Source organism: Mauremys mutica, chromosome 15 (genome assembly GCF_020497125.1).
Source record: "Mauremys mutica isolate MM-2020 ecotype Southern chromosome 15, ASM2049712v1, whole genome shotgun sequence".
Classification (NCBI taxonomy): Eukaryota; Metazoa; Chordata; order Testudines; family Geoemydidae; genus Mauremys; species Mauremys mutica.
This window is the reverse complement of record NC_059086.1, coordinates 38850203-38918773: the sequence shown is the minus strand read 5'-3', so window position 1 is coordinate 38918773 and position 68571 is coordinate 38850203. Positions and strand designations below refer to the sequence as shown.

Here is a 68571-nt window from a genome sequence, read left to right as displayed (position 1 = left end):
AAGTCAGTTGCTGGATCAAGTTCTAGCCACCTCTCTCCATCCCCCGCCCCCTTCCTGGCTCGGGAAAACCGGAGGCGTGGGCTGTACGTACGCGTTCTTCCTTCGCAGGTTTTTGGAGGGAAGCTTCGCGCTCCAGTTGACGAGGTATTCGATGTCATAGTACCGGTTACAGAGCCGCTGAAGGATGCCGTCCTTTGGAGGGTCCGAGGAGGCGGCACTGCCGTACGGACGGCGGGCGAAGGCCCTGCATTGCCGGAGCTGCAAGACACACGGTTAATCACATGAACTCCCAGACAGTCAATCGGATTTCTAAGGCCGGGGGCTTGGGGGCTGGCAATGCAAACAGCAGAATACAAAGAGAATCCTCTGCTAACGGACGCAGCCCAATTCCTCCCATCCCCGGCTCCCAGAGGCTCTGCTGGCTCGAGGTTAAATGTGGCCTCTCTGTTCCTGAGGGGTCAGAGCCTCATGCTGACAGGTGGCGGCCGCACAGGAGACAGGGACACAACCTGTGTGATCACACAGCACTGACTGGAAACTGGATTTCACACCTCGGATGGCAGCTCACGGTGTCACACCGGCGGACAACTCAGCCACTGCCGAAACAGCTGGATTCCCCAGCCCGGGGGGGCACCTTGATACCTGCTTCTCATTGACGATGCCTTTTACCTGGGTTGTGGGAGCCAGGACTCCTGGGTTCTAGCCCCTGCTCTGGGAGGGGAGTGTGTCTAGTGGTTAAAGCAGGGCTGGGACTAGGATTCAGGACTCCTGGGTTTCTTTCCCTGCTCTCCCAATTTGCCCTCTCCGTGCCTCAGTTTCCCCTGTGTATAAAGAGGATAATAATGAGTCTGGGGGTCAAGAAACCTCGGTCCTATCCCCAGCCGGATCACCAATTGCTGCCAAATCGTGAGCAAATCCCTTCCCCAGTCTGTGTCTGTTTCCCTACAAGGAGACGTTCACCTCACAGCTTCATTCACTAGCTGCAGAACCAGAAGTTACAGGTACAGGGTTTTTGCAGCTTGAAGCATCCGTCTGCAGGAGAGATGCGATTAAAGCAGCGCTCGCTACAGCAAAACACCTTCGACTCTCCCGCCGGAGATGCTTCATGCAGCCACGGCTCAGAGCAGCTGGCCCAAGCCGGGAAACACCCGACCACACAGCAGCAGAGCGGCTCTGCCCCCCCGTGCATCTCCTGCGCTGGAGCCACAAATGGAGGGGCTAATGGGTCTGGTTTTGCAACATCATTCGCAAAAAGAGGAGGCGGGGAACGGCCAGCAAAGAGCTTCAGCAAAGCCAGGCAGCCGGGAACCGGGCGAAGGGAGGGGAGAGCCGATTTCCCGGTGCTGAACACGGGACACCTGGTAAAATCTCTCGCATTCAGGCGAGGTCGACGGCAATCGCCAGAATGAGGCAGGACAAACGGTCAAATTAACGTCGAGTTCACTGAGCCCCCGTTAAAAAGAAATACTACGGAGCTGGAGTCTATTTACCTTAAAACATGGGGAGGGGTCACACACACACCCCTACCCCCCCACACACAGGGGGAGGTGACACACATACCCCTACCCTCCCCCCCACACACACAGGAGGAGGTGTCACACACACACACACACACACACACACACACCCCGTACATCTCTCTCACCAACCGACCCTCCCCTCCCTGCCAGACGCTCTCCTTCCTCCTCGTCTGGCTGGGCCCCCGGACGGACCTGCCTCTCCTGGTACCTGGCAACACATGGGGGGGGCCATGCAGGGTCTCACATCTCCCCCGTCCCCCTCCCCAGCTTGCTGCCGGGGTCACAGCACAGCGTGGGCAGAGCACGGGAAGGAAGGGACGGGGGGGGTGGGGATGACCCGGCCCGTGTCTGGCAGAGCTTGTCCCTGGCTGCCCGCACAGCGTGGAAAGGCAGCTGGCACCCCCAGGCTGCTGCTAGCCACCCCCAGCCCCCAGCCGCCTCCTGTCCCCCGGCTACGGCGCGGGCAGGACGGGGTTAAGCCCTAGGAGCAGTGTGTCCCAGGAACCTGACTGCAGGGGGGCAGAGGTGGCTCAGCAGGGGAGGTGCCAGGGGACAGAGCAGCCCCACGGCGAGGGGGGAGGGGGAATAGGGGGCTAAGCCCCTGCCGGGGGAGCCTGCCGGGCGGGGACGTGAACAGGGTGGAAATCGCTCCCCCCCCCCCCACTCCAGAGCCGAGCTGGGGGGCGGAGAGGCTGCCCCGTGCCCCAGCGCTGTGGGGCTTTGGCACATGCAGGGCTCGGCCCCCCGGGCCGGAGGGTCCCACGCGCCGGCCCAGCCGGAGGCAGTGGGGGAAGGAAGGCGCCTGCCGGCCAGGCTGTCGGTGAGCTGAGCGCTGCGACCAGGGGCTGGTTCTCCGCACGGCGCTGGGCGCGCGATGCGCCCGCTGGGGGGATGCGGAGGAGCAGCAGTGGGGCTGGGGAGCCAAGGGGCAAAGCAGGGAGAGGACTGCGAGGGAGCCACAAAGGGCTGATGGGTGGGCAGCAGAGGCAACACGTAACCGGCTGCTGCCTGGTGCCTGCCGGGCTCACCAGCCGCTGCAGGCAGTGCCGGCCGGCCCTGCTAGCCGAGAGCCGGCACACAGCGGGGGCTGCGCTGACAGACCAGCGGGGGGAGCGCACGGTCCCACACGCTGCATCTTCGCCCCGTCACCAGCCTTGCACCCCCACCGTCGGCCACTACAGCCCCCACCCCCCCTCACCACTGGTGGGGGGGTGGATCCAGCGTTGCCAACTCTGATGGGTTTCTCAGAGTCTCGCGATCCGTGGTGCTTGTCTCAATGTCCCAACTCCCGCAGTCAGGAGAATCTCAGCTTTCGTTTTCAAAACCACCTGCAGCTCCAGCCCTCAGGGCTGCGGAGGAAAACTCTGGCCTGAGCATACCCCAGAGGCTCAAAAACCAGCCAGCAGGTGAATCAGAGGAACTCCAAACTCGGGATTTTAAATGCCCGGATTCTTAAGCCGATCTCTGGGCTTTGCCTCGGGAGTTTTGAACTGCTTGAGGTTAGCGCTCCTGAGGCTCCCGCGTGGCTCGCGAATACCGAACGTCTTTCCTTTATTCCTTGCCATTTTCACCTCTCGGTTACGGTTTTACAGGTAACTGCAAAAGTTAACCAGGCTGCAAAGACTTCAGCCAAGAATCCACTTCTTCACCTGAGGACGTTAACGCCCCAAGCCCAGGGTGAGGTCTGCCAAGGCTAACGCACCTTCACAGCACGACCGAGGCTCAGAGAGAGCTCAGCTCGCCCGCGCGTTCAGTCGCCACGTGCCGCTAATGTCACGCGGAGACCATCGAGCTGGAGCTTGGGGTCACTGCCGACCAGGGCGGAATCCAACCCTCTGACCCAGCCATGAAAAGCACCGGGGGGTCCCGGTCGCGCCGCAGCTCGGCCCAGAGAGATCTAGTGACATCGGCCGGGCCGAGCTCTCAGCTCCCTGCTGCCCCGGAGGGATTTCAAATGTCAAACCCAACTCCTCAAACCCTTCTCCCCGAGCCCACCCTGCCTCACCCAGCAGTGACATGCAGCCCCCTGGGCTGGGAAACAGCCGCTGTTTCAAAGGGAACCTGGCAAGGTGAAATCTGGCCCCAAAACTATTGCGGGGGGGGGGGGGGCTCTTAAAAAGCCACTTTTACAAGCAACCCCAAGGGAGGCACTTTTAAACTAGGGTGACCCCAGATGTCCCGTTTTTAAAGGGACAGGCCCGGTTTTGGGGTCTCTCTCTTCTATAGGCTCCTATCACCCCCCCACCCCCGTCCCGGGTTTTCACACTTGCTGTCCGGCCCCCCGGTTTTAACCCAAGGTTGCGTCTGCGGGGCCCTCGGGCCAGTCCACGCCTCACGGCAACACCCCCCGCCAGGGGCAGCGGCTCTGCGCTGACACGGGCTAGAACCACGTGCCACTGGCCCGGCCCAGCGGAGAGCGGGATAAACCCGGCACCGGGCACCGGCCCCCCCCGGGCCATGCGGAACCAGCCCCCGCGGAGCCGGGCCCGGGGCTTGCGGCGCGCGCGGACCGGGGACTCGCTCCGAGGAGCCCCCCCCGCTGATCCATGGGCGGGGGGGGGGGGGCCGGGCACTGGGGACCCCGAGGGGGGCGGGGCGGGGCGCGCGCGGACATTGCCCCCCCCGCCACCTACCGCCCTGGACGCCGCCATCTTGAATCGGCCACGTGACTCCCGGCCCCGCCCGCTGAGCGGCCGGACCCTCCCCCTCCGCTCAGCCCCGCCCCCTCATTTAGCCCCGCCCCTCAGCCCGCCTGTCTCCGCCCCCGTAGTGATCTGGGAGGCAGGACTCCTGGGTTCCTGCCCTGGCTGGAGGGGGGACGGGGGGGTGGGGGGGGCTGGGAGCCAGGACTCCTGGGTTCCTGCCCTGGCTGGAGCGGGGACGGGGAGGGCTGGGAGCCAGGACTCCTGGGTTCCTGCCCTGGCTGGAGCGGGGGGGAGTCATGGGGGGGGGGGGATCCTGAGCACTATCTGCAGCTCTTACTCCTTGTGCGCCCCTGAGCCACTCGCGTCCCTGCTCTGTGCCTCAGTTTCCCCCCCCACCTGCCTGTGGGAAGTGCTCCGTGCCATTGTCACGCAGCCCAGCTGCACCCGGCTGGTGGGTAACGGCCCCGCTGCCCAGATCTCAAACAGGGGGAGCCCCCCGGTGCCAGCCCACAGCTGGGCCCTCTGCCTCGCGGGGGGGAGGGCGTGTAGGGTGCAGTGGGCGACATGCAGCACAGCGCCAGGCCACCGCGCCTCCTTTTCCCCTCCGGGGTCCAGCAGGGGCCCCCGTGGCTGGACTCCAGCTCCCAGGGCCCTGCACGGGCAGGGGCCTGCGTCTCGCTCCTCTGAGCCGGGGGGCGTCCGAGCCGTCCCCTGCATGAGCCCCAGCAAAGCCGCTCGAAGCAGCCCCACCTGCGCTCTCCTGTAAGCACGTGGTGCGGCTCAGTGCCCCCTTCGGACAGCTTGGGGGTCCCAGGAGCAGGCACTGGGGTTTCCTGCCCAGGGCGTGTGGCCTTTCCCCTGGGAATTTCTGCTGGGGTGATGGAGGGAGCCGCTGGCAGGGGCAAGCCGGTGGCCGCGTGCCAAAGGGCGTGGGGACGGGCTGCTTCGCCTGCGACCTTTGAGCCCACAGCTCCGCTGGATGCTTGGGAGCCTGGCACGGTTATTACCGTTGGCCGGGCAGCGCCCAGAGCCGCTCCCTGCACTGGCGGTCCAGGCTGGGCTCAGCAGCGCCGTGGGACAGAGGGGAAGGGAATCGGCGCTGCAGCTTTCCTGCTGGCTCGGTAGTGCCCTCCCGCTCGCTCGGTAAGGAGGGTCCCTTCAACTGCCCCGTGGTGCTGGGGAACGGTGCTCAAATCGCCAGCTTGTCCGTCCATCCCCTCCTCCCTCCCTTCCCACAATCAGTAGCGCAAGAGCCTTCTCCTTTGCAAGCCTCTACCCAAGGCAACAGACGCCTGGTTTCTCCCTCTAGCCACGGCCACGCTCCCCCCACCCGGGCCCTTCGCCGGCTCAACCCCCTCCCTGCAGCAGCCCCAGGGCTCTGCTCGTGTGAGGGACGTGCTAGGCAAGACTGGGGCCACCCACCTCAATTCTCGGCCGGAAGGAGGGGGTGGTCAGGAGGGATTAAAGGAGAAAAACTTTGGGGGGGGGGAAATGTCTGAGTGTGGGGCGCGACCCCTGTGCAAAAAGCCTGGGGTGACAGCCATAGTCCACACCTGTGATAGGACCCTTCGGAGCATGACTCTGTTTCAGGGAGATTCTAACAGAGGTTCCCCCGTTTCCCGGACACCCCAGGCCAGCCTCAGGCACTCGATGGCCGGACGCCGCTGGCTGGAGGAAGAGGGGTCTCTCTTCAAGGGGCTGCCCCCGCTGCCCAACGCGCTCCGCACCCCCCACACGCATGGCCCTCTGGCGGCAGGGGAGCGCCAGGAGGCGCTGGAGACAAGCGGCCAAAGGGACAGTGCTCCGGGCTCCGGCCTCCAGGCCGGGATCTCTTGGGTGCGGAAGGAGCTGGTGAGTTCAGACTGGTTTTTCAGAAGGGGTTCGGCGCTGGCGGGTGGGCCCTGGCGGTGGACTCCTAAGGGGGGAACTGGCGGCAGTAGAAGGCCGTTATCTTCTCTGCGGACCTGCCCTAGAGGGGGATGGAGACACCCGCTTTGCCGGCAGGTTTCACCGCTAGCGATTGGCTCGACAGGAGCGGCCGCAATTCCCGGTCACGAAGGGGAGCAACATCTCATGGTTACAGGCCCTCCCTTTCCTGTCAACGCCAGCAGCCCGGTCAGGCCAGGCCAGGCCTGGGCCAGGGGTCATGGGTAACTCCCACCGCCCCGTGGGAGCCACCAGCCATAACTCCCTCCCTCTCCTCCCATCCCCATCCCAGCTCAGCCTGCAGGTGACCGACCTGGCGCTTCTCCGGCACCTGGACTCCATCGCCCAGGAGATCCAGGACCTGCGGGACCTGCAGCTGGACATGGAAGAGTTCTTTGCCGAAGGGGAGCTGCTGGGACCAGCCGCCGCCTCCCACTGGCATCTCTGCCCCTTGAAGCTGAGCAGTGGGATGGAGGGGACGGCCTTATAAATGAAACGGGTGAAAGAGCTGATTGGCTGGATGAACTGTCAGTAGCCTAGACGCAGGGGAGGGACTTCCCTTCTCCGCAAAGGGTTCTGGGTAGGGAAGCCCTTTATATAACCCCTGCTGGGCCCGCCTGGGGAGTGGGCATTACCGGGCTGGCCAGGACCGGTAGGATGGACGATCCCGGGCCTGTTAGGCGCTGTCTGGGGCACTTTGGACGGGGAAATGGAGGGATGGGATGAGACGGAGAAGGAGCCTGTCGTGTTCTTTGGTTTGGGGTTTTGTCCCCCCCCCACTTTAAAATAAAACGTGTTGGGCCTTTTCCTTTCTTCTTGCCGCAACTCCTCCGAACGGGGCCCCGCGGATTTGTCTGGAGGGTCTGGCGCCTGCGTTCTGCCCCCCCGGTCCCGCCCCGGGAACCGAGTGGACGAGAGAGAATCGAACCTGCTACTTCCTGCATGGCGTTTCTGCCGTCGCCTTGCTCACGAGTCACGGGCAGCGAAGAGAAATCAATGGCGCTCACAGGGCATTGTCCTGCCATGTAAAGGGGGCAGAGGAGAGAGGGTTTTTTTTCTGGTGGGGGGGGCGCATACTGTCTCTCCCTATGGGGAAGGGCACAGCCCCTTCCTCCTGGGGGGAGACCCGATTCTGGAATGAGCTCTGCCCTCCTGTTGCAGGGGGAGAGCCCCCGGTCCCCAGCTCCGCCGTTGCGCCCAGAGAGGTAGGTGCAGAAAGGGGCATTGGGGGGTGGCAATGGGAGAGGATGTCTCCATGAGAAACTGGGTGTGATTCTCAGTCACGCCTGGGCCCCTCTGCACCCCTCTTGCAGCATAGCGGGGCAGAAACAGCCTGAGAATCCCCACACGCATGGGGCTCCCCCAGCTGGGGTGGAGTTGGGGTGATGGTCCTGAACGCACCCCTCTCCCAGACCTGGCAGAGAGGGCGGACCTGCGGTGTGGCTGGAGCACACTGCTCCGTGGCTATTCTCTGCCCCCCAGGGCCCACAGTGGCCAGAGTTCAAGTTAGAGCAGCCCCAAGGCTGCTGTAACTGATGCAGGGTCCAGAATATGGGGAGTGCAAAAGAGGTTTAGGAGCAGGCCCCACCCTGGTCCCCTGGTCCATACTGAAGCAGCGAGAACCTGCCCTGCGGGGTATCCCTAAGGGCTCCGCACACCCTGGTCCTGATCCTGGCGATTGGAGCCTCATCAGACAATATGATTTACACAATAGGACCCAGCAACAGGCTGATCCTGCTTCGTTCGCCTCAGTCGCTGCCACGAAGGAGCCGACGGCTTCACAGAAACGTCTAAAAAAACCATCTTTCATTGGATAAAGGAATGAAAGGACCCAAACCAACGCAGCAGGGGGATGAAGCTGTCCCCAGAAAATCCCCAGGGGTTTGGCTGGCCCCAGCGCAGCAGATTTCTCAGACCCCCCTTGGTTCCCCGGATCATGTTTTGTTGTGTGTCGCGGCAGCAGCTGGGAGCCCCCATCGCGGAGCCGTTGCGCTGGTTGCTGGACGAATGCCGAGCAGAAAGCTGGCCCCTGCCCCGACGAGCTGGCAATCAAAGTAAATCTCTGCTGGAAGGAAGATCTCGCCGCGTCCCTCCGCAGGCGAAGTCCGCACAGCGTCAGAGGGCGAACGGCCTCACGCCCGGAGACTCAGGGGGCCGAAGGCGCCTTCCTTGCCAAGCTCAACCAGTCGCCAACGTGGTAGTCGATCCGCTGCAGAAGCAGGGAGGGGGACACGGAGCGAGCTGGAGGGACCCCGCCAGGATACGGAGATCCCACCCCATCCCTCGTGCTGCGTCCCAAAGGGCTGGATCCTCAGTCACGCTCAGGTGTGGGACCAGCCCACTGAGAACCCCCTCCCCCCCACGCAGGGACCGCCCCACCCCCCACCTGGCATAACGGCTCTGCACCCACTGGCGTAGGGGGCAGATCGGGGGCATGGCTGGAGCCCACTGGCTCTGGCTGTTCCCTGCCCCCATGGTCCTTCACGGGGTGCAGTGTGCGTTAGAGCAGCCCTGGGGCCGGGGCGAGTCACTGGAACGTAACGAGGTTCTGGGGTTCGAGTCTGGGTCGGTTCCGATTCCCGCCGGGCTCTTACCTGCCGGGCCGAGACGAGGGGCAGGGGGTCGGAGGACCTGGAGGGGTTCATGTTGGCACAGTGGGAGGTCCCGTTGATGAGGATGGCCAGCTCCGAGCGCGACTGGTTCTTCAGGACGCTCAGCGCATGCCAGGGGTCGATGTCGCCTGGGCGGGGGCCAGAGGAGAGGGTGCTTAGCTCCAGCGTGGCAGGGGGAGGCGATGCCAGGCCTGGCCCGCGGGTCCGATCTCGCGACCGCCCCCTCCCCAGCGGCCGCCCCCCCACCCGTACCATTCACAAAGAGGATCCTGCTGGCCTTGGGGTGGTCGGCCCCGTAGTATTCATTGGTGAAGGTCACCGCCTCCCGCACGCGCTCGGGGCCGATGCCGAACACCTGGGAGCAGAGGCCGAGCTGGGCCGACAGCGTCAGGAGCCGGGAGAAGGGGCAGGTGGCGTCTTCGCAGGTCTGGTCTGGAGCAGGGGAGACGTCAGCACCACGGTTCTTTGGGGTGCCCCCCCGAGACAGACAAAGAAACGGGGCGATCGGGGGGAGAGGGTGCCCCCGGGCCGGGGGGAGCCGGGGCGAAGGGGAAGGGGGTTCCCTCGCGAGGCTGCGAGACGCAGCCGGGCCCCGCGGTCGCTCTGCGTCTCGACCTCCCCAGCCTGATGCCCCCAATCCCAGTCGCCCCGTCTTGGGGCAGGGACTGAGGGGGGCTTTAAGCCCCATTTGCTCTCCCCAGATTCTGCCCCGGCCCGTGGGGTGGGGGTAGAGGATGCCTGGAGGTGGGGGATCGCATGGGGGGCAGCAGGAGGGACCGACCCCCCCCCCCCCACGCAGCCAGCTTACAGTATCCGAACTCGGTGCAGGTCTGGAAGTACCACTGCCGCTCGCCCACGCCGCTGAGGGTCAGGTTGGCGCTGCGCAGCTCGGCCAGGGCGCGTTGGTGCGAGTTCTCCACGCAGGGTAGCGCCATGCTCTCCAGGAACCCCTGCCACGGGCGGCGACACACGGGGGAGTCAGCCAGGGCCACCCCCGCCCCTCGGAGGGACCCGTCTGGCTCCGTCGCCAGCGGCTCTGGCCCATGGGATCGACAGGAGGGGGCGCCCGCAGCACACTGGCGGGGGGGGCAGGACCCCTCTGCTCGTAGCTGACTGGGGAGAAACTGGGCTCCCCCCTTCCTTTAGCCTCTCGGGACGGCTGTACCCCCCACCACGGTGCATCATGGGAGATGTCGTTCCAGTGCTTCATTCTTTATGGGCTAGGCTTCCCAGCTGGACTTCATCTCCCATGATGCACTGCAGCCACCACGTGCCCACCCCTCCCCCTGGCCACAGTGCATCATGGGAGATGTAGTTCTGGTGCATTGTTCTTTATTGGCTGGACTTCCCAGCTGAACTTCATTTCCCATGATGCACAGAGGCCACTGCCATGAGGCACCACCTTCCTCCTCCCCCAGATTGTGGTGCATCATGGGAAACGTTGTTCCAGTGCCTCATGCCCTCCCTCTCCTCTATGGATCAGCCTTCCCAGCCAGGCCTCATCTCCCATGATGCACTGCAGCCACCATCTCTCTGCCACAAGGCTGGGGTGCATCATGGGAGATGTAGTCCAAGCAGGAAGCCTGGCCCACAGAGGAGAACAGGAGCTGGAGGCCACCTGAACTACGACCCGGCTCAGCAGTGACGGTCACTGGCCCCTGTGTGCAGCGAGCGCGCTGGGTCTCAGCCAGGCTGGATCCAGACCCCCCCCAGCCTTACGTTATTGACGGCGATGAGTCTCTGGTAGGGGGACCCCAGGCCCGTGTCGTTCATGATGCCGCACAGCTTGGCCACGGTGCCTCCCTGGGACCCCTCGTCGTTGTACTGCACGGCGCCCATGAAGATGTCGGCCAGGTTGCTGGCGAGCTCCCCGCGGTCGTCAGGCTCCGTCAGGGGCCCGCAGGAGCGGAAATCCTTCTGCAGCTCGGCCAGCCGCCCGGCGTGCAGCCTCTGGTCCACTGCGGAGAAGGCCTTGGCCACGGCCTCGCGGCACTGCGGGGGGAAAGGAGAGGCACTCGCCTGCCAGGGCGTTCGCGGCCGCGGGGGATTTTGCCTGGTGGGTTAGATGTGGGGACTGGGAGCCAGGACGCCTGGGTTCTCTCCCCAGGTCTGGGAGGGGAGTGGGGTCTAGTGGTGAGAGCAGGGGGCTGGGAGCCAGGACTCCTGGGTTCTCTCCTGGCTCTGGGAGGGGAGTGGGGTCTAGTGGCTAGAGTGGGGAGGGACTGGGAGCCAGGACTCCTGGGTTCTCTCCCCGGCTCTGGGAGGGTACAGGGCCTAATTCTCCTCTCATTGACACTGGTGCCGGTCAGGAGCAGCTCCTCACATGCCAACGGAAGGACACTGGTGTGAACGGGCCCAGTGGGGCCGGGTGTCGACGCTGGGGGGCGGGGAGCCCTAGACGTCAGAGATGGGCCCCACACACCAGCTCTCTCGGAGCGTCCCACGCAATGCTGGTGGCGGGGAGGGGACGGGACACGCGAATCTCTGGGATTTCCCCCCGGAACCCGCCCCGAACCATTCACCCACCTGGGCAGAGCCCCCCACCACCGGGTCCGACAGACTCGCCGCCACCACCTGGAGGAAAGACAGCCGCGCCGCGCGGGGGTTAATGCAGCAGCAAAAGGGTTAACTAGGAGTCACCGGGTCCCTCCCCTCGCCCCATGCCGGGGCCCTCCTGCGGATCCCCAGCTCCCTCTGCAAGAAGCTGCCCGAGAGCGACGGGAGCCTGGGGGTGCCCCCTGCAGCCCCCAGTCCCTTCCATGCCGGCGGAGCTCAGGGCAGGATTTCGGGGGGCAGCGCAGGCTGGGGAGCCCCAGAGACACCCCCCCCGGCTCCTGCTCCCCCAAGCCCTTCCCTGCCCAGATCCAAAGTCAGGACCCCACAGCGGGGCACAGCTGTCGGGGGCGAAGGGAGAGCTGCTCCGAGGACATTCCCCTCCCCCAGGCGAAAGGGGGGTAGGGAAGCTGCTCCCCCCCCCCGCCCCGCGCGCGCTGCCCACTCACCTGGTTGTAGCCGGTGAAGTCCAGCTGGGCCTGCACCGGGGCAGAGGACGCGACGGCGGCGAAGACCAGGTGGGGGAACTAGGAGAGGAGAGAGAGGAGGGGGAGATGGAGAGAAACCAGCCCAGCCGTTGCTCCGTCTGCCTGGCAGGAAATCCACCCCCCTTCCCACAACCCCATAGGAGCAGGGGGGATGGGTGGGGGATGGGCTCCCCTGCAGTGAGGGGGTTCTGGGGTGGACCCCAGGGCTGGCTCAGTCCCCCCTGCTGAGTCCTCCCCCCTCAAACCCACTAGACCCCACATCCCTGCCACAGCTGGGAATAGAACCCAGGAGTCCTGGCTCCCAGACCCCTGTTCTGACCACTAGCCCCCACTCCCCTCCCAGAGCCAGGGAGAGAACCCAGGAGTCCTGGCTCCCAGCCCCCTGCTCTCACCGCTAGACCCCAGGCTAGCGCCGTCTGGCTCTGTGTCCCCCTCTAGTGGCTGGAGCGTGTACTGACTCTCATGGGCCGGGTGCCGGCTCTATGCCAGCGAAGCGGCACAGGTCTGTGCTTTCAGATCCCGAGGTCGTGGGTTCGATGCTGGCGAGGGGTCCAGCAGAGCCCCATGCACCAACAGCCCCCCGGTGCCCCCCAGGCCGGTACCTTGAGCCTGAACCAGGCGGCGAGGGAGCCGGGGTAGGAGCCCCCGAAGCAGATCCAGGTGTTGTTCCGTGTCAGGTTATACTTCTGGGTGACGAAGAGGTGGAAGGAGGCCAGGTCAGCCAGGCTGCAACGGGACCGAGGGGGAGATCCCGAGAGAAAAACCCACACTGGTGAGCTGAGCACAGAGCTGGGACCCCGGGGTTCCCCCAACCCCTGTGACTTGCTGTCAGACCCCTGGAGGGAGTCAGTGTAATCATCCCCATTTCACAGAGGGGAAACTGAGGCACAGAGTGGGGCCGTGACTTGCCTGAGGTCAGAGAGCAAGCCACTGGCACAGCCGGGATAGAACCCAGGCGTCCTGGCTCCCAGCCCCCCTCCCGCTCTAACCCACTAAGCCCCTCCCCTCCCCACCCTGAGCTGGGGATAGAACCCAGGAGTCCTGGCTCCCAGCCCCCCATCCGCTCTAACCCACTAAGCCCCGCCCCTCCCAGAGCTGGGGATAGAACCCAGGCGTCCTGGCTCCCAGCCCCGCCCCCCCCGGCTCTAACCATGTGGGCACCCCCCCCCGCCCTGCCCCGCCCGGGGACTCACGCCTGCTGGCTGGACAGGAACCGGAGGCTGGCGTCCCGCAGGCCGTCGGGGTTGATGCTGGCGCCGTAGAAGCGATGCTCCAGGGCCACGGCCAGCGCGCCGTATTTCCGAGCCAGCTCCATGTGGTGCCCTGGCACCAACGCCGGCGTTAGGGCACGGGAGCCTGGCAGGTGCTGAGCCCCTCCCTCCCCATCACCCCATTGTGGGCAGCGGGTCCTTCCCCACCCCACCGAGGCAGCTAGTCCCCAGCCTGGGGCCGGATGGGAGCCAGCGCCCCCTAGCAGGGTCAGGCCCCTGCCCCATTTCCTGCCCCCCTGAGCCAGCCAGATCGGGGCCAGCGCCCCCCAGAGGGGACAGGCCCCTGCCCCATTCCCTGCCCCCCTGAGCCAGCCAGATCAGGGCCAGCGCCCCTTAGAGGGGACAGGCCCCTGCCCCATTCCCTGCCCCCCTGAGCCAGCCAGTCCCTGCCCTGGCCCCACTTACCCGCCAGCACAGCGAACTGCGACAGGGAGCTCTCGCCCCCGATGTACAGGAAGACGGGCCCAGCCGGGCGGTGCCAGAACTCCTCATTGATCCAGAACCTCTGTGGGGGGAGAACAGGGGCCGGTGGGTGCGAGGCGGGGGGGGCCCTGCCCGGGGGCAGCTCGGGGGGCCCCAGCGGGTAGCGGGGTCAGTGCACGGGGCAGGTGCGTGCGTTTCACGTGGGTGCGCGCACGCCTGTGCACCTCTGGCTGGCGGCACCGCCCCTGGCAAGGCTGGGGGGATCCGGGCGGGTCGCCGGGCCGGGCCCCAGTCTCACCTGGTTAAAATCCCGCCCCTCCTGCCGATCGAAGTGGTCGAGGGGCTGGCGCAGGGCACCCTCGCTGGGGGCACGCCAGGGCGCCGGGCGCAGCAGCCGCCTCCGGGAGACCGTCTCCTGCATGGCCTGCACCTCGCGCGCCCGCAGCACCTGCTGCCTCAGCAGCCGGAAGTTGCGCCCTGGGGAGGCAAAGGGAGGCGGGGGTGGGGGGGCCGGTTCTGATCCAGCCCCCCAACCCCGGGCAGGGCGGACCCAGCACCGCTCCCCGGCTGGCGGGGAGTCGCTGGGCCTTGGCCCCCCTGGGTCAAAGGAGCAAAACCCATCGGCCAAGCTGGCATCGACCAGCCCTGAATGGGTTCGGGGCTCTGAGCCGCCCCCTAGAACGGAGTCTGTGCAGGGCTGGGGGAGGCGGGGGGGGGGTCCGTGTGTGTGTTGGGGGGGATCTTTGCCCAGTCCCTCTCCTTGGGCACAGGCGAAGGGAATCTAGTCTCCAGGGGTCGCCGTCCGTCCGTCCGTCCGGCTAAAATTGCATTTGAAGAAGTGAAACCATTTTGCTCAGCAGAAGTGGGGGGGGGGGAGACAGGTCATGCCCCACTTCCTTTGGGTCACATGCAGCCCAGGCGAGAAACGCCCCCACCGCTGCTTCCAAGAAGCCAGGCTCAGCAGAAAGCTTCCCGCAACGCGCTGGCTACAGAACCCACTCTGCTTCGGAGCTGGAAACGGGACCCAGGAGTCCTGGCTCCCAGCCCCCCCTTGCTCTAACCACTAGACCACACTCCCCTGCCAGAGCCGGGGAGAGAACCCAGGAGTCCTGGCTCCCAGCCCCCCTGCTCTAACCGCTAGCTCCCACTCCCCTCCCAGAGCTGGAGAGAGAACCCAGGCGTCCTGGCCCCCAGCCCCCTGCTCTAAGCACTAGGCCTGGCTCTCTAGCAGGTTGTGATCTCGGCAGGGAGGGACAGGCCCGAACAGGAATCCAGGGTTTCCAAACTCTTGTCTCCAGGCTGCTAAACAATGGAGATCCGACCTGCCCCTCCCCGCACCACTTCACCTCGATTGGGTGTGAACGCCAGAGCCTAACTACTGGGACCATTAACCACTGAGCTCATCAGGGGCTGCTCCCCCTCCCCCTTCGCAGGGGCCCATTTCTCCCTGAAGGATCCCAACGCACTTTACAGACCCTGCATGCGCTCAATTCGCTTAGCTCGGCGCCAAAACGCAGCCACCTCTGGGGTGAGGCCCGGCGGCTGTTAACACCCCCCTCTGAGACAGAACGTGGCCCCTGTTTAAACAGGGATCCCTCACTCGGCACAGACATGCAGCCACCTCTGGAGGCTGGGGCGCAGCAGCTGTTTATACAGGGATGCCCCAGCACCGAGATGCAGCCACCTCTGGGGTGGAGCACGGGGGTTGTTTATACAGAGACCCCTCGCCTGGTGCCGAGATGCAGCCACCTCTGGGGTGGAGCGCGGGGGTTGTTTATACAGAGACCCCTCGCCTGGTGCCGAGATGCAGCCACCTCTGGGGTGGAGCGCGGGGGTTGTTTATACAGAGACCCCTCGCCTGGTGCCGAGATGCAGCCACCTCTGGGGCGGAGCGCGGGGGTTGTTTATACAGAGACCCCTCGCCTGGTGCCGAGACGCAGCCACCTCTGGGGTGGGGCCCGGGGGGCTGTTAAAGAGGAACCCCACAGGATGAATTTAGGGAAGCAGAACATTACCCTAAGCAGGCCACTGAGGTGACACCCCCCCCGTGCCGGAGCAGCCCTGACCCGGCTGTCCCATCCCATCCCACCGGGCAGACCTGCGGCCTGTACAGCGCCTAGCGCCGCGGTGCCCAGATCATCGCCCAGCTCACCTGCCTCGGCTCCGATCAGCAGCGACAGGAGCAAACCCAGGGCCCAGGGAACCGGCCGCCCCATCTCCAGCCCAGCTCCCAGCAGCTTCCTGGCGGCCGAGCCTGAAAACTTCCTGCCGGGGGCCGCGGGGGGGGGGGGGCGCACAGCGCTGGCAGAGACCGGCTGCTCCCGTCCCCAGCTCGCCCCAGTCACTCACCCGCTTCTCCCCGGCCCCTGCCCCCGGCCTGGCCCCACAGCGAGTCACGGGGTGGGGCCGGGCAGGAGGGTGGGAACTTTCGCTTTGCCGGCTGAGATGATCGAAAAGCAGCGCCCGCCCCCTCCGGTGCAAGGGCCCGTCTGTCGGTGAGAGCCCCAGGGGACCCGGCCAAGCGCCGGTGTTTCGGGGGACCGAACCCCAGTCCACCCCCCTGCTCTAGGCACGAGACCCCCCTTCCCAAAACAGGGCCTAGAACCCAGGAGTCCTGGCGCCCGTTCCCCCCCCACCCACCACGATGTAACCACCAGACCCTGCCCAGAGCCAGGAGTTTCTTCAAATCTGGCCCAGGCCCAGGATTTCAGTGGATTTTACTGACGTGGGAAGTTTGTGGAATCTGAGGGTCACTCAGGACAAAGCACCCGGAGGCTAAATCGCTTCCCAGACCCACTCTCTAAGGGCGCTGGGCTCATACCCTTAGCGGTGGCTTCGCTCTGAATTCCCAGAAAGCGCCCGCGGCTTGGGGGCACCGGGCTGCGTTTCTCCTCCACGGAGCCCGAGTGGAAGTTGTAACGTCTCGGCAGAAATCAGCCCTGAGCCCACCGAGCAGGGACTGGGGCGTGCAGAGGAAGCCGCACAATTAGGTACATCATTAATTGTCTTTAAATATTCACACTACTCAGTCGTTGGGTCTGAGTCACTAATCGCTCCGCTTCGTTACCAGCAAACACAGCCCGCGCCTGAGATTTTCATGAGTTTTAACCGCACAGGAAGTTTGAGCAATGCGTGTTCGAGATCCTTAGCTCCTTCGGACTGCGCCGAGACGCACACGGAGGCTACGTTTCGTAAGGGCCCCGGTCGTCACCTGCAAACTGCTGCCCCGATTTATTTGTGAATTCTCCGAATGCTCCAGCCGGCGCCAGAGAGGAACTGCTGGGTGCTGCAGGGGGACAGGAGGTACATGGAGCTTTCCACACACACCACAGAGGGCAGCTCCCTTCTGGAAGTGCCAACGGCTGGACATTAAAGCCGGACAAAATTCCACTCTGAAACAAGGCCCAGGGTTTACCGGGGGTGTGGTTACCATTGGAACAACTTACCGCGGCATTCGCCAGCTGGTGATTTCTTCAGACACTGTAGTCGGAGCGACACAAGGGCTGGGACTCAGCTCCGGGGTGACGGTGACGTTCTCTGGCCTGGACGGGAGCTCATGGACACGTCTGCCCTTAAATATGTTAAAATGCAAGGACCGAGCTGGAGGCTGGTGCTTCTTTCACATTTTCACTGGCCAGTCAACCCTGGCACCAGGTTTTACACAAACCCGGGCGACCCGGAGCCGCTGGGACGGGCGCGGGGTCTCCATAGCCTCAAATACCAGCCTGAATGTCCAGCTTTCACCGGTGCGGTGGGCAGCTTTCCGGCCCACAGGCCTCGTTGCCAGAGCCAGGCCTCAGGAAGCAGCTCCCGGCGCTGGCAGCCGGCCTGCAAGACCTGCTCCACGCCCGCCCCGGGGGGCCCCGGTGCCAGGTTTATCCAGCTCTCTGCTGGGTTGTGTCAATGGCACGTGGTTCTAGTCCGTGTCACCGCAGAGCCGCTGTTCCTGGCTGGTTGTGTTGCCGTGAGGTGTGGACTGGCCCGAGGGCCCCGCAAACACAACCTTGGGTTAAAATTGCCTCCTTTGGAATCATTTATAAAAGTGGATTTTTAGGAATTCCCCTAATTTGGGGCCAAATTTCACCTTGACAGTTTCCCTTTGAAACAGCGGCTGTTTCCCAGCCCAGAGGGGGCTGCATGTCGTCGGTGGGTGACGTGCGTCCCCGGAACCGTTCTGGCAGCCTTTGCTGGGACGGGAAGGGTCGGTTTGAAACACGACTTGGGTTTATTTTCCAGTCACTCCAGGGGGATTGGGAGTTGGGAGCGCCGGCCAGTAGATGTCACCAGATCTCTTCGGGCGAAGCCGCAGAACTATGGGGCGAGATCACAACCTGCCTGGCCGGGTGCCCGTCCAGAACGAGAGCTGGTGCTTTTCAGCGCTGGGTCAAAGGGCTGATCCCGCCCAGATCGGCAAAATAAACCCCAGTGCCGAGCCGACGGCCTCTCTGTGAAACGAGTTCGCTTGGCCTCAGCCCACGGCCAGGCAACAGCGGCACGTCTCCGTCCAGCCAGTGAAGCCGCCGCTCTGACAGGCAGGAGCTGGGCGGGGACGCAAGAATTCGTCTGCTGCCCTGGCCGTGTCCACACCAGGGATTAGGTGGATCTAATTTTTAAGTGTCAGCCTTGTCTCCAAATACCCCCCTGCCGCCCCGGTGCTCCCAGGAGACCCTACAATAACAAGCATGCTCAGCCCCAGGGCTCACCGGCAGTCCTTCCATAATAAACACAGCACAAAAACAAGAGTGCTCACAGGCAACCCTACGAAAACAAGCCCACGTACCCAGCCCTGCCAGGCAACCCTACAAAAACAAACTCACGTACCCAGCCCTGCCAGGCGACCCTACAAAAACAAGCCCACGTACCCAGCTCTGCCAGGCGACCCTACGAAAACAAGCCCACATACCCAGCCTGCACTCTCCCCACCCACCCACCCTACAATAACAAACAAGCCCCTGCACACAACCCTCTCCGCCGGTCTCAGGCCTACCCTGGGTTATGGGGACTGGTACCGGCGCTCAGCTGTTTGCGATCCCTGTGCCAGGGTGGCAGATACGGTGGATTTACACTCTTGCCGCAGCCTTCTGGGCTTAGGGCGACCAGACAGCAAGTGTGAAAAATCGGGACGGGGCGGGGGTAATAGGAGCCTATATAAGAAAAAGACCCAAAAATCGGGACATCAGGTCCCCCTAGCTGGGCTTAGCTTTGCAGCAAAGCATTGTGGGTGACGTACACCTTCCCCGCGGCTCACGCAGAGCATGCTGGGTAACAGAACATGCACATTGGCCCTTTGCAGCCTGGTCTCTTCACCCAGGCACCCGGGCGGCCGCTCGGTCTCAGGTGGGGCAAAGGCCACGAGGAAACGCCCCTGGCAGGAGAGCCCAGACTGCGTCCGTCCATCCGTCTGCGCATCTCTTCCGAAAGCGGCGGCCTGTCTCTTTAAGAGATTTAAAGGGGCAGCGCACAGATGACCCAAATGGACTCGTCAAATGCATGCGGCCGAGGCTGCCAAGGGCCCGTTGATCCAAACTCAGACGCTGGCCCCGGATCAGAGCGGCCCCACGTGGGGCCAGCTCCAGGGGTCCCCGACTCTGCCTCAGGGTCCCAGCTGAGAATGGGCCCCACCGCCCCCTGCCAGCCCAGCCCCAGGCTCCCCCCACCCCCAGCCCTGCCGGTGCCCCTCACTCCCAACCCGCAGCCCCTGCCAGCCCGGCCCCAGGCTCCCCCCACCCCCAGCCCTGCCGGTGCCCCTCACTCCCGACCCGCAGCCTCTGCCAGCCCGGCCCCAGGCTCCCCCGACCCCTCAGCTCTGCCGGTGCCCCTCACTCCCGACCCGCAGCCCCTGCCAGCCCGGCCCCAGGCTCCCCCCACCCCCAGCCCTGCCGGTGCCCCTCACTCCCGACCCGCAGCCCCCTACCATCCCACACAGCACAGGCTGGGCAGGGGGGTCCCCTTTGTTTCCCGGCCTGGCAGCCCATGGCTCACACCCTCCTTATCCACTTCATTAGGAATTTTAAACCAAGCTTAACCTTCTTTCCCTCATCCGCCCCCCCATCCCCCCCATTAACCGAGCCCCGTTCCTCAGTTCACCTTTGCAAGGTCTCCAGCTCGGGCGTCGTCTCCTCCCATCTGTCCCCGGGGATCAGGGCAGATTAGAGTCCAATCTGTCTGTCTAGTTTGCTGCTTTAAAACCTGCTGACAGGTTCAGAGATTAAATTTACCAACCTTCCCCCCCCCCCGCCCGTGTGCTCCTTCCCTCCCCACCCCCGGCCTCCGCCCGCCCCGGATCGCGGGATGAACCTGCGTGGGACGGGGGGGGGGACATGCAGCTTCTTTTGGGGTCACCCTGGGGCCCCTGGTGCTTTGAGGAACCCATGCCGCTGCAGGGAGCGCGAGGCCCTGGCAGAGCTCGCCGGGGCTGGGGGGGGGGGGGCTCTGTGCATGTGTCTGTCCCCTGGCAGAGCCGGGGGGCCTGTGAAGCCTCATTCCGGGGGGGCCTCCAACACACATCACCGTTTGGCTGTGCCTCGGTTTCCCTGCTCCCAGCAGAGTTCTGGCTCCCAGTGTCCCCTCCCTGTACCAGGCATCTCTGGGCCCAGCTACAGACTCCCGCCGCGCTGAGTCAGTGTCCCCAGTCAGGGCAGACAGCGCGCTCGCCCCCTGGGCCCTGGGTTTGGCCTTAGTGGGTTTGCCCGTGAGCCCTCCGGGTTCAACCCTGTGACATCGAGGGACGTAACTTCGCCCCCCCACCCCCACCCCTGGGTCCCTGACCCTCGCTCCCCACCCCACAGCCACCTCTCCCCGCTTCAGCTCTTAGTGGTGGTCAGCGGGGGCGTGTCCGGGGCCCCAACCTGGGATCAGGCCCAGCTTGTGCCAGGTGCTGTACAAATAACCCAAGCGCTTCCCCTGCTCCAAACAGCTCCCGGTCTAGAGACCCCCTGCCTGTCTGGGCAGCGTCCGGCCCGACGGGGCCCTGATCTCGGTCGGGGTCTGGGCAGCGTCTGGCACGACGGGCCCCTGATCTCGGTCGGGGTCTGGGCAGCGCCCGGCGCGACGGGGCCCTGATCTCGGTCGGGGTCTGGGCAGCGCCCGGCGCGACGGGGCCCTGATCTCAGTCAGGGTCTGGGCAGCGCCCGGCGCGACGGGGCCCTGATCTCGGTCGGGGTCTGGGCAGCGCCCGGCGCGATGGGGCCCTGATCTCGGTCGGGGTCTGGGCAGCGCCCGGCGCGATGGGGCCCTGATCTCGGTCGGGGTCTGGGCGGTGCCCGGCACAATGGATCTGAATCTGCTTCCTATTGGAGCCCATCATCTGCTAATCCCCTCCAAGCCCCGCAGTCTTGGGACTAGCGTGATGTGCCCCGAATGCAGGTTTCCGAGGGATTGGGGGCACCCTCCATGTGCAGATCTCCTGGAGGTTGGGGGTGCAGCTGTCCTGGGGTTCCCGGAGGGCCGGAGGAGGCCGGGTTCGGCAGCTGCGGCGCATCCGCGGGGGATTTGCCAGGTGTGACCCACATTGTCCCAGCGCCCCCAGGCCTGGCGCGGGTCACATGGGCGCTGCCATCACCGGCTTAGAGCCGAGTGGATTTGCGATGTCGTCTGAGGGCGGATTTAGGGGTTAAAGGGAAATGGATTTTTTCAAAACACAACATTCATTACAGGGTGAATTAAAGATGCTCTGGGAGCAGAGCAGGGAGCACGGGCCAGGCGGGAGGCGACGCCACCCACCCCTCACCCGCCCCCCCTCCCACCCAGCCGGCTGCAGTGCAGGGACCGGGGCCGGCAGCTCCTGGCCGGGGGAGACCATGTGCTCTGGCCCTGGCACTTTCCTGCTCCTGCTACACAAGCAAAGAGACAGGGCTGGGAGCCAGGACTCCTGGGTTCTCTCCTCAGCTCTGGGAGGGGAGTGGGGTCTAGTGGTTAGAGCAAGGGGGGCCGGGAGCCAGGACTCCTGAGTCTCCTAGAACGTCAGCCAGTCTTAGCTGGTTGGGAAATACAGAGCCGCTGCCACCCATGGAATCATTTCTATGCCAGCAGAGCCTGGAGGCCCCAGCCGAGATCAGGGCCCCATCGCGCCGGGTGCTGCCCAGACGCCGGCCGAGATCAGGGCCCCGTCGTGCCGGGTGCTGCCCAGACCCCAGCTGAGATCAGGGCCCCGTCGCGCCAGGTGCTGCCCAGATGCCGGCCGAGATCAGGGCCCCGTCGCGCTGGGTGCTGCCCAGACCCCAGCTGAGATCAGGGCCCTGTTGCGCCGGGCGCTGCCCAGACGCCGGCCGAGATCAGGACCCCGTCGCGCCGGGCGCTGCCCAGACCTCGGCCGAGATCAGGGCCCCATTGCGCTGGGAGCTGCAGGGACACTGAGGAAGACTGACCCTGCCCCAAATAGTTCACAGTCCTAATAGACAAAGAGGATCATTATCCCCATATTACAGATGGGGAAACTGAGGCCCAGTGGGGCAATGACTTGCCCAAGGAGCCTGTGACAGAGCTGGGAATTTAACCCAGATCTCCTGAGACCCAGGACAGCCTCAACCACAATCCTCTGGGAGCCAGGACTCCTGGGTTCTATCAGGGAGGGGAGTGGGGTCTGGTGGTTAGAGCGGGGGCGGGGAGCCAGGATCCCGGACTCCTGGTTCTCTCCCTGGTTCCACCACTGACTCCCTGGCACGACCCTTCCGGAAAAGAGCCCTTGACTCTTTAAGCACCGTCTCCCCGTGGCCCAGCGAGGGCCGGTCTCTCCCCAGGGTGCCCCGCGCCCAGCCACCGGTGGCAGCTGTCAGCCGGCATCGCGGAACCAATTTCTCATCTCTCCCGGGCTCCCTAATCCGCTAATTCAGTTACCCGAGTGCGGAGGGGGCAGCGGCCCTAAGCCGATTGGGACATTTGCTAAATTAGATCAGTAAAAATAACAAATTGTGAGTGTGCGGCAGGCGGGCAGGGCGCTCGGCCTGGCCCTGGGAGATGGAAGAGGGGGGCCAAGGTGACGAGATCCCGGCAGGAAGCGTCTGGGGCAGCCCAAGCAGAGTCTCCAGGAGCAACACAGGATCGGGGGGGGGGGGGAGGGGCTCGCCCAGTGCAGTGTGGGTCCCCCAAGTGTACAGTGGTGGACTGGGGGGTCAGAACTCTGCTGGACCCCTGCTGTCCTCCCACAGCCGGGGGGAGAACCCAGGAGTCCTGGCTCCCAGCCCCCGGCTCTAACCACTAGCCCCCACTCCCCTCCCAGAGCCAGGTAGAGAACCCAGGAGTCCTGGCCCCCAGCCCCGTTGCTCTAACCACCAGCCCCCACTCCCCTCCCAGGGCTGGGAGAGAACCCAGGAGTCCTGGCCCCCAGCCCCACTGCTCTAACCGCCAGCCCCCCACTCCTCCCCCAGAGCTGGGAGAGAACCCAGGAGTCCTGGCCCCCACTCCCCACTGGCTGGCTGGCCAGGCCGTCTCTCAGGGGTCAGGCCTGTAATGGGGCTGATTGGAGTGGGACAGGAGCCAGAGTTTGGGGCTGGGAGGCCCGTCCTGTCCCTCCTGCTGGCGCCCCTGGGCTGTGGGGGGTGGAGGCAGGCCCAGCAGTGTGGCAGGGGGGTGGGAGCAGGGGCTAGTTGGCAAGAGGGGCAGGGGCGGCTGCTCTCCAGGGCCGGGGCATGAGGCAGGGCTGGAGGGGCCGTGCCAGGCAGCGCAGCCTAGCGGTTAAGGCTCCATCTGGGCGTCACCTTCTCTCCAGGCCTCTGTGAAACGGGGCCAATTGTCCTTCCCTTCCTCCATCTGGGGGCTCGGCAGGGCACGGAGCGTCTCCCCCGCTGCGCTCGCCATGGTGGGGGCCTGAGCATGGGGAGGGTGGAAGGGGAAACTGAGGCACCAAGAGGGGGAAGTTACTGGCCTAAGTCCCCCCAGCTCTGGGTGGGAGGGGGCTGGAAGCCAGGACACCTTGGTCCTATTCCTGGCTCTGAGAAGGGACTGGGGTCTAGTAGTTAGACCAGGGGGGTTGGGAGCCAGGACTCCTGGCTTCTCTCCCCCCCGTGGGAGGGGAGTGGGGTCTAGTGGTTAGAGCAGGGGGACTCCTGGGTTCTGTGGGAGGATGCAGACAACAATGGAAGGACACCCCTTCGCCCCCAGCCCTGTGCCATCTGGAGCCGATCCAGCTTGGGCCCTGCCCTGGGATGGGGGATCCCCGCCGGGAGGGCGTCCGGGACACGGGGCTCAGAGTTATGGCCTGACAAGGGAGAGGCCGCGAGAGCAACGGGAAGGAGGGAAGAGCGCATGGCAGAAGCTGGGGATTTTCTCAGGAACGTCAGTCCCCCAAATTCCAAATTCCAGTGGGATCCAGGCACCCTGTGGCTAACGGCGGGGTTACCTCGTGAACCGACGCGGCTGCCTGCGGCGGAGCCCTCTGGTGCCTGCCCCCCAAACCAGCAGGAACGGGGGACTCCAGACAGCGCTGAGACGGGCGTTGGTGCAGAGCAGAGAGCGCTCACCGCGGGCGGGAACCCCCCGTCCCCACCAGCCCCCCTCCCCCTCTGCCCCCCGGCCTCAGGGCATCCCCACCGCCCCCCTGGAGCAGCCAGGAGACGTTCGCCCGGCTAATTCGGCTGAAGACCCTCAGCCCTGACCAGTAGCCACCACTGCTAGCCCAGCCCTGGGCTTCCCCCTCCCCCACCGGTGCCCCTCACTCCCGACCCGCAGCCCCTGCTAGCCCAGACCAGCCCTTTCCCCCCCCCAGCTCTGCCGGTGCCCCTCACTCCCCACTCCCAGCTCTGCCCTCCCAGCTCTGCCGGTGCCTCTCAATCCTGCCCTGTGCCATTAGCTTCCATTAGAGTCCTCAGCTGAGGGAAGTGACCCAGGTGTGTGAGCATTTTGCAGGATCGGGGCTTAAATTAGCAACTGCAAGAACCAAAAAAGCCAGCCCAGGACTCAGACGCCTTTGCACGTTTTTTTATTTTATTTTTTTATTTTTTCAAATCTTTTTAAACCACCAAAACCTGGGGGCTGGTACAGGAAATGCCTCTCGCTAAAACAATAAATATCAAGTCATCAAAAATAGTTTGCATTGAAATTCTGTTTCTCCTACAGACACTGGAGTTTGACACCTAACAAAACTAGTCTAAACCCTCCCTCTACAGCAACTTACAAAACAGACGTCTTGGTTTTAAGCCAGTACTTTAGTGCACACAAAAAACAATCAAATTCTTTACAGATATTTATTGTCTCTGATTGTCGTTTTTTAAATTTTTTTTGCCCCCGTTTCTTTAAAAACCGGACCCGAGTGGCGCAAGCCTATGGCTAGGAAACAGCAAAAACGGAAACATTTCCACCGACAGAGGCGTGAAGATAAAACCAGCTCGTCGGAGGCAGCGGAGACGTGAGCTCCTAACACCAAGGGATGTGGCCACGCAGCAGCTACGTCATTGGGTGCAAAGGGAGAGCGGCAGGACTGAAACCCACTGAGGTGTCCAGCCGAGACCTAAAGAAAAACGGCCTTTGTCGGTGACGGTGGAACCGGAACAAAGAGCCACAGAACCGCCCTAAACGAACCTCACAAGGTGTCGGGTTTTATTTACACGCAAACATTCTAAATGCGGCCGGTCAATTCCACAGCGCCCCAGATCTCTCGTCAGCGTCCCCGCGGCAAAGTGCTACCAGAGCCGGAGTGTTTTGCACGGGGGAACGTGATTGCACGAGGCCACCGGAGACGTTCGGGCCCCACAAGGAGCTGCGAGGTGGCCCCTGGCAAGGAGACGTGTGTGGCGAGGTCCCCAGAGCAAACGGCCACTCCAGGTCAGATCTCCGGGAGCAGGGCCCAGGCGGATCGCAGCGGGTCGGCCTCAGGCAGAGACGGCCCTGAATCCGAATCCGCTACATCTCCGGGAGCGTCTCTGCAGCCAGCTTTGTGGAAGGGGAGCTGTCCAGGGGGTCTGATTAGAAAAGAAAGAGCTGGGTTCTCCATTGTCTTGCACCCACTAGTGTGGAACAGGTGTGGACAGATCCGGTTTCACGCTTCTTCTGCACTAGTGTAAATGCGTGTGCAAGGCAACATGGAAACCGGGCTGCAAAGCGTCCCCCATTCTCCCCCTCCCCCAACAAGGGGGGAGGGGAAGCGCCATGTGACTGCAGCGGGGTCAGGTCCGCGCTGCAGGGCTCCGACCCCTGCCCCACAACGCGGCTGATTCGGGGAAAGTGTCTGGGCGTCCGAGAGCAGGGATCCGGGCCGAGCTCCCCCACCTCCTGGCTAGTCCCCACCTCAGCTCTCCCCCCGCACGAGCCAGGGCGGACCCGATCCTGTCCCCCCCCCCGGGGAGTTCTGCCACCAGGGTCTGAACCCAGCTCGACGGCCCCGGGGCACGTGCCAGGGGCTGCCAGGATCGGGGCCTCGGGTGGGACGTTGTGCTTTGCCCCAGACCCTCTAAGGTATTTCGGTGCCTAACTCCCGTGGGAGAGAGAATTTCCAGCCCCGCAAAGAGCCCGAAGGCCTGGTCGCTTGCACATTCGAAATCAACGTGTTCCCGTGGATGTGGGGGGTGGAACATTTGTCGTCACTTTCAAGTTAACCCCCCCCCAAAAAAAGGGGTTTTGCACCCAAAATATCCAGGGAGGAGGGGAAATGGAGGCTAGAATAAAAAGCCCCCCCCCCCCCCCCCCTGCAAACAGCCAGGCAGCCTTGATCCCGGCTTGTGACGCCGGCCTCCCAGCATAGATCTCTCCCCGCCAACTCGCCGAGTGCGACCCGGTCCCCTGCCCCGCTGGCCACCTGTGGGGCCGAGCTCAGCGGCTGGCGTCCCAGCCGGGCAGCGCGGGGGAAGCAGGGCCGAGCCCCTCCCTGGCAGGACGAGGCCGGCGAGGTCGCCAGCCAGAGACGGGACTGGCCTGGGGGCGGCTGAACCTGGAGCCGACTGAAACCCGATGCTGCCTAAGCCTCGCTGGGCGGTGAGCTCGGCACACGCCCTCCGCCCGGGCTCTCAGCTTTGCCAGCTCAGAGCCGTCCAGCCGCAGATCCCCGGCCCCTGCACGGGGTGGAACATCTGACACCCAGTCATTGGCAGGGCTGGAAATAAAGCCGAGGGGAACTGACTCCCAGGGCCCACTCCTCTAAACCTGGCTCCCCTCCCAGCACCGGGAATAGAACCCAGGAGTCCTGGCAGCACTTCCCCTGACCGAGCTGCTCCACCCCAGGCCCAATGTCATTCCCTAGTTCATTCTTCGCTCAGACCCCGCCCCCCCTTTGAAGGATCAGGCCAGGGCTAGAGAGAAACCGTGAAAGACAGAACCTGGAGCCCCCCCTCCCCCACATGTGCAAGGGGCGGGGGGGCTACTTCCCACCCAAAACCAGCCGTGGCACTTCCCACCTCCACCCCTGCAGCTCCGGGTGCCACCTGGGGCGCGTGGTACAGACAGGGGAGGCTGCCACCCCCGCCAGCCCCCGCCCCCAGGAAATCAGCAGGGCGGGATCCCGGCTGAGACTCCGCGACAGATTTCGTGTCCGGGGCTCGGGCGGGAAGAAACCCCCGCGGTGCTGCCCGGCGTGAGGGGCCCCTGTGGCCATGGGGGGTGAGGGGCCCCTGTGGCCATGGGGGGTGAGGTTCTCAGCCACCGAACGACCAACCAGGGCAAGTTTCCGGCTGCTCACCAAGGAAGGGCAAATCCCTGCCGTGGTCCCGGGAAAGGGGGAATCCCCGACGCCGGGTGCGATCTCAGTCCAGCTCCACCCCGGACACAGGTCGGAGCCAAGGTGGTTGGAGGAGGTGGCAGCGGGGAGGGGAGGGACAGGCCTTCGGGGGGTGGGGGGGGAACAACGGACAGGGGGCGTCTCCCTGGCTGCCTCCCGCCACTTCACAAGACCTGGAACTTCCAGGAGCTCTGATCTTTGTAATCCAAGCAGTCCGTGGCGTTGAAGTTGAGTTTCCAAGAGCCCGTCTGATCCTTGTAGTCCAAGCAATCCACCGAGCCGAAGCTCAGGCCGGCCGTGCCGAAGCCCTGGCTGGAGAGGGAGGCCGGGGACTGGCTGAGGTGGCTGCCCATGGCCGGGGCGGCGATGGGGCTCAGGGCGGCGCCGGGGGCGGAGAGCTGCGGGTGCATGGGCGAGAGGTAGGAGCCGCAGTCCAGGCCGGTGAAGTAGGAGGACGAGCCGGCGTAGCTCTGGGGGTAGCCGGCGGCCTGAGTGTAGGTCATGGGGTAGGCGGCGGAGCGCTGCATGCAGGGGGTGGCCGAGGAGGCCAGGGGGTCGGGGATGGGGGAGATGGAGGCCGGGCTCCAGATGGAGACGGTGGCGCTGGCCGTGGAGCTGGGGGTGCCCGAGGTGCCGGCGGGCGGGGGGCTGTACTGCCCATTGGTGCTGGTTTCCGAGCTGGTCTCCCGGGCCGGCGAGCTCTTCTTCTTGGCCGGCCGCGCCTTGGCCTGGCCGCTGCTCTGCTGCTGCTGCTGCCGGCACTTGGCCCGGCGGTTCTTGAACCAAACCTGCCGGGAGAGGCGGGGGGTGAGTCACGGAGCTGGGGGGGGTCCCTTTGCCCCGGCCACGGCCCGGCTGTAACAGCCGCCACTGTCCACCTCCACCCCCACCACAATCCCCCTCACCACCACCCTCCTCCCGCCCGCCCTGAGAGCTAGGGCAGAACAGAGCCAGCTGCTCCGGCATTATCCCCAGAGCAGAGAGGGAAACTGAGGCTGCAGGGGGCGCCTCTAGAAACCCCCCCATAATATCGGGACCCTGAGAGCATCGAGTGCTGGGGATTTCCTGGCAGGAGCAGGGTAGAACTCAGCGGCTCCTCATCCAAAAGTCACCCACATCCACACCCCACACACCCGTCCCGGCCCGCAAGCTTCGCCGAACCTTAGCAGTATAGGGCCTAGGATACAGAGTGGCGCATTGCTGAGTCCGTCCAGCAGACGGCAGTGGTGTGCGTACACACACACACACACACACACACACACACACACGCACGCACACACACGCACACACACACACACACACACGCGCACACCCACGCTGGCTCATTGCCTTACACCCGCCTCGAATCTGTCCTCCCCCCGACCTGATGATGTTTCTCTCCGGTTCTTGGGCAACCTCCGTTCCCAGGATTCGTCCCTTCCCAGCCATTAAGGCTGGAGCCAACCCATTCCGGGTCCCTCCATCTGCTGCCTGCCCGGTCTAGTCCCAGACAGCTCAGAGCCGGACGCCGGGGAGACAATTCCACCCCATGGGCATCGGCAGGAGGTGGCTATTTTCTGTATCCCTCCGAAACCGGCTGCGAAGGTGCAAGGCCAGGATCCAGAGTCTTTATTTCCAGCATTAGCAGGCGCAGGGCAGATGGCAGAGTTGAACTCCTCCCGCTCCCTGGGAAGCTGAGCCGAGTCTAAGAGCCGGGAAAGCAACTTCTAAATCCTGCCAGGGCTGTAAACGCTGCATTCTGGGCTTAGCCCTGTGCTGTCACCTCGGGGGGCGAACTCGCCCCATAAACGTCTCCGGAGAAACCGGAGCGTTTCCTGTCCGACGCAGACGGAGGGGGGCCAATTATCAGGAGATCTCACGTGGCAAATTTATAAACAGTCCAAATTTTACTGATTTCTAAGCCAAATCTCGGGATTTCTAAGCCAAATCTCGGGATTTCTAAGCCAAATCTCGGGATCTGTTAACACTCAGGGTTGGGGAGGCGGTGGGGCATTCCGGGCAGCTGTTGAGTCGGCTCCGAGCTCCGGGCAGCCAGGCTCTGTCTACATGGGAAAGCTAAACTGATTTAGCTTAAACCGGTTGATTTAACCCAACGCCAGAGGCCGGGGCGAACGCGCCGGTTTCGGTTTAAAAGCGGCTCGTTGGAGTGTAAACGTTGGGCTGAAGCAACAGCTGATCTCCACACACAGCTTTTGTCCCCGTAGAACCGAGTCAGCCGGGGGGGGGGGACACTTTTCCAGGACAGCCGGACCAGTCCGACCCCTCACGCGGAGGCAGTTTTACTGGGATGAAGGCGTCTTAAACTGGGGGTGACCCACTTTGTAGTTTCTGTCAGTCAACCGCATTCCCCCCCCCCCCCCGGACTGTTGGCAGGGAGTGGGCTGGGGGCACAGCAGGGGGCGCTCTCCCCTCCCAGGCAGGGCTGGCCCCGATGCCATAGGGCAGCACTAGGGGGCGCTGTGCAGCAGGGGGCAGGGCGGGGGGCTCAGCAGGGGGCGCTCTCCCCTCCCAGGCAGGGCTGGCCCCAATGCCATAGGGCAGCGCTAGGGGGCGCTGTGCAGCAGGGGGCAGGGCAGGGGGCTCAGCAGGGGGCGCTCTCCCCTCCCAGGCAGGGCTGGCCCCAATGCCATAGGGCAGCGCTAGGGGGCGCTGTGCAGCAGGAGGCAGGGCGGGGGGCTCAGCAGGGGGCGCTCTCCCCTCCCAGGCAGGGCTGGCCCCGATGCCATCGTCCAGCAGAGACAAACACCACAGACCTGCCCTCCCATGGCCACCTTGCAAAGAGTCCAGGTGTTTACTCACACGCCCAGCTGGGAGAACCACGTTCATCCTCCCAAATCCCCGACAGCTTCCCTGGACTTCGGCTCCTACCCAGCCCTGCAAGGTTCATAGCACAGCCCCCGGCTCCTCTCCAGAGGTGGCCGCCTTTCTGGGCTGGACAAACACTCCTCTCTTGATATCACACGCATTGGGTTACATTTGTGGGGCCCCACAGGGGATGTAAAATCTTGTTCCAACTCCATTGTGAGCTAGGATTTCCCCAGCGGCTGCTGGGAGCTGCACACAGAACTCAACGTGCTCCCAATCCCCAGCACACTGCTACAGGAGAATCCCCAGCGGCTGTCAGCAGTATAGGGCTTATGACACCCAGGTGAGCAGTTCCGATTCCACCCAGCAGAGGGCAGCAGTCAGCCATGTGTACTCACACACCTCCCAGAAGGGGGAGCAGTATACACACACACACACACACCCCCGTCCGGCCAGGGGTCAGTCCGGGCTCCCAGCCTCACCTGCACCCGGGACTCCGGCAGGTTGATCTTGAGCGCTACCTCCTCCCGCATGAAGATGTCGGGGTAGCGGGTCTTGGCGAAAAGAGCCTCCAGAATGTCCAGCTGGGCCCGCGTGAAAGTCGTCCGCTCGCGCCGCTGCTTCCGCGGGGTGGCTGCGGGGAGGGGAGATGGTTACGTCCGCTGCCCTCAGGGTGGGACGGACAAGCTGAGGGGGTTTTCCCCGGAGTGCGGAGCTGGGGGAGCAGCAAGAAGCGCCCCCCCCAGGCCTCTGCCTCTCCCTGCCCTTCCGCGACCCCCCCACCCCGCAGGGCACGGTGAGGGGGGCAGGCAGCTTGGGCCACTGCATTACCGTAATGCACCTAATAAACAACATACAGCGCCTTGCACGACGGGGCCTGGGCCGCAACTGGGGCACTACCGTAATACACCTAATAAATTACATACAGCGCCTCGCACGGGCCCTGGGCCGCAACTGGGGCACTACCGTAATACACCTAATAAATTACATACAGCGCCTCGCACGGGTCCTGGGCCGCAACTGGGGCACTACCGTAATACACCTAATAAATTACATACAGCGCCTAGCGCCAGGGGCCTGGCCCGTGACTGAGGTGCTACCGTAATACACCTAATAAATTACATACAGCGCCAGGGGCCTGGCCCGTGACTAAGGTGCTACCGTAATACACCTAATAAATAATGTGCAGCACCTAGCGCCAGGGGGCCTGGCCCATAACTGAGGTGCTACCATAATACATCTAATAATGTACAGCACCTAGCGCCAGGGGGGCCTGGCCCATGACTGGGGTGCTACTGTAAAACACCTAATAAATAATGAACAGCGCCTAGTGCTGCGGGGGGGGCCTGGCCCACAACTTGGCACCGAGGCGCTACCGTAATACACCTACCAAATAATCGTAATCACTCAGCCCTGGGATTTCTGGGCCGCTCCACAGCTCAGAGCAATTTGTTACCAGCGAAAGAGACCTTGGCTCAGGCAAAGCCATTTGTAGCTCGGAAGGCAGGAGAGTCTAGTGGTTAGACCACCAGGCTCAGGATCAGTGACCTTGGAGGAACTGGGCCGCCGTTGTCCTGTGCCTCAGTTTCCCACCTGCCCAGTGGAGATGAGGGCTCCACCCATCGCGTGGCAGGGGGAGGGTGGGCCGTTATTTTGGCGCATTTGTTTTAGCATTACGAGGGGTGGGTGGGTCTGGAAAATCCCCCCAAAAACCCGGTGTGTGATTTACGGAAGCCCTGCTAGGGCCTGGCCGGGCTGTGGTACAGCCTGTGAGGGGCTCGGATGCTCCGAGGAGGGTCAGAGCCGCCCGTGTCTGTCAGTGCGAAGGCCCAGGCAGCCTTTCCCGTGGCTCTGTCCTGCAGATCACCCTTTCCTTTCCGGTGCGTCCTTGGCCTGGCTGCATGCAGAGCAGGGCCGGAGGGTGCACGGAGGGGGCTGTGGAGGATGCCAGAGGGACCCTGGCTGCCCAGGGAGGTGATTTAATTTGGCCATTTGGGCCCAGCGCTGCTTTCGTTTGCACAAGTTGCCATGTGGCCGTTTGCATCAGGGCAAAGGGAGGGCAAAATGCCATCATGAGAGGGTCACTCTCATTGCACTGGGGCGAGTGGGTGTGCAAGGGGCAGTGCACTGGGCTGGGCGTGCAAGGGGCCGTGCACGGCAGTGGTCTGAGCGTGCAAGGGGCCATGCACAGCACTGGGCTGGGCGTGCAAGGGGCCGTGCACGGCACTGGGCTGGGCGTGCAAGGGGCCGTGCACAGGGGAATTAGACCCTTTAGTGCAACTACTCCTGATTCACACCTGTTGCAACAGAGAGTCAGAGCCCGCGGAGAGTGAGGCCACGGGGGTTTAATGACTAGTGACTTTAGACCCCTCCTTATTTTGAGTCTCCACCTGCCTTTCGGGGTGCAGCCAGGGGGAGGTGGTTAGCACGGCGTGAAAATCAGATCTTTCAGGAGCCTCAGGATTGGGCCATCTAATCCCAAGTCACTTTTGAAACTCACGACCGTGTGGCCACGCATCGCACGTGACGCACACCCAGACTGCTCGGGGTGCGTGTGCATTGGGACGCGTGGTCGAGATTAGAGGAACCCTGCACTAGGTCACATGTTTGCTCAGCATTTCTCCTGCATCCATGCTTAGAGCCGGGAGATCCTATAGCTGGGAACCCAGAAATCCCCCGCAATGTTGGGCCAAGCTTGGATCTGAACTTTCTCACCGGCGTCATCTCTGAGAAACACATTCAGCTTCTCAGTTTGCAGCTTGTGCTGCCATCTGCACCCGGGCACCGCTGAGTGGAACACCCCAGGGAACCGGAATGAGAGCCGTTTGCACCCGCATCGCACAGAGCCGGCTCATCTCTCGCCAGAGTTTAATTAGCTTTAGGAAAACCAGATCAATATGCACAGACATGTCGCAATCATTGCAATTTATTTCTTGCTAGCTGGTAAATCTGCTGTGACAAGTGATATTAACGAGTATCACTCGTCATAGCAGCTGTACTCAGCCCTACCAAGCCTGGGGGCAAATTAAGCCCTGTGGCTGCAAGAAAAGCCCCTGGTGGCCGCATGTGGCCACGGTGACGCATTTGAGAAACACGCTACAGCCAGGAAGTGTGGAAGTGTCTCTAACACGTGCACCCTAGCTGCATCTGGAGCTCAAACAGGGTTTGTCTTATGTAAGGGAAAGAGCTCCTGTTCTAACCCCAAAGGGGCTCAGAACCACCAACCCCAAACATTCAAAAATCCTGGGGCAGGTTCCCCAAAAACCATGAGATTTTAGGGGGGGGGAATAATAAACGGTGGGTTCTTTTTATTTGCCTTCTGCTTTTCCAGCCTTCATGATTTCCAGGGAAACTTTTAGGACTTTAATTAATATATCAATAAAAAAATAAAATTCATAAGAGTATATTTAATTAACATGATTCCATTACTATTTCTAAAGCTTTTAGAGTTTACTGAATATACTTTTAATAAAATAATATTGAAATGAATAGCATTCTGATTAAATGGCTCAACTTTTTAGGGGTTTAATGAATATAGAATGAATAAAATAAAGAATAAAATAATATTTGAATGAATATCATGCTGATTAAACTTCCCAAACATTTGGGGCTTTAGTATATTAATATTAAAATAAAATGCTATTGGAATGAATAACATTCTGATTCAACTTCAAAAACTTGTAGGCCTTTTTTATGCTTTTGTATTTGTTGTGACAATTATGTACGTTAGGTGAGGGGAAAGGAATCTTTAAAAATGTGAGGACATTTTGAGCAACAAAAACCAGGAACAAAATGAATTTACATCTGACAAAAACAATCCAAGCGGCGTTTGCCAGAAGCACAAAGTGCATCACAGCCGTGCCTGGCTGTTGACTCAGAAGCACAGAAACGGGAACAGCAGGGCTTCTTTTTAAAAAGGGGTCGAAATTTCTAAACTTTTCCTCTTCCTAAAATGTTTTCCAGCAATGAATCCAATTGCTTTCTAGAAGGGTCCAGCTCTGCGAGGGTCAGTGGACACTCACTTCCACAGCCTAAATTCTGGCTTCCGTGAAGATTTACCCGCAAGCTCTGACTGCAGGACTGGCGCCCTGTCCGGATCCGTTGCGTATAGCTGGATTTGACTCGAGTTTTGAACTGAGAACACCACACACCAGGGGTTCTCAGCCTTGTTCTTTCTGCTCTAAAAACTCCAGGGCTCAGCTGGGTTTCTGCATATAAAAGCCAGAGCCAGCGTTAGGGGGTAGCCAGCAGGACACTTGCCCAGGGTGATGGGGCGTGGGGCTCCGGGCTGCAATTCTGCACAGGGGGCTTTGGCTAATGCTGCCAGGCTTGGCGGACCCCCTGAAACCTGCCCGCGGCCCCGGGCCCCTGGTTGAGACCCGCCCTGCACACCACTAGGGCTGGTTTTAGAGGCCAGTAGATTTACTAAGATCCAGTCACCGTTCAGAGCGTGTTTTCTTCCAACCCAACAATTCACTCTAGAGATTTGTTTTTCTCTTGGCACATTCGGACACTGAACTGGGCGTCAATTCTCTTTGACTTTCACATCTGGGGTCCCTACCTTTGCCTTCAACTCTCTGCCGCTATTTAGATATTTTTGAGCATGTTGATGTTTTGTTTCCTCCGATAAAGTGAAAATACCACGCGGCCCACAGTGCACGAGCCGACTGATCCGCACGACTTGAAGTTGTGTTGGGCGGCTGGCCGGAGAACAGCAAGGAGATTTGGGGACGTAAATCATTTGACATAAACAATGGCAGTAAGCCCCTATCCTGGGGAAAGCATCCATGGCCAGGAGACCTGCCGGGCCGTCTGGTTTTTTAGCAGTTGATTTCTACTGATGATGCAGCTTCAAGTTTGTAAACAAGTGAACGGCTGAGTTTCCATTTCCACCTCAGCTTGCGTACTGCTGACTTTAAAACTTTAATAAAGCCCAAATGACAATAAACTGCTTGCAGGCCAGTGTTCAGTGTTCAGTAAGAGGGCGACAGGAATGCAAGGACAGCAGAAAGCCACTGATCACAGATTCCCACAGGCAGCCCTGGGCTCTCAGGGGACCTCTGTCAAAGTATCTCTGAATGATGTTCTATGAATCAACCCCCCGTCTGTTCTAGGTGACTGTTTCACTCTGACAACTGGTCACTCTCCAATCATCATAATGAAAAGGGAAAATAAATGGATCACAGAGAGTGGGTGAAATAAACCTAACTTGTTTAAGTTAAATAAACCAATTATTATCCAGTGAGCCAAACACTCTCTAGAATAACTGGCTGATCTCAGTCGCTGGAGAATAACTGGGCTAGTTGACTCGGTCAGTCTCATGGTACCTGGTTTATTTAGCTGTAGTTATAATAATAACCAGTTGAGTTTGCTTTCGTTCTCTAGAATTATAACAACAGCTGTTTGCTTTTTCCAGTGCCTGCAGAATAACTAGTCTCCTTCACTCACGCGAGATAAAGCTCCGGACAACGCTAACATCTCGCCGAGAATAATGAATTTCTTTGACGTGTGATAATTGTAACTGGCCTATTTCACTCACTCGATTGAACAGAAACTGGTGCCCTCAGCTCCGTGCGATAAGAACCGGGTCTTTTGCTGGCTAGGGAACAGGAACTAGCTTATTTCCCTCTCTCTACAATAATTGGTTTCTTTCCCCCAACAACCACAACAGGGTGACCAGATGTCCCGACATTCGGGACTTGGTCTTATATAGGATTCTATTACTCACCACTGATTTTTCACACTTGCTCTCTGCTCACCCTAACCCACAACCCACTCCCCAGAAAGTGACAGGTCCTTGTGTGGCCTCCGGGAGCCTAGTCTCTGAGTGCCCGCGGGGGAATCGCGGAAAGGCACTTACTTGGGTATCCCACGGCGGAGTGGAGCAGGTCCATGCCCGGTCCCGCTAGGGTCAACCCATTGACTGCGTAATGAGGCTGCTTCATATAGGACATCATGCTCAGGAAGTGGCGATCCCGAAGGGCTCCTTCTCCTGGGACTGGGACGCTAGGTTATTCCAATCCGCTCAGCCACCCAGGCTCGCTGCAGAGTGGGGAGAGGAAAAGACACACCCAGAAATTGTGGGCACCCTCCTCTGAACGGGGGAGCTGAGGCAACGGCCCATCCAATGGTGAGAAGGCAGCCCGGGGACTTCACACCTTCAAGGACCAGGGTTGAAGGAGACTTTGGTTAACCCTTCCCTGCCCATTAACTCAATCAAGCCCAGCAAACCTCCCCGCCCTCCGCCGAGCTGCTCCTTTGCATGGGCAGCAGACGCACACACACAGCTCAGGGCGTGGGGCAGGAGAGGGGGTGGCTGCAGGCAAGAGACCCGAAAGGCGCGGGAACATCAGTCCACACTGCACCAGTTAAGTCGACCCCTGTAAGAAAGAAGGTCTCTGGTCAGTTTCCATTCAGTAGGGTGGGGACTTCTGCACAGTCCAGTTCCTTTGAGGTGTAAATCACAGATCTGCTGAGGAAGTGTGGGGGAAGTGTAGGGCCGGGCTGGGGTTTTGGCTGCTAGTATCAGGCCGGATCCTCAGCTGGTGCGAACGGGACCAGATTCGCTCGTTAACACCCGCTGAGAGCCTAGACCTGGGATGCAGCTGTTCCGATTTATGCCTGCTGGGGCGGGGGGGGGGGGGGAGCCAGGATCATCAGGGGCTCCCGGGCACAGGCTAGTGAAGAAATGTACAAAGTATGAAGACCAGGATTTTGCTGACGGAATAATTAAATGTCGGAGCAAGACCCTGTGCGGTGGGACCAGCTCCCATGGGGATGGAGATGCTGAAAACCTGGTTCTAGTCCCAGTTCTGCCAGTGAACTGATGTGTAAGTCGCTGCCCCAGTTAGTGCCTCAGTTTCCCTTCCCACTCCTTGTCTATTGTGATTGTCAGCTCTGTGGGGCACGGATTGTCTGGCTCTCTTTGTGCAGTATCTGGCACGGCGGCGCCCTGATCTTGGCCGGGGTCTGGGCAGCGCCTGGCACAATGGGGCCCCGATCTCGGCCAGGGTCTGGGCAGTGCCCAGCACGACGGGGCCCCGATCTCGGCCGGGGTCTGGGCAGCGCCTGGCACAATGGGGCCCCGATCTCGGCCGGGGTCTGGGCAGCACCCAGCACGATGGGGCCCTGATCTCAGTCGGGGTCTGGGCAGCGCCCAGCAGAACAGGGCCCTGATCTCAGTCTGGGCCTTTAGGAGCCAGCATAATACAAATAAATCAGTTCCAGGCCAAAGAAGCCTCGGGCAATCAATCTAAGACGAGCTCTCCCTGAAAGGCAGCTGCTGTCAGGTTATAGACGAGGCCCCACCACCGCTGGCCTTCCCTTCGAAAATATTGCCAAAAAGCCCATCCTGGCCCACCCCACGTTAACTTCCCCCCAAGAGGCAGCCCTCGTGCATTTTAGAGCCATCTGCTAGGAGCAGATCTGATCATGGCGGTTTTGGTCTAATTCCTCACCCAGTCCTAGACACAGCGTGAGGTGCGAGCACTTCGTGCAAACGGCTCACGATTGTCTGAGCACCCAACAGCGGCTGAAAACCAGGAGGCTGTTTTGCTAGCGTAGACGAGCACTTGCTTTCTTGTTTCCTTTTGCCTTCACTTGCTGCTGTTGTCGGAGCCGTTCCATCCCCAGACGGATTCAGGAGAGGAGAGGGAAACCGCGCCGTCCCTCCGCCGCTCTGTCTGTACCATGCCAACTCCCTCCGGGGGAACACGAGAACTCGTGCCAGGCCAAGCCACATTTTATTGCACTTGTTCTGGTTAATAACAGGGCTGGTGACGAGCACGGCCCAGAAAACGCTCATAAATCACGAACGGATTCGATACCTTTCCTTGGCCGGGTCTGAGCCCCGAGAAACGGGTTCCAACGAGCCAAACCGAATGAAATAAAACAAAATGAGCCCTGGCGAGGCTGCCTTCACCATGGGGGAGGTTTCCCTTGGGTTTGGCTGCTGGGAAGTTTCCATAGGAGAAGAGCCATTTAACAGAATCTCCCTCTCCCCCCCGGCTTCCTAAATGTTGTGGATTCGGATCAGTCAGGGTCCAGAGCTCAGCTGGACTTGAAAAGACCCACAGGGGGAGATTTCTGAGAGCAGAGGGCTCTTTCATCTAGGAGACAGAGACAAAACGAGACCCTGGGCTTCATTCGTACAGAACCTGGCACAATGAAGCCTGGACCATGGTGCTACCATAATACACCTAAAGCAATAAAAACGTACAGCACCTGGCACAGTAGGGGCCTGGCCCATGCCTGGGGTGCCTATGTGTTACCGTAATACACTTAATAGAAACAAAAAATGTACAGCACCTGGCACAATGGAGCCTGGATCACGGTGCTACTGTAATATACCGAATGGAAACAAAAATGTACAGCGCCTGGCACAGTGGGGGCCTGGCCCATGACTGGGGCCCCAGGGGCTATCACAATAAAACTGAAAGAAAGATACGATGGCTGAAAGTTGTCTGGAAACAAGAGACACCTTTTTAACAGCAAGAGCAGTTAACCTACCATTGCCAAGCCCAAGCATTAAAAATATCAGGCGTCAGGCTCCAAAAAAACCCAAAACAAATCACAAGATTGGCTTAAGAAATCACGAGATCTTCAAAGCCTTGCAGAATGTGGGGACCTTTTTATTTCAGTTTCTGGGGTTGGAGCCATTACAGGTTCTCCGCAGCCCTGCGAGCTAGAAACAGAACCGGCAAGCCGAACTCGGAGAAACCACCTCGTTCCCGGGGCCCCGCGACTGCAGATTGGCCACGCTGGGACACCCTCCCGAGGGACTGGGGGGATTTTCCACCCAACCTTAGAATCGAGCTGGGGTGTCTTTGTAAAAGACGCCCGCCAGTTATGGAGTCTGGTGCGGGAATTGCTGCTTGAATTTCTCGGCTGGGGGAAGCATAGGTCACAAGATCTTAATGGTTCCTTCTGGCCTTAAAACCTATTCATCAGAATAAATCCCGAAATGCCTCGAAGATGGGTCTTTATTCATCTGGGGGCTGCTGTTTGTGCCTTGAGCCAGGATTTCTGGCCTGTGCTGATTTTGGGTGAGGACAGAGGGGTCCAGCTAATTCCTTATTCTCTCTATGAAAATGAACAGTGGGTAATCCCAAAAAATAATGAAGGTTAAACCAAACTTCCTCCTAAAACAGCCCCTTGATTGCAATTTGCCATCCTCTGTCATCAGCTGCCTGGCATGGCAAGTTTCTGAGGGCTTGTAAACAAGTGGAGGGGGTGGGGGGGAAGGGACTGATAGACTGACACTTAGCAACTCATTTGCACCTTAGTAAGCAGCCTGCAGCTCCTAAGGCTGCATGTTGACTCTGGAGTGAAGGCTGTAAACAGGGCAGTGAGGAATTTTTGCATTTCCAGATTTGATCAGAGGAAAAACTAGTCTGAGCAAAAAACCAAAACCAACCAAAAAAACCCAAACCCCACCACAAATAAATCAAAAACAGAGCCCATTAGAGAGAAATCCAGAACGAGCCTTTTAGAACCAACTGATGTATTGAGGGGAAAACTCTTGGGATCACTGGGTGATTCTCTGTTCTGTTCATTCCCTCTGGGGCCCGGGCCGGCTCCAGACCCCAGCGCGCCAAGCAGGCGCGTGGGGCGGCATTGTTCTGGCAGGGCGGCATTTGGCTCCGGTGGACCTTCTGCAGTCATGCCTGCAGGAGGTCCACCGGAATTTCTAGAGCCGCCCCTGTCTGGGGCACCTGGCATTGGCCACTGTCGGAAGACAGGACACTGGGCTAGATGGACTTTGATCTACGGCCGTTATTTTCTTAACATGCACTGGAATGTATTTTCAAAAACCACTTTTTTTTTTCTCTTTTTGGCTGACAAACGTAGGCTAAAATTTGCAAAAGCGTCTAAGTGATCGAGGAATTTACAGTCCAGTTTTTCACAAGGGCCGCCGAAGTCAAAGTCACTTGGGTGCTATTGAAAATGTGACCCCGAGTTACGAATTATTATTATTACCTAGCTCTTGTCTCGCACTTTTCATCGGGAGCTCTCAAATCTGAAATGACAGCGATCTAAGGTGATTCTGTTAATAAATTCCCCCCCCCGCCCAAACAGAACCAGTTTAAATGCCCGTGTTTTTTCTTCCAAATCTTTTATACAAATAATTCTGGTGATTTCGCTGACAAGTCAACAAAATCCACTTTAACTAAAACCACTAGAGAGAGAGAATCTGGGAAAGCACTGAGATCGATTTAAAATAATGGGTTTTGCAGAATGGCCAGGCAGGGAAACAGAAAACAGGGGTTTGAGTGTTGAAAAAACACTTTCAATAGCTCAAAGTATTTGAAAGAGGTTTTGATGATTTTGCAAAACCTGTATGAATTACATTCAGATCTTTGCTTTTCTTCCTAGTTCATAACGAGATTTGCGAAATCAAGTTTTCCTCTTTGAGGGGATAATAGGTTATTTTACCCAAAGGAACAACTGACTAAAAGACCTCTGAGCAGTGTTGTGTCTGAAATGTTTTGGTAGCATTTAGCTTCTTTCTGGCCCAAAACAAGCCATGAATCGCTGAGGAATTGTAGGTTTCAGAGTAGCAGCCGTGTTAGTCTGTATCCGCAAAAAGAACAGGAGCACGTGTGGCACCTTAGAGACTAACAAATTTATTGTAGCATAAGTTTTCGTGGGCTACAGCTCACTTCATCGGACGCATGTAGTGGAAAATGAATTGTAGAATGCCACAACTTCATCCCGAACTGTATGAATGTATTTTTCTCTCTAGAGCTAGATCGCAATGTATATATATTTATATATAAATCATCAGTTTTGTTTCTGTTAAATATGCTTATTGAAATATACTCTCTGGAATTCGATAATTATTATTTCAATGAACAAAGCAAGATGCATTCATCCTTTGTCAGGAAGCAAACGAAATAACTGAGCTGAACTGTAGAATATTGTTACAATTCATAGCAATGGAATTGTAGTACAACCAATATTCTGATAATTCTTTCCCCTTCTCTTAGTTAATTAATAGGAATTTAGATAAATCTCATCTCCCTGAGAGTTTAAACTTAGACCTTAAAACAGAATAATAAAGATCTAGTTTTGAAAAGCTTTTTATGCATCATTTTTCGTTTGCGTTTTATGTATTGAAGGTAACTTAACGATTAAGTTAAGGCTAATGGTGATGACTTAAAACATTAATTATTATTCTTTTGAGTTGGAATGAAACCGACAAGATTATCCTGTAAAAGCAGCAAAGAATCCTGTGGCACCTTCTAGACTAACAGACGTTTTGGAGCATGAGCTTTCGTGGGTGAATACCCACTTCGTCGGCTGCAACTGATTATCCTGGTTGGATTCGTTTCTGAAGGGAGGTTACCACATTTGAACGTAGTTCTTTTACAGTGGTGATCAGAGCAAAACAAAAGAAAAATCTTTTCCCCCATCCTCTCTAGATACAGGCTTTACACTGAATCATTTTGCACTGGCATCACATGTTGAAAGGGAATATAGGCGCTTTCTAGAGCTGTATCCAACCTTAATACTTTTTGGTGAAATTTGTCAGTGAGCTATTTTGTAACAAAACTTCTATTGTTGTCAACTTCTTAGGCTGAGTGCAATATACAAATGGACCCTCCACTTGGCTGTGGTTAGGACTGGCCAAATTTTCTCCCAGTTCAGTGTGATCTGTTCACAGTGGGTCGAATTGTGGGTTTAAGCCCAGGCTGTGCGAATATGACAAATCACCCTACAAAAAATTCTTTGGTCTCTTGTCACTCAGTACAAAACCTTGGTTCCTTCATACCAACTTTATTATTATAATTATAGGAATGACTTTGTTTAAGATCCTATTAAAAAATCTGACTCCATTTCCGTTAATCAGATGTTTGAATCTGCAGGGAAAAAATCAGGTTTTTTTTGTAAATCACAATTTCATTTTCAATTTGTTCTAATTTGGTGCCAGTTTAAGCCATCTTGACCCCAGCCAGGTTACAATCTTTGCAACAGGAAAAAGCAAAAATTAATTTCCAGTTAGTTAACATTTTTTTGCCAAAGCACGAATAGTACAGTTTTAAAATGGTCTCTATTTAAAACGACTCCAATCCCAGAGCATGCTATGTGACTATTAAATATATAGGTGGGTTTTTTTAAAAATCTGTCTCTGTAGATATATTTTGTAACACTTGACTTAAGATTCCAACATACAAACAAAATATAAGGGAAATGCTGTTCTACATTGATTTCCTGCTGAGAATTTAGAAAAGGAAGTTAAGAAATAAGAATAAACCAAAGAAGAATGCCTTGCTTTAGATCTACCCTGTTGGCTGGAAGAAATAAGGAAGGTTTGCACGTTTGCGGTAGTCGTGGAGTTTTCTTTTTGAACTGTCCTTACCTTGGTAATGCCAAGAAAGAAAGTTTTGGGGTTTCTTTGGGGATTTACGTCTCGCCCCAGCCAGGTTAGTGAGCAGAGGGCTCGAATGGCATAGCAGCAAAGTCAGCTCTGGAGCTGGCAAGCGAGGTGTGCAAATTCTGCTTTGGAGGGAGAAAAAAAACCCCGCCTTTACCAAATGTCTTCTTACCTTTTTGCCCAAGGAAATGTCTTTCCAAAGAGTCCAGACTGAACAGTGCCGGGAACCGCTGGAAGAAAACATAACAGAGACCGGTTTGCTGCTGGATCACCAGAAGAGGATGTGCAGATCTTTAGCAAACCCACGCCATGCCAACCCCCCAAAACGCAGCGAGAAAGAGCAAAATGTGTTAAAAGGATAACTGGGAAGAGCTAGAGGAGTCGAGCTGTATAATCTGCAATAAAAGGAGAAGCTTAACCTGAATCGAAGAGCAGATTTAGAGCGGTGCAGTGGATTCAGCAGACTTTTCCTCTCCCTCTCTCTCTGCGCTTTCAGATCTGAAGATTTGGGATTTTCTCCTCTAAGCCCCAGGAGTGGGGGCGGGGGGGGGAGTGTTTACTCAAAACAATTTTGTGTGTGAGCGAGGTCCATTCTCAGCTGTTGCCTTAAGAATCTCACATGATAGGAATTATAACAACAGACTCTTGCAGATTAATATCCAGGGGGAATTGTTTTTCTCAGATGGCTCGGGAGGGAGAACATGGCAGAGGAGAAGGTCCATGTCTGGAATGGGGAGTTGTCTTTTAAAGTTTCGCTTTGGCTTGAAATTGACTTTGATGGGAGTGGGTGTATGTTGGGGTAGCTTGTGATCAAAAACAGCAGTCGGAAACTATACATCACAGCTGGGCTGGATTTTAATTCATCTAATTCAGTTTCCAATTTCAACAGGTGGAATTTAAAAAAAAAAAGAGAAGACATTGTACTGTAGCAGCGGGCTAATATTTCGTTTGGAAAATGTCAAATCTAGTAGGAACGCTCCTTGTTACTTAATCATATGCAGAAATCTTTGTGGATTAGGGCCTAATATTTCAAAAAATGATAACCCAAATCTATTGCTTTTAAAAGATCACAAATCTAGGCATGAAAGAGAAGCCTCACGTTTCAAAGAAAGATACAAAGCAATCTTGTGTTTCTTGTTAAGACCAGCAACCTAATATTTGAGGTTACTTAGATTAAAAAACATTTAAGAGAGGAAAATAACATAGCAGCAGAAAGAACATTCACGTTTGTTACATTCAGGCTAACGCAGTTTGCATAAAATGTGCTTAGGTAGCAATCAACCTTTGACGTATTATTTCACTTCTGCGTTCTTCCCCCTAATATTTAAAGCTGCGTTAATTAAAAGAAAAATCTAGAGTATTAAAAATATAAAAGTTCTGGTTTTAAAAGTGTGTATTGCTTCAGGGAAGGAAGATCTCTTCGCAGAGCTGTAACAAGGGCCAGGCGAGTGAGGCACGTGCCTCGGGCGTGCAAAGCGGAGGGGCACAGCTCTACCGCGATCGGCAGCGCTTCGGCGGCAGTTCTACCATCGCCGCTTCTTCGGCGGCAATTCGGTGGCGGGTCCCCGAGTCCCCTCAGCGGGAAGGACCTGCCGCCAAATTGCTGCCGCCGCTTCATTCATTCTTCGGCGGCAATTCGGTGGCGGGTCCCCGAGTCCCCTCAGCGGGAAGGACCTGCCGCCGAATTGCTGCTGCCGCTTCATTCATTCTTCGGCGGCAATTCGGCGGCAGGTCCTTCCCTCCGACAAGGACTCAGGGACCCGCCGCCGAATTGCTGCTGAAAAGCCTGGAGCCGGCCCTTGCCTCGGGCGCAAAAACTCCTTCTTACGGCTCTGTCTCCTTGCAATCTATAGGCCCAACTTTTAACCAAGTCACTGCATGCCTCTAAAGAGGAACCAATATTCATATTTGAATTGTGTCTCTAATCATGAAGGGCCAAATTGCTACAAGCAGAAGAGACCAGCTCTTTTCTGCAGAGCTGGGTGTCCTCAAAGAAGATAGGATCCTTCCCCCCCCTTTCCCTTTCTCCAATCCCTTTTCTTTGTCTACACATATAACCAAATGAAGACACGCTGCAAAGGCAGCAAAATGAGAGATTGTAGGAGATTAACAATCTTTTGAGCAAGCGGATGAGACTAGAGACAAGGTCCAAAAATGTCATTCAAGAGCGCTCGGCTGGCTCGGCTGAAATTACTCTCCTAAGAAGAAAAACAGGAGTACTTGTGGCACCTTAAAGACTAACAAATTTATTGTAGCATGAGCTTTCGTGAGCTAAAGCTCACTTCTTCGGATGCATAGAATGGAACACACAGACAGGAGGACTATGCATTCTATGCATCCGAAGAAGTGAGCTTTAGCTCACGAAAGCTCATGCTACAATAAATTTGTTAGTCTTTAAGGTGCCACAAGTACTCCTGTTTTTTTTGCGGATACAGACTAACACGGCTGCTACTCTGAAACCTCTCCTAAGAAGCTTAGAGGCAAAAATAAAATTCAGGGGAGAAAGTTGGATTCATTTCCATACAGTTCGCTACCCGAGAGAGAGACTACGCGGCTTTCCCCACCTTCTTCCCCTTATTTTATCTGCAAACCCGGGGGTTAAGGTTTCACTTTGCAGCTAAGAAAATGCAAAGGCCAAAGAGCGTTAAAGGATGGCGTGCGGATCCCTCAGAAGTTTAGTTGTTGTGTCTGGAGTTTTACTAACAACCAAGGGGCTTGTAGCATCAGGCACATGTTAAAAGAGACAGTCCCTGCCCGAGAAACTTACAATAAAGGGTAAGAGGAGAGACAATAGATCGGGGGTCTCAAACTGGGGGTTGGGACCCCTAAGGGGGGTCACGAGGTTATTACATGGGGGAGTCACGAGCTGTCAGCCTCCACCCCAAACCCTGCTTTGCTCCAGCATTTAGAATGGTGTTAAATACATAAAGAAGTGGTCGCACTCAGAGGCCTGCTGTGTGAAAGGGTCGCCAGGACAAACGTTTGAGCGCCGCTGCAACAGGTGGAGCCAGACTAGTCTTTAGCTTCTTGTAATCACTGGCCTTTACCCAGGGGGATTTTTATAAGTGCAACGTGTGTGTTTGTAAATTGTGTAATACAAACCACTGATTTCCATTTTAGCCCCTTCGGATTATACAGCATGAAATGTTTAAAGTCAGGTAGGAAGTGGTGACGCTAGCACGAGAAGTGGACGGACTCGGAGACCTTTGGTTGGTTACGCTGGTTTTTTCGAGGCAGATTTTAAAGTGTTTAATAAAATGTTAATAGAAACAAATAATTGCACCGTCAAATCCAGAGGAAATTGGGAATCGACTTTGCACCTTCACAACACAACTGTCTCGGGGGAGCCAGACTATGAGCCAAGCGCCTTCCACGGAACCACCTGTTTGTTTTCCCATTTGATGGTTGAGAACTTTTGGATTCAAAGGCCCAGAAACCCAGCGGGGTGGATGTCTTAAGACCTTGGCAGAGACTCGCTCCTCCTGTCCCTTGTCCAGTCGCTGACCCGGGTCGCACTCTGCAGATGACTGCAAACGCCTGCCCAAGGCCTTGTGTCCTTGCAAACATCCCCCACCTGCCCCGGCGCACGCGATATAGACCAGAAGGGAAGAGACAAGAGAATTCCATCTGCGAGAAATTCCAGTGCATCTGCACTTTTAAATCTAAAGGTTTAAATCCATTATCACCCAGCTGATTGGGTCTAAAGTGAAGTTTCACAGAATACTGGCTTGGTAGTTTCAAAGTAAAATATACTCTAGATCAGTGGTGATGGGTGGGTGGGGACACAGGGGGGGCCAGGGGCGATGTGGGGGGAGCCCCACTGCCTGAGCCCCAGGCCAGGCCCGAAGCCAGAGCCCCACCACTCTCAGGAAGGTAGGTCAGGAACCTATCGGCCACCTGCTCCCCCAGCATTATGCCCCACATGTCTCTGGGGATGGGGGGGGCGCAGGGCGACTCCTGCCGGCGGCCCCAGCAACCAACACCCGGGCAGCACATCCAGGAGCAGCAGGAAGGAGAGAGGCCACTGCTTTGCACCCCGTGGCCGCAAGAGAAGCCACTGGTGGCCAAGTACATTGCAGGTCTCTCGTTAATAGCAATACTCCACGCAGAGACACCTGCTGCTTTCCCTCCTTCGACACACACAACGAGTCAGGACGCCGGGGCAGGAACAGCGGCTTTGTCTACACAGGCTAACCGGTTCCAGTCTAAATGCTCCACGTTACTGTCAGGTTGGGGTTTTTTAAGCCAATCACTTCGAATGATGGCAATTGCTCGCTATTCAGAACGGCACCCAGAGGGAGACACAAATACTGACTTTCTCCCGGCAGCACAGAGTCCTAGAATTCCTTGTCACCTGATCTCGCAAAAAGAACTTTGAAAGACACACGCGTCCCAGCACACGCGCTCGGTTCAGCTCCAAGCCCAGCGGGATTTTAACGCCAAACGTTGTGTTATTCGTGGTTGGATTCCTAATGACCAGTCGAGTCCCTCTCTGAAATGATAAGGCAGATGCCCCTTTTCCATTGCCCAGTGGCACAAAACCAGCTCCGGAGGCGGCACAAATAACTACGTGTCTGCTGGCCACGTCACGCAATAGTTCTTCGCGTCCCATTTAAAACTCAATCCCAATAATCGACCCAACCCGGACCGATCCCCCGCGCCGCGTTCGTTTCACACCCAGCGTCGCCACCAGCATCTCCCAACACGTTCCCAGCATCTCCGCCCTCCAAAAACAGAACCATCTGAAAACATTCGGAGGACGAACTGGACCAGTGTGGGCCTTCCCCAGGCCACCGGCTCTTGAATTAAGCACGCTAAAGCCAGCCGAGTGGCATTACGAATGTAAAGACTTTAAATCATTAGATATAATTTTATCAAGAGCGCTAACACACCCCCCCCCGGCTCCCCCTAAATCTGGATCAGTGGCAAATAATCATACCTCCCGGTCGCACACAATAGAAAGACTAGCTGAGCTCCCTTCCCAGCAACTCACCTGGGTGTGCCGAGCTCCAGGAGGCGAAGGCTTTGAGGAGGGGGAGGAAGAGAGAGAGAGCGAGAGAGGGGGGAAAGGAATAGAAGAGGGAGAGGCCACCTACATGTGGAAGATTTAAGTAAGGGAGGCCGTGATGTCAGCTGTCTTTGTCTATATCTCACCCCTTAATCCTGGGAGGGTGGCAGGGAAGGGGGTCGGAGGTGGACTCGAGCGAGGTGACTTTGGAGAAGACAGTCCACCCGGCTGGCAGCGAGTCGCTAATCCGCTGCCGAAATGCCAGACGCAATTAAACGTGATCCCCTGGGACGAAAGGGGGGTCTCTCCACAGGCCCAGCGGGGGGCACGGGCGGGGAGAGGAGCACCTGCTTGGGTGGCAGAGCCAGCCACCCCGAGAACCTCCCGGGCAATCAGAACCTGAGTCTCAGATGCCTCCCAACCCTGTGGGATCATTTAGAGCCAGCTCTGGCCTGCGTCCTGACCTCACTCCCCTCCCAGAGCTGGGATAGAACCCAGGAATCCTGGCTCCCTGCCCCCCCCCCCCCCGCTCTAACCATTAGACACCACTCTCCTTCCAGAGCTGGGGAGAGAACCCAGGAGTCCTGGATCCCAGCCCCCCTGCTCTAACCCACCAGACCCCACTCCCCTCCCAGAGCTGGGAAGAGAACCCAGGAGTCCTGGCTCCCAGCCCTCCCCTGCTCTAACCACTAGACCCCACTCCCCTCCCAGAGCTGGGATAGAACCCAGGAGTCCTGGCTCCCAGCCCCCCACTGCTCTGGGACTCAGAACTCTGGGGTTCTCTGCCACAGACCTGCTGTGGCATCTCACTGTAACTCTCTGAGCCTCAGTTTCCCCTCCCACCCTTTGTGCAGGCGTGCAGCACAATGGGGACCCTGGTCTTGCCTGGGACCCCTTAGGTGCTACTGTAATTCCATTAATAGTTTCACCCTACAGACTATGCCTGGGCCAGTACCTGAGCTTCGGACGCTGTCCCTGTCCCGAGGTGGCAGGGGGACCTTGAGCGTTTGTCCCCCCAGCCAGGATCCTACTTGGGAGGCCCCCGATTCAGGACAGAACAGACCACGTGCTATGCTCTGTTGCAGTCAATGGGGCTGGGGTGTGTCCAGCTCTAGGGATGATGCCCTGCAAGGATCAGCCGCCTGGATGTGCCTCGGGGCTGGCAGGGCCTGGGGTCGCCCCGCCAACCAGCTCCCCCATTGGGTTGTTTTCTTGCCCGGGAAGGAGGGCCCGCCCAGCACAGGCTAGGTCGCCCCCCAGGACCCCCAGGCAAGCGGGAGCTCTGTCCGAGCCAACACCCAGGCTGGATTCTCACTTGAGATTCAGCAGGGGGCTTCGGTTCCCTGGGCAGGGGGTGGGGTGACAATTTGGGGGCATTTGGTTGTGGGGGTTCATGGCCCCACCCAATACTCTGTTTGCAAGCAGTAATTAGAAGGCTCAGATCTGGGGTGTGGGGGCAGAGAGGGGATGATGTCCCCCCACCCCCCAAATACCACCCCACCGAAGCCTTTCCACAAGCAGTGAAGCCTGGTCCCTGCCCGCAGCAGGAACCCAAGAGCCCTGGCTCCCAGCTCTAACCGCTAGACCCCACTCCCCTCCCAGAGCTGGGATAGAACCCAGGAGTCCTGGCTCCCAGCCCCCTGCTCTCACCACTAGCCCCCACTCCCCTCCTGGAGCCAGAACCCAGGAGTCCTGCCCTCACCACCCACCTCCTCTTTAACTCCTTGCTCCCTGCCAGCTCCAAGCCCATTGTTTAATTGGACTCTGGCTTGCCTATCCCCTTTAGCTAATGCACTTAAACTGAGGCCTGGGGAAAGGAATATTCCATTGTCATCAATCCGGGAAGCCGGGACAACAATGCACTTTTAATTACCATTAATTCCCGGCCAAGACAAAACAAAGCAATGGGATTTGCACCTCGCCGAAAGGCAGCCGGGCCAGGGGAGCGGGGCTGGGCCCGGGGCTGTATTTAATAATTCCCCCCAGGTCGGGGGTGGGGGGGCTGCGTTAATGAGTCCAGAGAGAGAAAAGTTAAACTAAAGGGTTTCGTTAATCCCCAGCCTGGCCCCGGCCACGTGTTGATTAATTACACACAGCGGCTGGAACGAAGCAAGGCCTTCCCTCGCTTAATTATAATACACAGGAGGATTAGGGTCACACTGTCAGGGCTATTAATTTGTTACCAGCCACTGCTCATTAGGGAAATAGCAGCGAGAGGAGAGGAAGGCCGTAAGTATTCTTAATTGAAAATCCCCAGTCTTGGAATAGAAGCAGGGAGGAGATTACGTGCCGTACCACAGGGCCGAGCAGCGGTTGGGTTATATACGCCGCATGCCGGGTGGACGCAGCCGGGCTGGGCTGGGCTCCGTTGGGTGGGAAGAGGCCCCCTGGAAATGGCTTTGCGGACGCCTCCGGCCCAAATCTGGTGTCGCCCCGAGTCCCATTTGAAAGCGGCAAAGAGGGCGTCAGAGGAGAGGAATTCACCTGAGAATCGGTGCTACCCCCGGACAGTGCTGGGGCGGGACGGGGTCTCCGCAGGGGGCGCTCTCCGCCCGCAGTCAGCGCTGGCCCCAATGCCCCAGCGTGGCCCTGGGGGCGCTGGGCTGCAGGGGGCGGGTCAGAGGGAACGGCTAGGAGGGCTGTCCCTGCAGGGTCCCTGCTGCCCACGCCACGGTGCCAGGAGCTGCCCTCTGCAGAGGAGGCCAGACTGGGGCCGCTTGCGGCCATCAAAGACCTGGTGGAAACTTCTGGCAGGAGCAGAGGCTTGGTGACCCGCAGCGGCCAGGCCCCACCCCAGCGTGGTTCCAATAATCCCACTGGGCTTCTTAAATTCTACCCCCAGCTACGAGATTTGTCCCCATTCGGGTGACCAGACAGGAAGTGTGAAAAATCGGGACGGGGTGGGGGGGTAATAGGAACCTACATAAGAAAAAGACCCAAAAATCGGGACTGTGCCTATAAAATCGGGACATCTGGTCACCCTAGTCCCCATATCTCACCTTTGCCCCTGGCAGTGGAGTTAGCCCTAGAGATCAGCCTCTTTTCCCCCCCCTCAGCGTACCCCCAGAGACTGCAGCCCCTATAGCAAAGAAACGCGGCTCCGGCGCAGAATAAATCCGGGGTGGGGGTGGGGGACACTTCAGCCTGACATTACGGTAGTTTTGACCCCAAACAGAAATTGCAATTACTGCGCAGAGTGGCAGTGGTGACTGGCAAGCCGGTCCCTAAAACAGCAGGTCCAAAGGTATTAAACGCTGATGAAAATGGATTGCCAGCATCCTTAATCCCCCTGCCAATCCCTCCCCGCAAAGGCACAACGCACGGGGCGACCCTCTGCAATTAGACACTTACAATTTAATTTGTCCAACTGGCTTAGAGGAAATTGAAAAGAAAAACAGGGGAAACTGACTGAAGCAGGATATTTAAAGCACCGCCTGGCACAGGGCAGAGCCCTGGTTCAGGTCTTAAAGATACCGCCTGGAACTAGCCTGTGTTCGGTGCGTTTTCCCTACTAAGCGTCCTTGGGAAATATCTCGTCTTACGCAGAGCAGGCTGGGAGCTACGCCCAGGTTTGGAACCAGAGTGTGTTAGCAACACTAGCGAAGCAGGAGTCGGGCCTGCTAAAATTACGAGATTCGGCCTCTCACAAAAAATCACAAGATTGGTGTAAAACCTCTGAGATTTAGCATAACAATCATGAGATTTGACCCCAAATCATGAGATTTCGCTCTACAAATACATTTTAGGATTATTTTTATTGCTGCCTGCGTCTGGAGCCTTTAAGATTCTCTCTGTGACCACGAGGCTAGCAATGTATTTTTTTAACTGGAAGTTAAGATTCACATGACTCCAGGTGTTGAGGCTTTAAGAAAAGCTCCTTTGATGGGGAGGCTTAGCACTGGCAGCTCTCCGTGACTCTATCACTGCAGTGTCCGAGCGCCTCTCAATCCGTAAATGTATTTATCCTCAGGGACAGGCAGGGCTGTGACCCCCCTGTATAGATGGGGAAACTGAGGCACCTCCCCTCACCTGGCCGGTCATCAGCAAACTCCAATCACGCCCCGGGCCCCCCACCCCCCTCCCTGTGCCCCTTAATGGTCTGACTCGCCCATGATCCAACAAGCAGTCAGTGGCACAGCAGGGAATCAGAACCAGGTCTCCCGAGTCACCAGGTTAGCGCTGCAGCCCCTTCCTCGCAGCCTCTTTGAGCCGTCCAGCACGGTGGGCTGAATTCGTTCAGCACGGCGAGACAAACGAGCAGGCACTGGACAGGGTCATGGTGCCACCGGCACAAGGGTCTGTCAAAAATACACCTGATAATGTACAGCGCCTAGCGCCGAGGGGCCCCAGCCCAGGACTGGAGCGGGTAGGCGCTACCATAATACACCTAATAATGCACAGCGCCTAGCGCCGAGGGGCCCCAGCCCAGGACTGGAGCGAGTAGGCACTACCATAATACATCTAATAATGCACAGCACCTAGCACCAAGGTCCCTGACTGGGGCGTGTAAGCACCAGCATCATACACGCCAAGCGCCGCGGGGCCCCAGCCCAGGACTGGAGCGGGTAGGCACTACCATAATACACCTAATAATGCACAGCGCCTAGCGCCGCGGGGCCCCAGCCCAGGACTGGAGCGGGTAGGCACTACCATAATACACCTAATAATGCACAGCGCCTAGCGCCGCAGGGCCGCAGCCCAGGACGGGGGTGCGTAGGCGCTACCGTAATACATCTAATAATGTACAGTACCTAGCACCAAGGTCCCTGATTGGGGCGTGTAAGCACCAGCATCATACATGCCAAGCGCCGCGGGGCCCCAGCCCAGGATTGGGGCACATAGGCACTACCGTAATACATCTAATAATGCACAGCACCTAGTGCCACGGGGTCCCTGACTGGGGCTTGTAGCACTACCGTAATGCACCTAATAATGCACAGCACCCTAGCGCCATGGGGTCCCTGACTAGGGCTTGTAGCACTACCGTAATACACCTAATAATGCACAGCACCTAGTGCCACGGGGTCCCTGACTGGGGCTTGTAGCACTACCGTAATACACCTAATAATGTACAGCCTCTACCACAATGGGGCCCTGGTCCCTGCCTGTTGCCCCTATGTACTACCGTAATGCATCTAATAGCAATAAAAATGTACAGTGCCTAGCACCATGGGGCCCCAGCCCCTGACTGGGGCATGTAGGCACTACCATAAACCACCTAATAAACAGTAACTGGAAGTCAACCCCTAGCTGTGAGCTTTGAATCTGGACTAAGCAAAGCCTCCCCCCACTTGGCCAGTCATCAGCAAACTCCAATCACGCCCGGGGGAACTCCCCCTCCCCGCCCCCTTAATGGGCTCCCTGCTCCAGGGTGGCCTCTCCAAACAAGCTGCTATTGTCACCCGGCTCCTCCCTGCTAATTAACTCGAATCAACACCCAGGGGGCTAATTCCACACTCCCCCCCAGCCAATTAACACCTCCCCTCCCCGCCCCCCTTCACAGGGCACACAAGGCCCCCCGCCAGGAACGGGCAGAAGCCGGATTGCTCCCCAGGCCTGGGAGGGCCGAGGGTGGAGCTCAGCGCCATGGCAGGCCTGGGCTGCCGCCGGCGGATGCCCACGGGAGAGGGACTGTCCGTGATGCCAGGCCCGAGGCGCAGCAGGGAAGCCAAGCGAAGGCTCGTCCCCCCCAGCCCCGTGGGGCATCGCCGCCGGCAGGGCAGGGGGCACCCCGGCTCCAGGAATGCACTAATCCTGGAAAAGCTTCGCCCCGCCAGGCCATGTGCCCATCATGTGGCCAGCAGGACAGAGAACAAAGGAGGTGATTTAACGATAATATACTCCAGCTTTCCTGGCTGGGGGGTCTGTAAATCTCCGGGTTATGTCTGGCGGGAGGGCACGGGGAGTGGGGGCAGGCCCCTCACATGACGCTGGGCCTCATGCAAACACGCGCTGGTGCGTGTGTCCCCTCTGCTCATGGGGCGACGCAGCCTCCGGGAGGTGGGGGGTCTGCTGAATCTAGGGTGGACTCCATACAGCCAAGCCTAGACCCTCCCTAGCCCTAGATCTCAAAGCACTTCGCAAAGGCAGGTCAGTACCCTACAGATGGGGAAACTGAGGCATGGAACAGGAAAGAGATTTACTGTCAACGTCGCGGTTAGAACACATTGAAACAGCCCCACCCCAGAGGTGGCTGCATCTCAGGCGGGCGATGCCCACACACTCTGCAAAGCACAGGAGGAAAGATCCTTGGCCCAGGAGCACCGTATCATCAACAGACACAGAAGGGAGCAACCCCTGCGGGGCGGGCGCTGTGGGGCAGGCAGCGAAGCAGCCAGTGGCTGGGGAGGGGGTGTTGATTTTATTAGAGTGGCTCATTAGCAGACAATGGGCAGAGTTTCCTTATCAATGACCCTCATCCCCACACAATGGGCCGGCTGATGGCTTCCCTAATTAGGCAGGGGGCCAGTGGCTATCACCAGGCAGGCGGCTCCCCGCAGGACCTGAGCATTAGCGTCTCCTTGTGCATCCCTGGGAGCCAGGATTCTCTCCCCAGCTCTGGGAGGGGGGTGGGGGCTAGTGGTTAGCGCAGGGGGGCTGGGAGCCAGGACTCCTGGGTTCTCTCCACGACTCTGGGAAGGGAGTGGGGTCTAGTGGTTAGCACAGGTGGGCTGGGAGCCAGGACTCCTGGGTTCTCTCCACGACTCGGGGAAGGGAGTGGGGTCTAGGGGCTAGAGCAGGGGGGGCTGGGAGGGAGCCAGGACTCCTGGGTTCTCTCCATGACTCTGGGAGGGGAGTGGGATCTAGTGGTTAGTGCAGGAGGGCTAGGAGGCAGGACTCCTGGGTTCTCTCCACGACTCGGGGAAGGGAGTGGGGTCTAGTGGCTAGAGCAGGGGGGCTGGGAGCCAGGACTCCCGGGTTCCCACCATGACTCGGGGAAGGGAGTGGGGTCTAGTGGTTAGTGCAGGAGGGCTAGGAGCCAGGACTCCTGGGTTCTCTCCACGATTCGGGGAAGGGAGTGGGGTCTAGTGGCTAGAGCAGGGGGGCTGGGAGCCAGGACTCCTGGGTTCTCTCCACGACTCGGGGAAGGGAGTGGGGTATAGCAGTTACAGCAGGGCGTCAGGATTTCTGGGTTGTTCCTGGCCGTGGGAGGGGAGCCGAGTGGGTCTCCCTGCATCCTTGACCCTCTTTGGGGGTGGGCAGAGGAGACAAAGCATAGGCCCTCTGGATCTTAAAGCACACGTCTCTCCGGCCTGACCTAAAACCAGGCCCTGAGAGCTCACGTGGCCCAGGACAGAGCTCCCAGCAGAATGGAGCTGGGTTCTGCACCTCGCCCTCCTGGTCTCCTTCCACTGTCCGTGTGGCGCCCGGCACGACGGGGACCCTGCTCTCGGTCGGTAACACCACCACGTTGGACAGAGCTAAAAATCTACAGTGAACTTGGCTTTTAAAGTCTCTTTAGTTATTAAGCAGAGAAAACTCCCCCCGCCCCCCCAAAATACCTGTTTGAATGGGGCCTTTCAGCTCACACACAATGGGGGAAACTGAGGCACGGCACGATGACGCGACTCATTTATGGAGCCAGGACTTGGGCGTAGATTTCCTGAGCCCCAGTTCAGCGCCTTCCTTATCCATCCGGCCAGCCCTTCATCCCTAAATTAACCCCCCCAGTTACAGATAGCGTTGCCTAGTGGCTAATGCACCAGCTCTATTCTATGCCCCTGGGGCGCACGGTGGGGCACCTGGGCCAGCTCCCTTCCTGGAACTGCTGCTTTTACAGCTGGGCTGGGCTGCCGCTTTATGGGACGGGAGGGGGGTTTGTTCCTTTGTCTCCCAGCGAGACTCCGGTAAAACCCACTATTAATTTTATTGCTGCTTCCACTCATCTCCTGGCTATGCTGCATGCCTGCCAACCCCTGCAGCAACAGGGCGGGGCGGGGGGGGGCGGGTTTTCCCTGCCACCCTCTCCTGAGCGGGTTGGAATCACCCTCCTTCACCCCGGGGGCTCAGGGTGGGGTCAGGGATGCAGCCCTGGCCCAGCCCCGCCCCCAGGGTGATGCAAACAGAGCCTAGCAGCCCCTACCCATTGTTGGTCCCAGGGCCCAAGCCTGGCACTGGGAGGATGGCCCCCAGCCGGCGGTTAAAGTCCCAGGAGTCAGTTCCTTCCCCTTCTCCACACGCCCTGGGCGACTCTGGGGCATGGGGCTGCGCCGATTTCACCTGCTCCCCGCAGCATCCCTGGCTAAGGCGCCGTCCCCCCGCCAGGGCCATGCACAGCCGGCCAATGTTAACCCGCGGCAGAGAGATTGGCTGGGACGTTTCGGTCCAGTTCCCTGCCTCCCGGGACAAGGGGCTCAGCTCGGCCATCAGAGCCGCGGGCGAGAACGCAGAGTCTCTTGCGTGTCAAATTCTGCCATTGCAAACCTTTTCCTGTTCCGAAACGGAAGGAGAAACAAGCAACGAACACACACCAATCAGAAATGTCCCATGAAACCAAATTCTGAGGGTGGGGGAAAAAAACCCCCAAACCGGTTCAGGTTGAACCAAAATGTTTTGTTCTGATTTTGACCTTTTATTTTTTAAACTACAAACCCAGCGAATCTCTGCCTCAAACCGGCCTGCGCCGCGGGGTCTGGCCCGACCCAATCGCTTCGTTTCGGGAAGGGGAGGAGGAGGAGTTTTCAAAATGAAATTTCAAAATGGACGTGGTTTGCCCCAAACCTTTCGGCATTTTTCATGGAAAAACCATTTGGCTAAAACTCTGTTGTCCTCCAGCCCGGCCCTCCTCGCCAGCGCAGGGCTGGCTAAGAGCTGCACCTTGCAGCCATTCAGAAGGTTTAAATCCAGACGGGACCATTGTGTGTCCTTCAGAAAGACACCCAGTCTTGATCTACATCCACCCGGTCCCTCGGTCCTGGCTTCCGACGGTTACGCCCACTCCACGTTCGAAAAACAAACAACTGCACCTTATCGCCAAGCTGCATTTGAATGTGCAGATGGCTCTGGCGCTGCTTTGACAACAATTTGGGAGACCCCGTTATTAATGAACTCTCATCACATCCGGGGCTCATCGCCACCCCAAACTCTTGCCCCGATCCTGGGAGTCAGCCCCCGCGCTCACACCCCAAATCTGCCTCAGTCAGACGAGCTACCAACCGTGAGCGGCGATGGCACGCCAACACCCCGCCGCCGACCCGCTTCCCCGGCAGCTGCTCCTAGGCAAGCATCCCGGTCCGACTCCTGGGCTCCATTTTATTCCCCACCTGCTTTTTTTGTTTTGTTTTACAAACCGAGCTGCCGGCGTGTTCCTACAAGCGCTGGATCCACCCTGTGCTCGCCGCACAGCCGGGGACGGTTAGGACTCGCTTGGGTCGTGTCGTGGCTGGAAGCCTCGGATGGAGACAGGCGGGACAAGGTTGGTGTTTAGAGCCTGGCCGGGGGTGGGGTTTATGGCGGCCTCCCCCCGCCACCCCGACAGCAGATGAAATTGACATTTTAAGAGCAACACAGTTTTCCCTCTTCAAGAGACCTCCCCCTGGGCCCCAGCGGAAGTCGACGAGAGGCCGAAGCACTGGCGTCGGATGCTGGAGATCTCCGCTCATTTCCCTGTGCCAGTCACTATAGTTCTCTCTGGGCCTCAGTTTCCCCTCCAGATGCTCATGCATCCTTGGCTCAGTTGCTTCGGTGATCCACTGGATCATTTCCCATCTTTAGATGGCTGCCCATCACCGTAGGATCTGGGCACCTTCCGTGGACAATGAAGAGCAATCGCAAAGTCCCTAGTGGATTGCATGGAGGCTCTGGCTCTTCTGCCTTTAGGGGTCAGAACTCAGCGTGGGGTAGGGGTTTTTGGGGGGTAGGGGGAGCGTGGGAGGGACACGGGGTTGGGATCGTGAGCACCGCTGATGGCGGAAAGGTGTCTCAAAGAGGCAGGCTGTGCGACGTTTCCTACAGAGATTCAGGATTCGCCTCATCTCTGGAAGATGTTTGCACCATCCATTGTTCGTCCCAGGCTGTGGGCAGCGAGATCTGAATCGCCGCAGGGTAGCGAAGCTATGGCAGTGTGTCACAGTAACATCCCCTGTGCCTGCCGCCCCGAGCCCCCCCCCAGTCAGCCTCACACCCACTTCCCCGCTCTCTGAACTGCCGTGGTGGAAGTCAGGGTGTTCCTGAGCTCAATACGGGAGCACGAACGTACCGGAGGCGCCGTCCTGGGGAAGCTGGGGTGGGTGAGAGAGGCTTGTTTTCCTCCACGCCCCAGTTCCTGGAATCATGGGACCATCTGGGAATCTGTTAACAAATAAAATAAATAAAAACGTGTCTCGCCTCTGCGACTGCAGAGAAAGCACGGAACCAGAATCGCAAAGAACAAACCAAAAGGCGCCATTCAAAAAGTCTCACAATTTTGACACCAATCTTGAGATTTTTGGGAGGCCTTGACCCGTGACTTTGGAGATTTGCAACGTTCTCCCCCCTGGAGGAACAAACCAGCTTGCATCACCGAGACCCTGGGGTGCTGGGAGGAGAACCCAGCTCTGGTGTCCAAACGCACTAAGCTTTTCTGTGTCTGCTGCTGGAATCCGGAGTAACTCCTCTATCCAGTGCTAGAGAGCAACATCAAACTCACCAAGCCAGACCACTGCGATACGTCAGAGCTTGGTCCTGTCTTGCAAGGTTTGGAGGATTTTGTCCCACACAGAAAAACAAAAACCTCTCCACATTTTTCACAAACCAATAATCCAGGGGGGGAAAATTCAACTGAGACATTTCATTTCAATTGCAACCTTTAATTTAAAAAAAAAACCTGTTTACTATAAAAGAACTCCAGTTTCCTAAAGAAACGTTTTTCCGATTGATATTTTGTTCCAAAAGCGTCAACCTGGCCTGTTTTGATCATTCCAAAGCGGTTTTATTTCCCCCCCCCAAAAAAAAATCGGAACGGGAGAGTCCTCGCAACCGGCTTTTTCTCATGAACCCTTCCGCTTCCAACCGAAAAAGACAGTTACTCACCGTAGTAACTGTTGTTCTTCGAGATGTGTTGCTCCTATCCATTCCAGTTAGGTGTGCGCGCCGCGCGTGCACGGCATCTCGGAACTTTTTTATCCTAGCAACTCCGGTGGGCCGGCTGGCGCCCCCTGGAGTGGCGCCGCTATGGCGCCTGTTATATACCCCAGCCGGCCCGTCCGCTCCTCAGTTCCTTCTTGCCGGCTACTCTGACAGTGGGGAAGGAGGGCGGGTCTGGAATGGATAGGAGCAACACATCTCGAAGAACAACAGTTACTACGGTGAGTAACCGTCTTTTCTTCTTCGAGTGATTGCTCCTATGCATTCCAGTCAGGTGATTCCCAAGCCTTACCTAGGCGGTGGGGTCGGAGTGAGACGTGGCGGAGTGTAATACCACAGAGCCGAAGGCTGCGTCGTCTCGAGACTGTTGCACCAACGCGTAGTGGGAGGCGAAGGTGTGGACCGAAGACCAGGTGGCCGCTCGACAGATGTCCTGGATCGGAACGTGGGCCAGGAAGGCAGCCGACGAGGCGTGCGCCCTCGTCGAGTGGGCGGTGAGGCGGCATGGCGGCACGCGAGCAAGCTCGTAGCAGGTCCGGATACACGCCGTGACCCAGGAGGAAATCCGTTGAGAGGATATCAGCTCGCCTTTCATGCGGTCAGCAACCGCTACGAACAGCTGGGGCGAACGCCGGAAGGGCTTAGTCCGCTCGATGTAGAAAGCGAGCGCCCTGCGGACGTCGAGGGTGTGCAGCTGCTGTTCCCAAGGCGAGGTATGCGGCTTCGGGAAGAACACCGGGAGGAAGATCTCCTGGTTGAGATGGAAAGCTGACACTACCTTCGGGAGGAAGGCCGGATGAGGGCGAAGCTGCACCTTGTCCCCATGGAAGACGGTGTATGGCGGGCTAACCGTCAAAGCGCGGAGCTCAGAAACTCGTCTCGCTGATGTAATGGCAACGAGGAAGGCCGTCTTCCAGGAGAGGTAGAGCAGGGAGCACGTGGCTAAGGGCTCGAAAGGAGGATCCATCAGCTTGGTCAGCACGAGGTTCAAATCCCAGGTCGGGGCAGGACGCCGCACCGGCAGATACAAGCGGTCCAGGCCTTTAAGGAAGCGGGAAACCATCTGGTTAGAGAAGATGGACCGACCTTCCACGGATGGACGAAAGGCGGACACTGCTGCCAGGTGAACTCTCAAGGAGGAGACCGCAAGACCTTGCTCCTTAAGGTACCAGAGGTAGTCCAGGATGGTAGGGACAGGGACTACGAAGGGATTAAGGCCTCGCTGGTCACACCAGAGCGCAAACCGCTTCCATTTCGCCAGATAGGTGGAGCGAGTGGAAGGCTTTCTGCTCTCTAGTAGGACTTGCTGAACTGCCGCGGAACAGTCCCTCTCTGCGTGGGTCAACCACTCAGGTACCAAGCTGTAAGATGGAGGGACTGTAGGCTCGGATGGCGGAGTCTGCCGAAGTCCTGAGTAATGAGGTCCAGCCACAACGGGAGGGGGATGGGATCCCGAACGGAGAGCTCGAGCAGCAGGGAGTACCAAGGCCAGGCCGGAGCTACAAGAATGACGGTGGCTCTGTCCCTCCGAAGCTTCTGTAATATTCGATGGACGAGCGGGAACGGAGGGAAGGCATAGAGGAGGTGATTCTTCCAGGAATACAGGAAGGCGTCCGACAGGGAGCCCGGCGCGTGACCCCGGAACGAGCAGAACAGGTGGCACTTTCTGTTCGCCTTGGATGCGAATAGGTCTATCCGGGGAAACCCCCACCTGCGGAAGATTATGTGCACGACGTCGGGACGGAGAGACCACTCGTGGGAGAAGAAAGACCTGCTGAGATGGTCAGCCAGCGTATTCTGTACTCCCGGAAGAAAGGACGCTTCTAGGTGAATGGAGTGGGTCACGCAGAAGTCCCACAGGAGCATCGCTTCCTTGCAGAGGAGGGAAGAGCGGGCTCCGCCCTGTTTGTTCACGTAGAACATTGCTGATGTATTGTCCGTGAACACTGTCACACAGCGGCCTTGCAGGTGGGTGCAGAAGGTGCGACAGGCCAGACGGATCGCTCGCAGCTCGCGGACATTGATGTGCAGAGCGAGCTCCTGGGGCGACCACAGGCCTTGGGTGTGAAGATCACCCAGGTGAGCCCCCCAACCGAGCGCTGAGGCATCCATGGTCAGAGTGGCAGACGGGCGAGGAGGGTGGAACGGGACTCCCGTACAGACAGTCTCCGGGTCTAGCCACCAGTTGAGGGACTCGAGGGTTGGCCTGGAGACTGTGACCACCATATCGATGGGATCTCGATGCGGCCGGTACACCGACGCGAGCCAAGTCTGGAACGGGCGGAGGTGAAGCCGCGCGTACGCGGTGACGTACGTGCATGATGCCATGTGGCCCAGGAGGCGGAGGCAGGAGCGCACCGTCGTGGTTGGGAAGGAGACGAGGTCCTGGATGAGGGAGACCATCGTCTGATGACGAGATTGCGGTAGGCAAGCCCGGGCCAACAAGGAGTTGAGGACTGCTCCGATAAACTCCACCCACTGCGACGGGATCAAGGTGGACTTCGGTGTTGATGAGAAGACCGAGTCGTCGGAAGAGGGACAGTATATCCGTCAACTGGCCCATCACCAGCTGCCGAGACTGCCCGCGAACCAGCCAGTCGCCGAGATACGGGTAGACATGTATCCGACGACGGCGGAGGGCTGCGGCAACCACCGCCATGCATTTGGTAAATACCCTCGGTGCGGTGGAGAGCCCGAACGGCAACATGGCGAACTGGTAGTGGGCGTTGTTGACCACAAACCGGAGGTAACGTCGATGGGGAGGATAGATCGCGACGTGGAAGTAGGCGTCCTTCATGTTGAGGGCGGCAAACCAGTCTCCCGGATCCAGAGAGGGAATGGTGGTCCCCAGGGTGACCATGCGAAACTTGGGCTTGAGCAGGTACTTGTTCAGCTCGCGAAGGTCCAGGATAGGACGTAGCCCCCCTTTCGCTTTGGGGATGAGAAAATAACGGGAGTAGAATCCCCTGCCCCGCCTGTCTTGAGGCACTGCTTCTATGGCACCCACGCTCAACAGAGTCTGGACCTCCTGTAAGAGGAATTGCTCGTGAGAGGGGTCCCTGAAGAGCGACAGGGAGGGTGGGTGGGAAGGCGGGGGCGAAACAAACTGAAGGCGGTATCCCGACTGGACTGTTTGAAGCACCCAGTTGTCTGTTGTTAATTGGGACCACGCCGAAAAGAAATGGGAAAGGCGGTTGTAAAATAAAGGGGAAGGATCCGGTAGGGAGAGTGATGGGCCGTCCTCGAGCGTCCCATCAAAAGGCCTGCTTGGCCCCCTGAGGGGCCTTGGAAGAGGCCTGGCCTTGGCTACGCCTATTGCCGGAAGGACGACGGCGGTTTGTAGCAGGTCGCCGGCTATTATATGGGCGGTAGCGTTGTTGGTTGAAGGACCGGGGGGGTTGCTGCCGGAAGGGCCTGTGCTGCGTTGCCGGCGTGTGCATCCCGAGGGTGCGGATGGCAATGCGGCCGTCTTTCAGGGTCTGGATCCGGGAATCCGTCTTCTCGGAAAATAGACCCTGCGTGTCAAACGGCAGGTCCTGCAGTGTATATTGCACCTCCGGCGGCAGGGTGGAGGACTGCAGCCAGGCGATGCGCCGCATCGTCACGCCGGAGGCTAAGGTCCGAGCTCCGGAGTCCGCAGCGTCGAGGGCGGCCGTGATGGAGGACCTAGATGATCTCCTTCCCTCGTCTAACATCGCCGCGAACTCCTGGCGGGAGGCTGTTGGCAGGAGCTCTGTAAATTTCGCCAGGGACGCCATGATGTCGAAGACGTACCTGGCGAGGAGGACCATCTGGTTGGCGATACGCATCTGCAGTCCGCCAGCAGAATAGACCTTACGGCCTAACAGGTCCATACGTCGCGCGTCTTTCGACTTGGGCGCAGGGGCAGGTTGGCCGTGCCTCTCCCTGTCGTTGACCGACTGCACGACCAACGAGTCCAGGGTCAGGTGAGTATATAGATACTCGTAGCCCGTGGGAGGGACAGAGTATTTGCGCTCAACCCCACGGGCCGTAGGAGGGATGGACGCAAGCGTCTGCCAGAGTGTGGTGGCATTCTTTTGAATCATCCGCACGAATGGCAATGCCACTCGCACTGGAGCCTCTGACCCAACGACGTTCGTTATGGGGTCCTCGTCCTCCTGGACCTCCGCCACCGGGAGAGCCATAGCCGTTGCCACATGGCGAAGTAGGTCCTGGTGCGCCTTCAAGTCTATCGGCGGAGGCTCCTTGGTCGACGCTCCGGCTACCGCCTCATCAGGTGAGGACGAGGAGGATAAGCCCTGGACGACCACCTCCGACAATGGATCTGCTGCCTGCTCGTCAGGAGGGTCGGGCTGCGTGTGCCCCTGGGGTTCAGGTGGTATGGAACCCGCGCCTGGTGGTGAAGGGGCCGGTCGGCTGACTGTCGCCTCTGGTACCCTGCGCTCGGACGCCGGGGCTCTCGGGGGGAATGGCACCCCCTGAGTCTCATAGTGGGCCCAGGGAACCCAGAAGCCCCACGGCTGTGCCCCCTGAGGATGGCCCTGTGGGGTGGGCGGCAGGTTGCCGTAGCCGTCTGTCCCGGAAGCGACCGACGCAGGGCGGGATGGCCATGGAGGTGCCGAGGCGCTGACGGAGTGCGCCGCCGAATAAGGCAGTCTGTCCCCGGACGGCAGCGAAGATCGATGACGGTACCGGGATGGCAACCGAGAGCGATGTCCGTCACGGTGCCGGGAGCTCGACCGGTGCCGGGAGCTCGACCTGGATCCGGATCTGCGGTGCCGGGAGCGGCTGTGCGAGTCACGGTGCCGGGAACGGTGCCGGGACGGAGACCTCCGCCGGTGCCGACGCGACGGTGACCTGGACCTGGTGCGACGCCGGGAGTGCGACCGGTACCGCGATGACGAGCGGTACCGGGACTGCGACCGGCATCGCGACGGCGATCGGTACCGTGATGGCGAGCGGTGCCGAGATCGCAACCGACGGGATGGAGATCTGCCATGGGACCGGGAACGTGACCGGGACCGGGTGTGCCGTCCATGTCGTCTGTCCAGAGAGGGCGGCCGGGTCATTCTGGCCGGCTTTCCCGCCGACACGACAGCCTGCACCGGCGGTGCCGGGGGCCGGAGGCTCGGTGCCTCTATGAGCTGAATCAGCTCACGCGCAGAAGAGAATGTCTCCGGCGTAGACGGCAGCCGGGGCTCAACCACGGTCGGTACCGGGGAGCGTGGTGGCGCCGGAGTCAAAGGCCCGGTGCACGACTTGTGCACGGCCACCGCGGGGGCCGCAGGTGGCGCAATCGTTTTCGCCGAGTCCTCAGCGCGGGCCTTAGCGAGCGCCTTCGCCAGCTTGTGTCTTTTTGAAGGCGAGAGTGAGCGGTGCCGGGTCTTCGTAGCCGCCTTCTGAGGCTGCGGGGCCGCGGTGCCTGAGCGGCTTGGTGCCGCCGGTGCGCTCTGCACCGAGGAAGCTCGCGGTGTCGGCGCGGACGGTGCCGGGGGCTGGAGTGACGCTTCCATCAGGAGCTGTTTTAAGCGGATATCCCGCTCCTTGCGAGTTCGCGGTTTGAAGGTGGAACAGAGCGAACACTTATCTGTTCTATGTCCTTCGCCCAGGCAACGGAGGCAGGCGTCGTGCGGGTCTCCGACGGGCATAGGCCTCTGGCACGATGCGCAGGGCTTAAAGCCCGGTGCTTTGGGCATGAGCCCGCACCGGGGGAGGCAAAGGGGGAACCCCCCCCTTAACCTTATCTAAACACTAACTATCTAACTAACAGAACTGTAAAAACTAATCACTAAACTAACTATGTACAAACAAGTAGCGAGAGCTAAGGTTGTGGAGGACAGAGAGCACTCCACAGTTCCAACTGGCCGTCACGGGCGGTAAGAAGGAACTGAGGAGCGGACGGGCCGGCTGGGGTATATATTCAGCGCCATAGCGGCGCCACTCCAGGGGGCGCCCAGCCGGCCCGCCGGAGTTGCTAGGGTAAAAAAGTTCTGAGATGCCATGCACGCGCAGCGCGCACACCTAACTGGAATGCATAGGAGCAATCACTCGAAGAAGAAACAAAACTTTTATGGGAAAATTCCCACTCGGATCAACAATAAGGCTGATATTTCAGAACGCTGGTACCCTGTGTGAAAGGGACAAAGCCCCCCAAAGCCGCAGCCAGCTGTCTCCCCTGCTTGTAACACCCTTAGTACGTTCTCAGGAGTATTTTGGTTTCTGAGACACACGTAGCTCTGGGCACAACCAAGGACTGCTGGCGTTGGGCCAGCTGTGAGGGCACAATTCTCCATGTGCTTGTGTCTACATGTGCAATTTCATGTGTGTGCAAATGACTGAGTGATCTAGTGGGTGCGTGAAACGTTGTGCAGATGCTTGTGTTTGCGTGACCATGAATCTGGACACGCAAGTCCTGCCAATGCTTGCACCAACGCAGACACTTGTGCACAGGCGTGCAAAACCGGTGTGCGTTTCACACCCTGGGCTGTGACCCCCGCTAGATCCCTTCCAAGGCAAAGGCCGGTTTTGTGGCACTCGACAACACCCCACAACCACATCAAATATGAGGGGGAGTAGTGCTGTGTCTACCGCCCTCTAGTGGACAGACGGAGAGAACCAGCAGGAAGAGGTGGGGTGGGGAGGCAGCCCCCTAATTTGCCCCATGGCCTGGAGAGGCTGTCGAATTAAGTGGCGCCCCATGTAGGCAGCACGCCAGCATTGCAGGCCCTGCTCCCCCGGTGCAGAGGGAGGGAAGCTAAAGGAATTGTTTTCCTGCAGAGAAATGGGAAGTGTCTTGGCACCTGAGCCAGGGCTGGAGCCAGATCTGGGGAGCGGCTGGAGCCCCCCACTCAGGACCAGGCTCCCAGTGTGCAAGGCCCAGCACAAAGCCAGCCAGGAGCTTGGACTCTCGCTCGGTACCGGGGCAGAGGCCTCTTCGCCCCAGCGCTGGGGTGTGTTCTCTGCACTGGTTTGGCTGAGACGAGGTTCATTCGGGTGCGGGGCAGGGGAGCAGACCGGAGTCTAGCCCAGGCGCTGGGAGGCAGGACTCCTGGGTTCTGTCCCCTGCTCGGGGAGGGGAGTGCGGTTTGGTGGTTAGAGCCAGGGGGTTGGGAGCCTGGACTCCTGGGTTCTATTCTCTGCCCTCTGTGACTAACAGGAGGTGGAAGCTAGGGGAGGGAGGGACTCTCAGGCCAGAAGGACCCATCGTGATCATCCAGTCACGTGTTTCCTTTAGAAAGACACCCAGTCTTGATCTACCGACCCTCCCCCCAAATAATGGCCAATCCACCCCGCACATCACAAGCCACAGGGCCTCCCCTCTGGCTGAGTTACTGAAACCCTCAAATCAGGATTTAAAGACCACATGAGAAAGCCGCCATTAACACCAGTTTAAACCTTGCACCGCACTTTCCAGGAGAGGATCTCAAAGCACTGGTTACTTCCAGAGTAGTTCCCCACTTGGGGAAACTGAGGCACGGAGAGCTGAAGGGAGCCAGGTTGGCGGCTGCATCGTCACTGGCTGACGAGTTTTGCAACCCCCGTGAGCGAACATGGAGCACTGCTTATACTGTGGCAGGCTGCAGGGAGCCCATGGAAAGGACTCACCGAAGGCGCGGCGGGCCATGGCAGAGCAGTTCTGTCCTCCCTCACGCCCCCTGCAGACGGTCGCTCGGGCCCAGGGGGTCCTTCATGCCTCGGCCGGGTCACGTTTTCGTTCCACTCCTTCCAGGGGTAACGGCAAGTCCCACAGCCAATCCAGTGCCCTTACGTCCGGTCCTCGGCCCCGAACGCCCAGCCCCGTGGGCCTCACACCCTTCTCTAGCCCAGGGACCCTCACGTCAGCGGCAAAGGCCAATCCATCAGACCGCTTCCTATCTCTGGCCGTTCCCCAGGCCTGTCCCCCATTGCTCCCCCGGGGCCCCCAGGGGCTTGCTTCAGTCCTGTATCTTCCTCACCCCCCTCCCGCCAGGCTCCCCACTTTACCGCCAAGAGCAGGGACTGCAGAATTTTTCCCTTCTGCTCCAGGCTGCCTGTCTCTCTGGCAGGAGCCAGCTGGGCCTCAGCTCTGATCAGCCTCCAGGTGCAGCCGGGTGTTGTAACTGGCCCACATTCACCCTCTCACCACCGGGGGAGGGTAGGAACCCCCGAGCAGGGCCCCGCACAAACGCAGGCTAAACGGACAAAGGGTGTGAGGGGAAACTGAGGCAGAGAAAGGGGGCTGGGAATAGGACAGGGCCTGGGCTTTATCCACAAGCCAGCACTGGAGAACGGGGTTCACCTGGCCCATAGGGATCTGGTGATGCCGCTGTGCCATGCTCCCCTGCCCCCTGGGCACGACTGGGGCATGGGGGGTACCATTTATAGGGAGATTTGGAAAAGACCTGAGCAAAGGAAACGAAATTTCCCTGCCAGCAGGGGATCAAGCATGAGGGAGGCTAATCCTCTCTGGGCCAGCTGTCTGTCTGAGAGGCCAGGCCTGCGTGCTACCCGGCTGCCCCTCGCCGCTCCCGAGGCTGGAGGGCGACTGTGGGGTCTGAGGGCTAGGCAGGACAGGGACGATAAAGGGGGTGGGCTCTCACAAGGGGAAAGGCCCCACGCAGTCCCCTGGGATCAGCAGCAGAGCTGCCACGGGCTCACCAGGCTCTCGGAGAACGGAGCCACCGGGACGTAGGGGAGATGGGGCACCAGACTGATGGGTCAAACTGCTCCATCTCCCAAACACCCCCCCAAAGCAGACCGCAAGGGGGGCTGAGCAGCACCCACCCCCCCGCGCCGTGGAGGAGCGAGCGGGGAGCTTCCGTCGCTTCACACCCTCGGTTACTTTGCAGCTTCACAATCGCGAGGCTGGATCGGAACAGGATCCCATCTCTGGCCAGCACCAGCTGCTTGAACCTTCCTGACCCCCGATGGTGCAAGCTGGGTTTACGCCCTGGAGCATGGGGGTTGGTGCACCCCACTGGGTACTTGGTTTGCTGGCTCAGACAACTCCAGCTCTGCCTGAACAAGCCAGTGCGGCATGAACGAGTGGGGGGCCCGTAAACCTCTTTGTGCCATCAGGGTCAAGAGGCCACCGTCCCTGGGGCAGTTTCTCTCCTCACGGCCGAGTGCAGGGCTTCTTGCATGGGGGCACTGCGGGAGACAGGATGGGCCCATGGGTCTGAGCCACGCTGGCAGTTCCTATGTTCCTAGACACAGGGTGCTGCTAGGGAAGTGGGAACAACCCCGTGGGGCCAAGGAGATGATCCTGGTTCTGGGGGCCTTGGTCTGAGCTGGCACCCCCCCCCAATTTAATCCTCATCCTGTCCCCCCACTCCCTCCCCCCCCTGAGGCCTGGGGGAGTGTGGACTCTGGCCTTCCCAGCTTGGAGCCGAGTCTGGTTTTCAGTGGCATGATCCTGCTGCTGGGTGCCAGGGGGCTGCCCTCGCACGGGGGCCCCCGGGCCCCGTGTGTCAGCCAGGAGAGTGCAGCACACAAAGCGGGCCCTGTGAGCCAGGCTGGCAAATCCCCCAGGAATGCCAAGCGGCTGCTAATGCCCTGGGTAAGGTGCTGCACTTTCCCAAAGGCAGCGGGTCCCTCCTGGCCATTCCCGGCAGGGACAGGGAGACGCCTCCATTACGGGTCACCGGCCGTGGCAAGCTCAGGCCCTCGCTGCATTGAGACCAAGCGGTGGCTAGACAGAGCGGACGTGTCCGTCCTGCTCTCTGCCACGGGCAGCGAGGGTGACGGAGCGGAAAAAGGTGCCAGAGTCCAAATTCTGCTCCACCACCATCTCTCTGCTCGAAGAATATTACCACGGGCGTCTCCGCCTGCCGCCAACTCCCTTCGCCCACCGCCCACCCCAGGCGGAGGCTATTGCCAGGCCTCGGGGGAGCAGCTGGGTGGAGAGTGTTGAAATCTTCATGATTAGTTTGTTTCTTAGACGCAGGGATTTGGAGCTGGTGAGCCCTAATCCTTTCAGTGTGATGGAAGCCCATATGCACCGGAGTCACACACGCCCACACCCGTGTCCTGCCCCCCTAGACCTCTCCCAATAGACCCAGGCATCCGAGCCAGCCGCCATCCTAATGCCCCATGTCACCTTTAGATCCCCCCCCGCCCCCGCCCTTGGAGGAAACACTCCCCTAGGGGACTCACCGCTGCAGGAGCTTAGAAAGACAAGAGACGCCAGATTTGCCGAGATCCCCTGGTGCAAATGCAAAGGCTGGGGCGTGCCTGCTCGACACTGCGGGCTCGGCTCGATGCTGTTTCGTAATATC

General features: G+C 59.0%; 3 protein-coding genes across 5 annotated transcripts in view; all 3 read right to left on the bottom strand.

Moving 5' to 3' along the window:
• The window catches only part of LOC123350344 (distal membrane-arm assembly complex protein 2-like), a 14715-nt gene extending 8167 nt beyond the window's left edge, over positions 1 to 6548 (bottom strand). Inside the window, exons 1-2 of one of the 2 annotated variants that reach the window (XM_044988874.1) lie at positions 6405 to 6548; positions 92 to 258 (exon numbers count right to left, since the gene is read on the bottom strand). In XM_044988874.1, the coding sequence (XP_044844809.1) occupies positions 92 to 258; positions 6405 to 6533 (296 nt within the window). In that variant the 5' untranslated portion in view covers positions 6534 to 6548. Of the gene's footprint in view, positions 1 to 91; positions 259 to 4153; positions 4221 to 6404 lie in introns of those variants that run through there. The other variant, XM_044988875.1, reaches the window with a different exon arrangement.
• Positions 6549 to 7880: 1332 nt separating this feature from the next.
• LOC123350343 (thymus-specific serine protease-like) lies at positions 7881 to 15924 on the bottom strand. Of its 2 annotated transcripts, none has more exons than XM_044988872.1 (12): positions 15591 to 15924; positions 13737 to 13915; positions 13421 to 13520; positions 12938 to 13067; positions 12347 to 12470; positions 11706 to 11783; positions 11230 to 11277; positions 10423 to 10695; positions 9512 to 9653; positions 8956 to 9135; positions 8686 to 8831; positions 7881 to 8343 (listed from the first exon to the last, which is right to left on the bottom strand). In XM_044988872.1, the coding sequence occupies exons 1-12, from the start codon at positions 15652 to 15654 to the stop codon at positions 8224 to 8226; spliced, it is 1584 nt and encodes a 527-aa protein (XP_044844807.1). In that variant the 5' UTR covers positions 15655 to 15924; the 3' UTR covers positions 7881 to 8223. The 2 variants fall into 2 exon arrangements, with proteins under 2 accessions (XP_044844807.1, XP_044844808.1); XM_044988873.1 differs by having other exon boundaries at positions 7881 to 8300; positions 15591 to 15849.
• An 11320-nt stretch (positions 15925 to 27244) lies between these two features.
• On the bottom strand, positions 27245 to 57517 carry LOC123350446 (homeobox protein otx5). Its single transcript, XM_044989059.1, has 5 exons — positions 57468 to 57517; positions 42434 to 42491; positions 35746 to 35927; positions 30368 to 30519; positions 27245 to 27868 (listed from the first exon to the last, which is right to left on the bottom strand). The coding sequence occupies exons 3-5, from the start codon at positions 35840 to 35842 to the stop codon at positions 27245 to 27247; spliced, it is 873 nt and encodes a 290-aa protein (XP_044844994.1). The 5' UTR covers positions 35843 to 35927; positions 42434 to 42491; positions 57468 to 57517.
• Between the last annotated feature and the right edge of the window lie 11054 nt (positions 57518 to 68571).

Coding starts and splice junctions, on each gene's coding strand:
- LOC123350343 (XM_044988872.1), bottom strand. CDS start 15,654: ATGGGGCGGCCGGTTCCCTGGGCCCTGGGTTTGCTCCTGTCGCTGCTG. Junction 10,696..11,229: donor TGGTGGGGGGCTCTGCCCAG/GTGGGTGAATGG, acceptor TTCCCCCCGCAG/TGCCGCGAGGCCGTGGCCAA. Junction 8,344..8,685: donor CCCTCGTCTCGGCCCGGCAG/GTAAGAGCCCGG, acceptor GTATCCTGGCGG/GGTCCCTCCAGCTCGCTCCG.
- LOC123350446 (XM_044989059.1), bottom strand. CDS start 35,842: ATGATGTCCTATATGAAGCAGCCTCATTACGCAGTCAATGGGTTGACC. Junction 30,520..35,745: donor CTCCGCCGTGGGATACCCAA/GTAAGTGCCTTT, acceptor CCCTCCCCGCAG/CCACCCCGCGGAAGCAGCGG. Junction 27,869..30,367: donor TGCCGGAGTCCCGGGTGCAG/GTGAGGCTGGGA, acceptor CTCTCCCGGCAG/GTTTGGTTCAAGAACCGCCG.